We start from the raw sequence: 72089 nt of genomic DNA, 5'->3' as shown, positions 1-72089 counted from the left end.
GTTAGGATTCTAATAGGTTAATTTAAACCTTCGTTCCAGAATAAGGGACCAGTAAAAGCTATCTGCAATTTATTTCAATTAAGGAATTATACTTGCAAAGCTAAATACTTTTAACTTATTTTCCGTTATACGGGCTTGGGTTACGGTATTTAAAATACCGCTTGGTCCGGCAATTGACCCCAACTCATTAGTAGTTGGGTATTATCAATGTGACCCGTTTAAAAATTTGTTTGTCGGCTTTACGGCTTTGGGGGCTTAATGACCATGTCCCGGATATCCTCGGCAGCATTTACGAATGGCCACGACCTCGACATCCGGGTGTAGGCGTACACCCAGCATTATGTCCATGACTATAAAAGTGTAGCCGTTGGTTTACCCGCCACGGTTTTATACTATGTGGTGTGTCTATTAAACTTTAACCCGACACGACCCGGGCGACCGAACGCATAGTAAACATGTAATTCTTTACAAGATTTAATTATAAATTATCCCAAGTTATAAAGAGTTTGTGCCTTGTGCATTTAAACCAATTTTACTAAACATTTTACAAAAGTGTCAGTTGAATGTATTTACCAGTGTAAACTGACGTATTTTCCCAAAAAGACTAAATGCAGGTACTATGCGTAATTGGCTGGGATTTCTCCTTAGCATCATTACAAGTCTCGCAAGCTTAAGATGCCTGAAGTCTGTTGAACAATACTTTTGTAATATTTATTGATCCCCTGTGGATTTTTATTTCAACAATGGTGATACTTTGATATTACACTTAACGTTGAAATATATTATCTTTATGCTTCCGCTGTGCATTCATTTATATTGTGTGGTTTGACTATATTGTTGCCAACTACGTCACGGTAATCCCCCACCGGCCCACCGGTGAGACACATGGAAATCGGGGTGTGACAGGTTGGTATCAGAGCCAACACTGAGTGAATTAAACACTAGCCTTTGTGTTTAATCTCAGTTACACAATTGCACATACTTGAGTCTAGACAAGAACATAGGACAAATTCGAATTGTAATCCCAGTTTGTCTTTTTATTGTTTATTGCTATTTAAAGTTTTGAAAGCAGGAAATATGCCACCTGCAATCAGACGAGGAAGAGGAGGAAGAGGCAAAGGGACGATCATTACTCACAATGATCACGAAGCTGGACCTTCGAACAGGCGAGCTCCTTCTAGTACAAGAAGTGAGGAACCACAGAGACGAAGAAGAAACCTCTTTGAACCTGCGAGACATTCTACCTCGCATAGCTCAACACCCTCATACCGTCATTCTTTCGGACCAGACTCGGAAAACAATCCCAATAACCCTCAACCATCCTTTATACCTCTTCAGCGATCTGCTTCCCATCGTTCTTATGGCGATCCTTCACCTTTCTTCATAGGACAGTTTAACCCGGCGGATTATGTCCAAGAGCCAATAGGGTATAACCCTTTAGGACCAGAGGATCACTTTTCTGAAGATAATGCAGTGGATATGGACGAGGATACAGACCCCGTCGAACCTGCAAGGGGTACTCCCAATCACCCAATCGAGATTTCTGATGGGTCATCCTTCCATGGAACACCCTATCAAGGTCCCGATAGTTACCAGGCGAGGTTTGACCAATGTAATTGGTACTTTACACCTTCACATCACTTCTCGCCTCATGATCAACAGCAACAACAGGATCCTTCTGAGGATTCGCGGTTCGTGGCAGTTACGCCACCACCACCGCCACCGGTTCGACTAGTAATTCCAGATCCGCCAAGGCGTAGAAGATCAGGCGCACGGATGTCTACCCGAGGAGGGGAATTTCATTTCAGCACCCCTCGCCACTCGAGTGCTAGTCACTTTCCGTCAGTACCTGAAGAAGAACCACAATTAGGGGAACCTTCTGGTCACCCTGCAGAGGTGAATTCAGCACCAGTTGCACCACCTCCGCCACCATTCGGATATGACAATCCGATACCAGCGTACGGCGCTTCCACGACGTATAATCCGTTTGAGCAGCCGACTCACACGCACTACAACTATAACTATGATGCCGACCCATATGTGATAGCGGCTAATTATAATGCCCTCCATGGAACCTCTTGGAGAGCAGATTACTCAGCCCATGGGTATCCAATACCTCCTAGACCTCCGGTTCAGCAACCGTCGCAGCAGCCACGTTTTTCTCCCCCGGAGCAAGAAGAAATACTCCACCGTTTAAACCGTGTGGAACGAGACTTCGAACAGGAACGAAAGAGTAATCGTGGATTTCTCAAGGGCCTAGCAAACCTACTAAAAGGGAGGAAGAAACGAGACATTAGTCTCCTTATGTATTGTTGTATTTACAATTTAGTCCCTGTGTGGACATTTGTCGTGTTTAGTCCCTGCGTGGACAATTGCATTTTAGTCCCTGTGTGGACATCTATCTTGTATTTGATGCCTGCGTGGATATGTTTTGTCATAAACCTCTGCGTAGGTAGTTATTTATTTAAAAGTCCCGTTTAGGGCAGCGTGTAATCCTTATTATAAGTAATGGAATGTTATGTTATGAATTTCATTTTTGTTATTATTATGTATGAAATAAATCAAAATACATTCCTTTTAATTAGTCTGCCTAAATAAAGAATCTTAAGAGTGAAACCTAGCCAGGTGTCTATATAAGATCCGGCCAAGATGGTAAGACCTGATTAAAAGATTCAGATTCCAAGTTAACCTCTGTAATCATGTTAACGTTCATGGCAGATGTGATTCGTTAAATCGCACGCGTCATTCTTATATAAGAATCCTTTTAAGGATTCCAAAGCCCAAATTAACGATTTTATAATCATGGGTTAAATCATCAATAAAGATGATCACTTATTAAACATCCATTAGTGATGTAGTGCCTACGGGCCAAACTTATAAACATCCATTAGTGATGTAGTGCCTACGGGCCAAATTATAAAACATCCATTAGTGGTGTAGTGCCTACGGGCCATAATTATTGTCATATAAGACAAAAGGCAGTGGTGGTCTATGACTCCCTGTCAGAAAAGGTAAAAGGACTACGGTTCAAACCTTCATGCCTTGATTCTCTGTAATCCCGGCTAATATTATAAAAACGTCCTCGTGACTAGGCTTTTATGCCACTAGCAATATTGTTTGTAATTAGGATAAGTTATATTCAAATCCTAAATAAAAGTGAGTAACAAATTAACCAGATATAGTCTCTGTTTACCATAGTTAATGAATTGCCATAAAATACAATTCCATAATAAACTCCTAAATAAAATTTTTCGTTATCTTCTGTAACAGATTCAAGTTACCATGGCTGATCCTAGTGGTGATAATAGTCATACGAAAGAAGACGAATACGATAACGCCCAGGTTCATTTGACGGGCGCAGAATTGAAAGCACTTGTCGACAATGCTGTTAAGGCAGCTCTGGATCGACAATACGAGGAGTATACTGAATCTCGGAGCAGAACCATATCCAAACCACACTCAAAGCCGAAAACCCACTCAAAATCTCACAGCAAACCACTGTCTAAGCCGAAAAAGGACGATGATAATCACTCGTCCAATGAAAACAGTGTCCGTCCAAAAAAGGTATATACTGATGCATCTCGCGCCAGAGACTGCACCTACAAGTACTTTGTATCATGCAAACCCCGAGACTTCACTGGGGAGAAAGGCGCAGTTGATTGCATGACGTGGCTAGACGAGATGGACACCGTGGTGGACATCAGCGGCTGTGCAGAAAGAGACGTGGTAAAGTATGTGTCACAATCATTCAAGGGTGAGGCCCTGGCTTGGTGGAGGTCGTTGGTTCAGGCCTCGGGAAAGGCTGTTCTATACAGCATGACATGGGAGGAATTCATTTCTCTCATCAAGGAGAATTACTGCCCTCAACATGAGGTGGAAAAGATAGAATCCGATTTTCTATCATTGGTTATGACGAACCTTGACTGTCAAGCTTACCTCACGAGCTTCAACACGATGTCCCGGTTGGTTCCATATCTGGTAACCCCGGAGCCAAAGAGGATAGCTCGTTTTATCGGTGGGTTAGCCCCCGAAATAAAGGCAAGCGTGAAGGCCTCTCGGCCAGCGACCTTTAGATCTGTAGCCGACATTTCTTTGTCCCTCACTCTGGATGCGGTCCGACAAAGAGCGCTGAGGAACAAAGAGGCTGAAAAGAGAAAGCGTGAAGATGATACTTCACGGAGGTCGGGCAAGAAGCACCGTGGAAACGGTGATAACAAGAGAGGGTCAGAGTCAAGGAAGGATGGGCAACAGTCTGGTGAGAAGCCCAAGTGCAAGAATTGCAAGAGACATCACTTTGGAAAGTGTAGGCTCGAATCAAACTCGCAGACTCAGTCGAAGTCGTATGCTTGCGGGTTGTGCAAGTCCAAGGACCACAAGACCGTGGATTGCAAGAAAATAAAGGATGCAACCTGCTATAACTGCAACGAGAAGGGGCACATTAAAAGCAACTGCCCTAAATATGCCAAGAAGCCGGAAGAGGCCAAGAAGACCAATGCAAGAGTCTTCAGGATGGAGGCGAAAGAAGCAGTGCTGGATGATAACGTGATCACAGGTACTTTTCCCGTAAATGATATCTTTGCAAGAGTACTTTTTGATTCGGGCGCTGATAAGTCTTTCGTAGATCATAAATTTTGCAAATTGCTGAATATGCCTGTCAAAACCTTAAATGTGAATTACGAGGTAGAGCTAGCAGATGGCACCATAGAAACCGTCTCCACTGTGTTAGATGGATGTGTGATATCCATTAAGAACCACTCTTTTCCTCTATCTCTACTTCCCTTTAATTTGGCTGGTTTTGACATAGTTCTGGGCATGGACTGGTTATCTCACAACCAGGCCCAAATCGTCTGCAACAGAAAGCAAGTGGTGATAAAGACTCCGTCTGGTGAATCGCTTACCATTCGGGGAGATACCCAGTACGGATTGCCTGAGCAAGTGACTATGCTCAAGGCTTCAAAATTTCTAAAGAAGGGTTGTGTCATCTACATGGCACAGGTGATTATTGAAGAACCTAAACCGAAGATAGAAGACATTCCTGTCATTTCGGAATATCCAGAAGTTTTCCCTGAAGATCTACCTGGTCTGCCACCAGATAGGCAAGTGGAATTCAGGATTGATATCATCCCTGGAGCAGCACCTATTGCTAGAGCACCTTACAGGCTAGCGCCAACCGAAATGAAGGAGTTGAGGACCCAGCTGGATGAACTGCTAGCTAAAGGTTTCATCAAACCTAGTTCGTCTCCCTGGGGAGCACCTGTCCTGTTTGTTAAGAAAAAGGACGGATCGATGCGTCTGTGCATCGATTATCGCGAGCTTAATAAGGTTACGATAAAGAATAGATATCCCTTGCCGAGGATCGACGATTTGTTCGATCAGTTACAAGGGGCAAGTTATTTCTCGAAGATTGACTTGAGGTCAGGCTACCATCAATTGAAAGTCAGAGATGAAGACATACATAAAACCGCATTTAGGACTCGTTTCGGTCACTACGAGTTCCTAGTGATGCCTTTTGGGCTCACTAATGCACCGGTTGCGTTCATGGATCTCATGAATCGCGTCTGCAAGCCGTACTTAGATAAATTCGTCATCGTTTTCATCGACGACATTCTTATCTACTCGAAGAACCGAGCTGATCATGAGAAACACCTTCGATGTATTCTCAAACTTCTACATCATGAGAAACTTTATGCCAAATTCTCTAAGTGCGAATTCTGGCTTCGAGAAGTCCAATTTCTTGGACACGTCGTCAGCGAGCGTGGTATCCAGGTGGATCCCACTAAAGTAGAGGCTGTCATAAATTGGCAAGAGCCAAAGACGCCTACAGAGATTCGTAGTTTCCTGGGGTTAGCAGGATATTACAGGCGTTTCATTGAAAATTTTTCAAGGATTGCTGCGCCCTTAACTTCCTTGACCAAGAAGAAAGAAAAATTTGTTTGTGGCCCTAAGCAGCAAGAGTCCTTTGATATTCTGAAGCAAAAGTTGAGCAACGCTCCTGTGCTGACATTACCTGAAGGTACCGAAGAGTTAGTAGTTTACTGCGACGCGTCACACACTGGCATGGGGTGTGTGCTCATGCAGAAAGGCAAAGTTATTGCCTATGCTTCGAGACAGTTAAAGGTGCATGAGAAGAATTACACCACCCATGACTTGGAGCTGGGTGCCGTTGTATTCGCACTGAAACTGTGGAGGCATTATCTATGGTATTAAGTTCGTGATCTATTCTGATCACAAGAGCCTTCAACATCTGTTTAATCAGAAGGAGCTATGAGGCAACACCGTTGGATGGAGACTTTAAATGATTATGATTGTGAAATCAGATATCATCCCGGCAAGGCGAATGTAGTCGCTGATGCCCTGAGTAGAAAGGAAAGGGTGAAACCCATCCGAATCAATGCCAAGAGCATTGAAGTGAAGAATAATTTGATTGAAAGATTGTTAGCTGCACAGCAAGAAGCTGTGTTGGAAGCTAACTATCCTAAGGAAAAGTTAGGAGTAACTGAGGAGCAGTTAACTCTTAGCAAGGACGGAATTTTACGATTAAATGGACGAATATGGGTTCCAATTTATGGAGGACTACGAGATGTTATCCTCCAGGAAGCCCATAGTTCCAAATATTCTGTTCACCCTGGAGCTGATAAGATGTATCAGGATCTAAAGGCAAATTATTGGTGGATAGGCTTGAAAAAGTCTGTAGCCGCTTATGTAGCAAAATGCTTAACTTGTGCGCAAGTCAAGGCTGAGCATCAAAAGCCATCCGGCTTGCTACAACAACCTGAACTTCCTGAATGGAAGTGGGAATGTGTAACTATGGATTTTATTACCAAGTTACCCAAGACAAGGAAAGGAAATGACACAATATGGGTTATGGTCGATAGACTGACTAAGTCAGCTCATTTCTTACCCATCAAGGAGACTTATAGCTCCGACATGTTAGCCCAGTTATACGTTGATAAGATTGTAGCCTTACATGGCATACCTATGTCTATTATCTCCGACAGAGATACTAGATACACGTCTCATTTCTGGAAAAGCTTCCAGCAATCTTTGGGCACACGTTTGAATTTTAGTACGGCTTACCATCCTCAGACAGACGGTCAGAGTGAGCGTACTATTCAAACGTTGGAAGACATGCTACGTGCATGTGCTATCGATTTGGGTGGTAGTTGTGATAAGAACCTACCACTAATCGAATTCTCCTACAACAATAGCTACCATACCAGCATTAAGGCTGCGCCTTTCGAGGCATTATACGGTAGAAAGTGTAGATCGCCTGTTTTTTGGGCGGAAGTTGGAGATGTCCAATTATCAGGACCAGAGATAGTCTTCGAAACGACGGACAAGATTGTCCAGATTCGAGACCGTCTCAAAACTGCCCGAGATAGGCAGAAGAGTTACGCGGATCCAAAGCGTAAAGATTTTCACTTCGAAGTAGGTGAAAAAGTGTTACTTAAAGTATCACCCTGGAAGGGGGTGATGCGTTTCGGTAAGAAAGGCAAACTAAGCCCGAGATACATAGGACCTTTCGAGGTTATCGAACGTGTCGGGTCAGTTGCCTATAAGTTAAACTTACCGGAAGAGCTCAATGGAATTCACAATGTTCCACATCTGCAATCTAAAGAAATGTTTCGCTGATGAATCATTGGTGATACCTCATACAGATGTGCATATAGATGAGAGCTTGAAATTTGTGGAAAAACCTTTGTCGATTGAAGATCGACAGGTAAAGAAGCTTCGAAGGAAGCATGTACCTATAGTAAAGGTCAAGTGGGATGCCTGTAGAGGTCCCGAATTCTCGTGGGAGGTTGAAGCCACGAGGAAAGAAAAATACCCTTATTTGTTTGAGTAAATCTCGGGTCGAGATTTATTTTAAGGGGGTGAGGATGTAACACCTCGAAATTTTGTGTCCAATAATGTGTTAACACGTGTCATGAGTTTACACGTGGCATTAAATATTAAATAAAGGACTAAAGTTGACAAACCTTGAACGTATGTAATTCCGAGGGTTATAAATGTCAACGAAGGGTAAATATACTGTATAGTAACCCTAAAAGATGCTCGTACCTTCAAACGAATAAATCATGGATCGTACGGAGCGAAACGCGGAAGAAAGTGAGAGATTACGAGCTGCAGGGGTTAATCGTGTCAACATGTTTAATTTATACCTCTGAGTGACCCTTTGACGAACCCGAGGCTTTGTAACAGTAAAATACGCTCACTAGAAAATAATATATAAATTTCGCGAAATTCCATTTTAAAACGAGAAAGTTATGATCAAATTCGTATGAGAGGGGTTAAAAGCGTCAACAATAAAAGTTAAGGCTTTTCGGACAGTAATTAAACTAACCGGGGACTTTACAGTGCGGGTAAAAGGCACGAGGCCCTTAATCGTAAATAATCGAGGGCCAAATCGCAAAGTTACCCCTTCGAAACCGAAAGGTCAGGTTAATCATTACAAAAGATTTGAAAATCTTTGAATTCAGGCCTCAGGCGGCCCGCCTGAGTGAAACAAGCAAGTTGAAGCGGGCCGCGAGCCACCTGTGGATACGTTTCCTGACATGAAGATTCAGGCGGCCCGCGTGCATGTAGCCTGAAACTAATGCGGGCCGCGTACAAGTCCCAGATGCAGAATTCTTGGACAGACTTGCTGTTTGAAGTTGTGAACGATCATTTGAGCAATAAATGAAGCATGGGCGTCCTCTACATGCCCCCTAGCACCCAGGGCCACCTGCTGAACATGCATGATGCCTTGTAGGTTGATGTGTAATGATCTTATGCATGAAATGTTACTATAAAAGGCCATACATTGTGCACAAGTAAGTCACACCTCAAACCTGCATTCTAAACCATCTCTGGAGCTCTCAAACACTCTTCTAACATTCTAAGTCGTGCACCAAGCTTCTGTAAGTGTGTCTACCCTTTTGTGGCTTAGTTATTGCTTAGTTTAGCTTAAAAGTCAATCCGTCGTAATTAACGATTGACTTTGTGATAAATCACGAATGGTCTAGTGGTTTGTCGAATCAAAGATAGTTATATGTTGGTAATCATGTGGGCTTTAAACCCCTAAAAGGGCACCCTCTGATTCCCACTCTAACTAGTCCAAATGTCGAGTCAAACATGCTTAGAAAAAGTCAACAGAAATGCTATTTTGTGATTTCTTGCATAATCTGTAATGTAGATGATATGCAACCTGTTTAAACACTCATAAAACATGATAATAAGTATATAAACTAGTCTAAGCTTTTTTGATCCGACCATTTCCTGTTTTGACCCGGTTCGGAGCCGAAAGTCGCAAAAGTTTGACTTTTTCATTGACTTCAGTTCTGACCCGTTAAAGTTTGATTTAGATATGCCTTAGGACTCTCTTAGGACCAGGTTACATGATGGTATAACCCTCTGTGACCGGTTCGTTGTTTGTCCGAGTCTTTTACACATTTCCGTTAAATGCTTAAAAGTTGACCGTAACACCCTTTTTAATTTAAAACGAGAATTTCGGACATGTGAAAGGATCATAACCTTGGTTACTGATTTCTTAGAATGTCCCTAAAATTTCATGTCAATCCGAGGTCCAGAATAGGAGTTATGCTAAATAGCGCAAATTGTGAAACTTTAGTAATTAAATAGCGCAATTAGCATAACGCCTATCTAAACCCGGATTTCGACACCAAACCTTTTACTCACTGATGTAAAATAATATTTTGGGATTTTTAAAGATTTTTAATTATTTCTAACCTGCTCATAACCTGCGGTTATGGCAATGGTTCGGTAAATACCGAATATACCCTTTTCGGCCGTAACTTGAGTTCTACAAGGTCTTTTGACCCGATTCCAGTTGCTACTGATTTTAATTAATAAATTAAGTATTTTAGACTTTATAAACTGTTCGGGAAACTCAGATTTCCTGTAGAACTCATAAACCTCTTTTGTAATCTTTAAAAAGACCGAAATACCCCTACGGGGCATACCCCTACGGGGCATAATATGAACTTAAACTCGTTACGGGCATTATGGAAGGTATCCTACTGATACCACAACCTCTTTAAAGCATGTTGACTTAGGAAAACAGTGTAGGACTCTTACGGTTACCCGTTGCGCCTTTTGCGCGCACGGTTCGGCTTATGTAACTAGTTTACATAAATTAGCCGAAACGGGTCAAACCATATTGTTTTGACCCCAAAATCCAGAGTATGATTATTATACCCATATAGAACAAGTCTTCAAACTTGTTGGGTCAAAATCACGTTCCATTCCCGGTTTTCGCCTTTCACGCGATAAAACCGTAACTATCCGTTGAAACTAACCGGTCTAAGCTACGGCTAAATTAAAGACCCGTTAGGATTCTAATAGGTTAATTTAAACCTTCGTTCCAGAATAGGGGACCAGTAAAAGCTATCTCCAATTTGTTTCAATTAAGGAATTATACTTGCAAAGGTAAATACTTTTAACTTATTTTCCGTTATACGGGCTTGGGTTACGGTATTTAAAATACCGCTTGGTTGGGCAATTGACCCCAACTCATTAGTAGTTGGGTATTATCAATGTGACCCGTTTAAAAATTTGTTTGTTGCCTTTACGCCTTTGGGGGCTTAATGACCATGTCCCGGATATCCTCGGCAGCATTTACGAATGGCCACGACCTCGACATCCGGGTGTAGGCGTACACCCGGCATTATGTCCATGACTATAAAAGTGTAGCCGTTGGTTTACCCGCCACGGTTTTATACTATGTGGTGTGTCTATTAAACTTTAACCCGGCACGACCCGGTCGACCGAACGCATAGTAAACATGTAATTCTTTACAAGATTTAATTATAAATTATCCCAAGTTATAAAGAGTTTGTGCCTTGTGCATTTAAACCAATTTTATTAAACATTTTACAAAAGTGCCAGTTGAATGTATTTACCAGTGTAAACTGACGTATTTTCCCAAAAAGACTAAATGCAGGTACTATGCGTAATTGGCTGGGATTTCTCCTTAGCATCATTAGAAGTCTCGCAAGCTTAAGATGCCTGAAGTCTGTTGAACAATACTTTTGTTATATTTATTGATCCCCTGTGGATTTTTATTTCAACAATGGTGATACTTTGATATTACACTTAACGTTGAAATATATTATCTTTATGCTTCCGCTGTGCATTCATTTATATTGTGTGGTTTGACTATATTGTTGCCAACTACGTCACGGTAATCCCCCACCGGGCCCACCGGTGAGACACGTGGAAATCGGGGTGTGACAAGCAAGAATCTTTGAAATAGTCTTACTAATCACCCCAATCAGATTGATCGGACGATAATCTCTTAAACTCACCGGATCCTTGTGTTTAGGAATAAGAGCTATAAAGGAAGAGTTGCATCCTTTCTCGATAGTATCTTTGCTGTAAAAAGAAACCAACATGTTATAAAAATCATTCTCAAATAAATTCCAATACCTTTTTATGAATTTGAAGTTGAATCGTTAGGCCCAGGAGCTTTTTCGACCCCACACTTGAACACATCATTTTTTATCACCTCTTTCCTAAAGGGAACAGACAAGGACTCCGCATCCTCCTCCAAAAGACTCCTAATATTGTGACAAATAAGTCTTCGTCTGTTTTTGAATTTCTCCTTGAAAGTCGCTTTGAAAAAACCCATAATCTCTTTTTTGACTAAGGAAGGTTTAGAGGTCCAAGTTCAGTTAATAATGAGGCCAGGGATATTGTTAGATGCCCGTCTACTATTATTGTAATCGTGGAAGAAAGCCGAGTTTTCATCACCATCCATATCCCATTTAATTCTGGCTCTTTGCTTGATATCTTTCATTTTATAATCTTCCAACTCCTTTAGGGCATTACAACATTCCGCTTTGGTCCATTCCTCCTCTTCTGATAAAACCTTAATTTTCGACAACTCATCCAAATTTTCGATCTCCTCCTTTAAAATTCTTTCCTTATCGCCTTCCTTGGAATAAACCTCCTTTTTCCACTTTTTAATTTCCTCCCTAATCTTTTTTAATTTTTCTGATAACCTCACATCCGGATCTCCTATTCCGAAAAAATTTTCATTCGCCTTTTGTACCACATCATCGAAATCCTTTCGATCCAACCAAGAATTAAAAATCTAAACGGCTTGGGACCAAAGTTTTTACTAGCACAAGACAAAATCGGAGGGCAATGGTCTCAATGGACCCTAGGTAATGTCCTCAAACATGCCTCTGGCCATTCAGGAAAAAAAAACTCTTGACAAACTAAAACTCTATCAATCTTACTTTGTTTGTTACCGTTATCCATATGATAAGTGAATTTCCTGCCTTTCATCTCAAATTCTCTTAACCCATAATCATTAATAAAATTATTAAAATACGAAGCACATTTTTTATTAAACTTGGAATTCCTTCTTTCTTCCAAAAAAACGAACTGCATTAAAATCTCCTAAAATCACCCACCAACCCGAAAAGTTCCCCAAAATCCCCCTATAGCTTCCCACAACTCTTTCTTTTGGGGGACTTTCTGCGGGGCGTACACATTAATGATATTGATAACTTTATTACTCCCCTTCATGACCCCCGATGTTAAAAGAAAATTAGGGTGCTTGAAAGAATTTTGTACCTTGAAAACGCTAGGATCCCATAAGCTGACAACCCCTTCAGATCTACCTGCTGCTGGCATGTGGTCCATCTAAAATTTGCCTGCTTCCCAGAATTTCTCGAATTCGATACCTGAAATGTCATTAAACTGAATTTCTTGTAAAGCTATCTAATCAATCCCATGCTCCCTTTTTAAATCTTTAACCCAACCCGCTTTATTTTCCCCCTCTCCTAACCCTCTAATGTTCAAAGAAAGAAAATTCATCTAAAAACTTTTTGGATTCCTTCTTCCCTTAACGCTTCTCTAATCAAATGCTCATGATGTTGAAGGTTAACTCCCACAACTCCCCCCAAGGTGATTGTTAAGTGAGTCTCTATGTTGCAAAAATTATACTCCTCATTGACTTGCACGTTAAATTCTTTTGTCAAGTTTTCGTTTCTTTTCCCCTCCAATGTCTCCTTTCTATATTCATTTAGCTCATTCTGCCCTCTCACAGAACTGTTTTCATTCCTCAAGTTTTCAACTCCTGTGTCTTCCTGTTCTTCCGACGTTTCACTTTCCTCCTGAATACCTATCGTTTCATTTAGACGAAAAGGATCCTTTTGTCTCGTCCTCTTCCTGGGCCTAATAAACCCACTGGATTCCTCTACTAAGCTCGATTTATTTCTGGGCTTGCTGTTTCTTTTGTATCCTTTCTTAGGCCCATTATTATTTAAATTACCTTTGAAGCCCATAAAAGGCTTATTGAACGTTTTTTTTTTCATTATATCAGAGAGCCCACATCTCAAGTTCAACTCTTCCTCTTCAACATTTATTCTTCCATGCCTAGGGAACCCCGTATCTTCAGCCGCCACAGAGCTTCCATTAATCCCCAGATTACCGTTGGACTCCTCGGCAAAAGCATTACCACAATTTTTGTTCCCTGTCCCGGTTATATCACCATACTTCGCCGGACGATCTGCCTCAGAACCAACAGTGGAACTCGACGGTCCACCCTTCTTGGTACCGACGATGAAATCCGTCGGAAAAAACTTGTCGTTGTTCCTTTCGATTTCTGACCGCTCACCTTAACCTTTTCCTGACTCGGTATCGTCCTCATCTTCCGACTGCCCATCTTGGTTTTCAATCGAATCCGGATCCAATCACCTCTTTCTTCTTCGACCCACACCCTAAAACGTTTGCCATCATCTACAATAGAAACAATTTCTTCTATCCTTTTAACCGAATCTGTCAGCACACACACACTTTCTGATTTAAGGAGGCTGTCCTCCGGTTGACGTTGCGAGGCATGGATAACTTTTCCAAAGCACCTTCCCACTGAATCGAAGGTCTCATTACCGGACAGATGTAGAGGAACACCATGTATGTTCAACGATGCTAATCTTTCGAAGGCTACCGTTTAACCGTACCAAATATACACACTATAGAACCACCCGAAACCAGGAGCCTCTGATCTGAAACTATCAGCCTCTACATTTGTCTTAAAGACAACTATAACATTCAGTCCCCCAAGGTACTTGATAGTTAAATCTCCAAACTTTGCTTCTTTAAGCAAAATATCCAGTTTCCTGAGTGTCCACAAGCCCTTCGTCTTACCGATAATAGTCTTACCATAAAGTTTAACGTATGCTTTAGCGAAATCATAGACCACCACTTCTTTCGATTTTGGATTCGATTGATGTTTGCCGGTTAAAGAACTGGCATAAGATTTACCTCCGGTAACGTAGGAGTTAAATCTTATTCCTTTCTCCATGGAACCACTGCGACTGTCGACCTTATCTGTGTCACCATTCTGCATCTGCCTTTTGTCCTTTACTTCCCGGCTATCCTTACCTTCAACGTTATCCACAGAAAATCTGGCAATGTTGATTAATAACCCGAAGCTTCCCATCCATATGTTCTGCATTGCATTTTCCTCGTGAAACTAACAAAGCCGAAACAGAAACCGCATTTGTCCCTTTTCCTTGCCACGTACACTCCTGCAATCGTCCAGAAAACTCCTAAGGCTGTCTATAAATCCTTCGATTTGCACTTCTCCGAGAACCTAGCCACGTAGAACTTCACTGTCCCGCTTGAACCCCTCTCGTTTCTGAAAGCAGCGCCCGAACCCGATATCCGGCCATCCATTTTGCCGGCAGCCTCTATTGCCCTTTCGTCTGCACGTAATAGTTAGCAAGTAGTCGAAAGAGTAATACGATTTATGGCAACATGCATCTTAGCCCAAAATTGTAGAAAGAAGGCATTTAGAACTCACATGGGAGTTACCTTCGTACTTTAAGCAACGTATACTCCGACCCTTGAACACTTAGTCAAACTGGTCAAAGGACAAATAATTATCAGCTTTTCTCTCTCAAAAGCAGCACAAGGTGGGCTTTGCACAGGTGGGTAATGCCAAATGACTTTGCGTTTGGATAACGTTACTCCCCTATGGTACAAATTGTGCCAAACTACATTATAATAGGCTATACATTATGCATGACACATTTTGTATTCATCAATGCACGCAAAAAGCCTACTATGTGTGCTAAACGTGCCAAGCGCAAAGTGACACATTGCGTTTCATCGATTACAGGCATGAAGTGGCGCGCAAAGCACTTAAGAAACCCTAGGATACGTCAATGGAGGTTGTTCTTTGTATCTATACTAGTTTCACATTAAGATCAAACCTTTTTCATTAGAAATGCATTAGGATGGATTCATAACATCTTTCAATGCATCAAACATTAAAATCATACAACTTTTTATGTGAATCTAACCTTGTTTCGGAGATCCCTTTGACACAAACTAGAACAATTGAAATGTCTTTTTTAACAGTTTCTCGTTCCTCAAATCCTAACAACAATGATGTGGAATTGTTCCCACGCCATTCCCATTTAATCCTTTCTCAAGATCTAACTCCAAACAATCAGTCCTTCATTTTCACTCTCTAGGGTTTTAGAAAGATGATAAAGAAATAGGGAGAAAGGGTAGTGTCGAACCATATAAGGGTTCTTTGTTAAATGACCATAATGCCTTAGTGGGTTTTCTAAACGTTTCTCATAATGGGCCCGTTTCACGACTTACTCTTTTATTCCACAACTTTGGGATATCATTCCATTCATACTTTTAAGGGATATTGGATTTAAATAGCCCAACTTTCATCAGCACTCCCAACTTTTGATTTGTATCACACCACTCCCAACTTTTAACGTATTGGCTGATAGCATTCCTAAACTAACCCAACACTAACCTAGTTTGCTGACATCAGCTGCCACATGACCAAAACCAGTGCCACATCAGCAAAAAACCAAGTCAAGTGCCACGTGATAAAAAAATTCCACGCTAGATACCACGTCACCACACAAGTGCTAGATCAGCAAAAAAAATAACTGTGTTAGGGTTCAGTTAGTTTGGGAGTGTTGTCGGCCAATAAATTGAAAGTTGGGGATGGTGTGGTATAAATCAAAAGTTGGGAGTGCTATTGGCCAATTGGTGAAAGTTGAGTTTATTTAAATCCAATATCCCGACTTTAAAGCATGTTTCACTGTTAACATTTATAAAAATCTGTGGCGTTACATTAATTTATCAAGTTCAAATGCAAAGTATAGCGGGATATACGTATGTCACAGGGACGTTCCAACATTTTTGGAGAGCCTAAGCGAACTGCGAAGTGAGGGCCCTAATTTCACCCATAAATGCTTCTCCAATCCCGATGGACCCGTCGCCATGGGTGATTACGGTTACTTTTTGTCTATTGATAGTCGATAGCCTAGAAATTGAAGCAGGTAGCGATGGGAAGTGGAAACGATGATTGCGGCTATATTTTAGGGGCTTTAGGCCGTTGAATAATGATGATTAGGTCGATGGTTGTTGTTGTGTTGTAATAGCTGGAAATTTATGCAAAATGGGCCTTGAAACTGTGCTTTTTTCTGCTAAACAATATTTACTTTGAGCTCCTTCAATGAAAAACTAGTTTAGTTTTGAAATAAACGTATTTATTTGGGCTTAATACATATACTATATATAAAAAATTTATAAAAACTTGGAGGCCCTTATTGTTGATGGCATTAGGCCCGTGCCTAGGTTGGCAAGCCTATGGAGTCGGCCCTGATATGTCATGTGTGACATATGTGCTTGTGTAATCATTATACAAACTCTGGACAATTTAATATTAATAAAAAATGTATTTTGATCCCAATGTTTGTTATTTATGTTTGACATTTTGCTCGTTTTGAATTTTGATCAATTTTGAACTCCATATCGCTTTCTGGAAAGTTATACGCAAACTGATGCGTAAACGTAATCAGTTTAACGCGACAAACACTCCAGGACAGAGACATAAACTTAACATACCTTAAATAACCTTTACATGACTTACAAATAAGTTTTAAAGGCTTTGGTATGGCAAAAACAAGTTTATTCACTCACAGGGACTATTTGCGTCAAACTGCGAAAGTCTGTCGTTTCGTAAGGCAACGTATAGTCCGGAATATGATCATAAGCTAAACATACCATAAATAACCTAAACATAGCTTAGAAATAAGCTTTGAGTGGTTCGGTGTGCGAAAATATGCTTATTTGATCTTACAGGGATTAAAAGTGTCAAAACGGCGTAAGTTTGCAATTACGCGCATATCTTACGTTCTGACCACATCTGGACATCCAAAATTTTTGTAGACACTAAAATATTTTTATTTTAGTGATCGGCATGCAAAAACTTCATTCGTTTCGCAATTTGGATCGTTTTCGCGTCCGTTACGATTTCCGTCGTAATTAACCGAACAACGCAACCGTACAGCCAAACGAACCGACATCCGTAACATTTTTTAGCAAAATTCAAGTTAAACATACTTTAAATTCATTATGGAGCTTAAAAATGGGCTTGACGGGTGTTAGAAGTGCCAATACGCGACGAAACAAGCTCAGGGGCCAAAACTGTTAAACTTTGAAAGTTACTGACCAGCTGCAGGGTCCTTACGGACCGTAAGGGTCCCCTTGCGGACCGTAAAGAATGCCCAGCAACCAGAAGCTTGATTTCAGCTGTTGTTTTGTAAAACCAGGCCCTTGTATGCAATTTTTCTTGTTTGTGGACCAAGTTAACACCTTCCCAAGTATGTTAGCTGGCCTATAACACCTGTATGGCTAGGATTTCTTGCTTCTTGGCCACACAAACAAGTGTCATGATCTTGTTCTTCATGCTCTACTATAAATAGCAAGCCATTTCATTCATTTTCCTCACCCTTGATCTGATTTTCTCTAAGTTGAAGTCTTTTACTTCATACATGAGATTATTAAGATCAAGTTCTCCCTAGCAAGGACCCTTTGTAAGCTTCCTTCATTCTTTTATTGCTTTCCTAGCTTAAAAGTCAAACAGTGTTTGACTTTCAGTTTAACCAGTCAATGGTCAACGCAAAGTTCGTTTGAACTTTGCAACGTGATTGTAATCACGATGGTTATAATCCTTAGCGATTGTACCTACTGATTATCACGTTAACTCCGCGTAGTGACGAGTCAAAGTTTCGGTCAAAATGTGTTTTAGCACGCATTTTGCCACGGAACTACTTTTAGGTATCAAAACACTTTGTTTTGATACCAAATCAGTTTTCTAAGTAGGTTAAACATGTTTTGACATGTTTAACTCGTCACTATTAGTTTAGTGCTTGTTTAGGGTCGTAAGTTAAGCGGTCTAAACAACCGCTTAGACTTTCGAACCCGACCCGTTTGGTCGATCATTAGGATCCGACCAAGCTTGCTTAGTGATCATAGTTGCATAGGGAATAACCTCTGAGGTTATACCTTATGATCACATAGGATTGGTTAGTTATTTGTTAAGTAGCTTGTATGCCCATAGGAAATGACCAAAACGCCCTATTGAAGCATAAATCCGTATTTTGCCTATGTGAACATATTTTTGACATATAATCTGATTTAGTAACATGTTTAGGGATAATTGGGCATGTAAGACTTGGCATAGCACATAGCTAACCATCCGAACATAGTTTAACGCAAACGACGCATTCTAGTAGCTTATACTACCATAATGGGTCGAAACAGGTCAAAAGCACTTAGGTAGCCTTTCAAATCAGAATGTTAGCTCTATTAAATCATACCATATGAGTTCAATTACTCATTTGATTTATAGAACATCATTCTATCCTATCTCCCGATTTAGGATCCGATTAATAACATAGTTACCCATATTAGGTGCCGGTTGATTCGTGATCCTTGGAGCCTTATTTGGTCTTATTCTCAAGACTATTAGGCAATCCCAAGTGAGTACATAGTTCCCCTCTTTTACTGCTTTCAAATACTTTGGGGTGATACACATGTACATACTTGTTACTTACGTGTTTTCATTGCTTTCATGACATAAACATGTTAGTTTCACCTAGTACATATCTAGTACATGCTTTCAATTATGTTTGCTATGTATGTTAAGCATGCTAGCACATTGATTTATTACACATTTGTTGCATATGTTTACTTAGCATATGTACACATTGTTTTACATGTCATTTCTGCTATGTATGTTTACTGAGCATGCTAGCACATTGTTTTACATGAACATTTCTACTAGGCATGTTTACTTAGCATTCCTAGTACATGGTTTTCACATGCTACATTGGTTATGACATTTGGTGTGTTTAATCGGGACAATAATACATTCATTAACATTGATCACGCCGCTCGATAATATGTAATGGTACCATATGACTTGACAAATCCCGTTTCCGACTTCCTAGGTTTGTTTGGAAGTTGGGAATGACAGAATCTGATATACATAATTTAGATAAACCTTTAATTTGTTTAAAGGTTTGTCGCCACAGTCGCAAGGCTTGAATGTATGCGATTAACATTACTGCATAAATGTTTGTAATCATAAAGCATTGTTTTCTGCAAAACATAACATTTGATTTAAACTTAGGTTTATTCAAAAAACTTTGTTTTGTATATTTTCATATGGGGTTGAGTAATTACTAGTTATTCACCATACATGACATTTGTTTTCCATTGACATATCACGTAGTTTGAGTAGATACTTTCTACTTGCTATGCATTTCTTTTGGTTATACATGATACATGTTACACATGACATTGAACATGGTTTACACATAAACATTTTGACATTAAACAAGAACATTTTGGTTGGTTATTGATAAGTGACTTATGTAACGGGGCTATGTGTAATGTGATAAAGGCATGGTGGATACGCCGCTGGTACTTCCTATATATAAGTGCTTTTATTGTATTATACATTATTGCGTTATCTAAACCACTTGGGCAAGACATGAAACATTTTATACAAGAACATGACATTGTTTTACAAAGTACACATTTTATACAAATTCACTTTTACTTGGTTATTCATTTAACCATGCATTGTCCTTTCATCATCATTTGATTTTCATATCGATTTTCATATGATTTCATAAAGGAAAACATTTTACAAGGTTCATGACTATATTTTGTTAAACACTTCTTTTAACTACAAGTCATGAATCCTGCATAAACAAAACCTATGTATCTTACAGGCATTTTTATGCTGACGTACCTATTTTTACATGTGTTCCAGGTGCTAATGCATAATGATGTTGTGCTTCACTTAGGCGGACTTGGGCCTTAGTGACTTAAAAGACTGTTAATTATGTGTGTTTTGTTTGAACTCTAAGACAATGTAAACTTTAATCAATAATACATAACTTTATTTACCATGGTTGTTGAAACAATAATTCTGTCGCAATCACTCCCCGGAGTTTCCGCCACGGTTTTGTTGTTTTAACGCGGCCGGGGTGTGACATCATGACCTTTAACTACAAAAAAACTAATAAAACTAGTCGACCCTGTGTGGAGATTTAGTAAGTAAATAGTTCTAAGAATATGTAATTTTCAAAGAAAAATTTATAAGCTAAATATTTTATGTAACAAGTGGAGTAGGTTTGCTCCAAATAATCTTGGAGGTAGAGGTGCATAAAACGGGTTTTTGGGCCAAACTTGATCGACTAGTAAACTTGTTCAGATCGAGTCAACGAAAGTCAAAACATGATCAATTCAAACCGCTGCAAATTAGAAATGGGTTTTTAAAGAAAAAACAATTAGACCAGTTTGAAACCAGTTCGGTTTGGTTTTAATTGGCTTCATCGGATATGTTCTCAAAACCATTTCAATATGGCAGATAGGTTTGGTTTTAGACCGGTTTCACCCAAACTAGCTTCTAAATTGGTAATGGTTATGGATCTGGATCCAGTTTGGTTTTGCATTTCTATTCGGAGGTTGTTAGGAATCGGTTGTTTTACTTCTTACTACTTACGGTTTTTCTACCGTTATTGACTACTCACTGCATTCTTACATTCTCATTAAATGAAATTAGAAAAGGCCTAATGTGACGAAACTATGATCAACTTTTACAGCTTTAATTTTTTTTATTCACCAATTTTGATGTGTACTAATATACGATATACAACATACTACATACATGGCGTCAACAAAAGCGCATCATATAGTTCCCAGCTAGCTTACATTTATTCTCTACATCTGCGGACACCACATGTTTAACTATGGAGGATTTTTTATGTAGGAGTATTCGTATATAAAATAAAATAAAAACTCCTATATTAAACACAATAACCCAACGAAAGCGATAAACTACAATACAATTACAACTGAAATAAACTAAAATACAAGAATGAGTAGAAGAACATAAACTTCTATGGTCGTGGATTGCGTTGAACGCGAGTCCCTTAAAACAAATTTTAAGTCTCCCAAGAGAACTTGTTTGTTTCCCAAAGTACATCAGTCGGAGTAGTAACTACTGTTGGGAAAGAATCTAAAACCTAAAGGTATACCTTAAAAAAAGTGCAAACTCACTAGCAGGGTAGAACTAGTGTGGAACCTACCAACTCAGGGTCTAACTCCTGCTGGCTTCATTGGGTATTCCGGACCTGACTAGCTACAGCCGCACCCAACCATGAACTAAGCCACTCTAAACCACCGTCAAATAGATGAAGGCGGCTCACGTCAATGCGAAGTGCAAAATGCGCCAAAATAGCGCTACATTGTGCTCATTCGCAGTGCGAGTTAAGGGTACTGCGTACCCTTCGCAAACCCAATAGTGTGTGGCTCTATGGAACAATAAGGAAGGAGGGCTTCCATATATAAGTCACTCAATTTTTTTCTCCACAATTTCCCACTTTTCTACAAGCTTCACAACTTTCACATCTTAATGTCCCAACTTCGAGTATTGATATCTTATTCGTCTTAACTCCGATTTGGACGTGGTTTAGTTCGTTATAAACCCTTACAACATAGAACACAAGCCCGGTTAAAAGTTCTTATATTTATAGAAGCATAATATAAATATTTTTGTCCAAAGTTGGTGAAAAATACATTAGTGAACAACTCTATCTTTTCACTAAATTTTCCAACAATCCCCCACATTAATGAATATGAATTCTTAGTTTCAAATATCAAGATACAAATTCAATGATTGAGTATTACAGGATAGGTGGGTATCAGCTTTGAACCCTCCTCTGTAAAGCATTAATTTCTAGCCTTCAAACAATTTGTATACGCGATATCCTTGAACAAAAGAGATATTATGCGATTGATTTAATATGGTTGCATATTTTGCAACCAGACTTTAACTTTTATTATGAACTACTTAATTCGTTTTTTAAAACGTCTTAGGACCGCATTTAAACGACACAAATTCTTATTTGAAGCTTTTGGATTTTTATTATATAATAAAAATATTGTTTTCACGAATTACCAAAAGAGATATTATTAAGAGAAAATAAGGTAATATATGATTAATGTATTGCGAATTTGCGATATAAGCTTTGGATTTCTTAATATATTTAGAACTAAAAAAAAGAAAAAAAAAGCCATGTGAAAAGCAAGATTCACTTTACATACTTGGATTTCTCAATATATTTAGAACTAAAAAAAAGAAAAAAAAGCCATGTGAAAAGCAAGATTCACTTTACATACAACAAAGGGGCTCTTTGGTAGCATCTTAATGATCATTCTGATGCTACCTTTTAATGGTTTAAAACCTCTTAATGAATAAGAGGTAACCTCAAGTCTGAATGGTTAAGAGGTAACTTCTGAATGATAAATCATCACATGTCACATTCTTCTACCTTCTCATTGGTAAAATTCTTAATGTTTCCATTAAGAGGTGGCCTCTTAATGACCATTCAGAGGCTACCAAACAGCCCCAAAATTAACTTGTATTAATCTTGAAATATAAATTAATATTAGTTTTTTAGCCTATAAGATATACAAATAAACTTATATATGCCCATTGTTCCAAAAATACATATCAAGTCCATCATTACCTTAATTCATGTCTTAAAATATTTTAACTAACATATAAGATTTGAAAAAAATGTATAGTATGAATACACATGTGATATGGTGTATCATAAAAGAATTCTTTACATGTAATATGTGACGTTTCGAGAATATTTTTTATATGTTGATCATATGAAAATTATATAATTTTATTTATTTATTTATTATTTATTTATTTTATTTTTTTGCTTTTTTCGACCCTTCGGTGCTTGATTTAATATTGTTGTATATTTTGCAACCACACTTTAATTTTTAGTTTGAATTACTTAATCCTTTTTTAGAACGTTTTACGACCAGATTTAAACGACACAAATTCTTATTTGAAGCTTTTGCACTTTTATTATTGTTTTCACAAATTACCATAAGAGATATTATTAAGAAAAAGTAAAGTATATATGATTAATGTATTGTGATATAAGCTTTGAATTTCTCATTATATTTAGAATTAAAAAAAATTAAAATAAATGGAATGTTAAAAGCAAGATACACTTTACCTACAAGAAAATTAACTTTGATTAACCTTGAAATAAAAATTAGTAATTAGTTTTTAGCCAATAATATATACAAATAAACTTATATATGCCCATGGTTTCAAAAATACATATCAAGTCCATCATTTCCTTAATTCATGTATTAAAATATTTTAGCTAACACATGAGATGTGAGAAAATTGTATAGTATGAATACATGTGACATGGTGTATTAGGGTGAAGTCTTTAACATGTGATGTTACGAGATAATACTTTTTATATGTTGACCATATGAAAATTATATAATTTTATTTTTTCAAATGTTTTTTGTTTTTTTCTTTTTTTCTACCCTTTTGTGCTTGATTTAATATTGGTGCATATTTTGTAACCACACTTTAATTTTTATTTTGAATTACTTAATCACTTTATAGACCGTTTTACGACCGCATATAAACGACACAAATTATTATTTGAAGCTTTTCCATTTTTATTATATAATAAAAATATTGTTTTCACAAATTAACAAAGGAGATTTTATTAAGAGAAAGTAAAATATGATTAATGTATTGTAAAATAAGCTTTGGATTTTTCAGTATATTTAGAATTATAAAAAGAAAATAAATGGCATGTTAAAAGCAAGAAGCACTTTACATACAACAAAATTAACTTGAATTAATCTAAAAATAAAATTCAAGAATTAGTCTTTTAGCCTATAAGATATACAAATAAACTTATAGTGCTCATGGTTCCAAAAATACACATGAAGTCTATCATTACCTTAATTCATGTATTAAATATTTGAAATAGAATGTGAGAATTGAGAAAATTGTATAGTATGAATACATGTAATATGGTATATCTTGAGAGAAGTCTTTACATATATGTAACATGTGATGTTACCAGAGAATATTTTTTACATGTTGATCATATGATAATTATATAATTTATTTTTTAAAAGTTTTTTTTTTTGCTTTATTTCATCCCTTATGTGTTGTATTTAATATTGTTGCATATTTTCAACCATGGTTTAATTTTATTTTGAATTACTTAATCTCTTTTTAGACTGTTTTTACGACCACGTTTAAACGACATAAATTCTTATTTGAAGCTTTTTCATTTTTATTATATAATAAAAATATTGTTTTCACAAATTAAAAAGGATATTTTATTAAGAGAAAGTAAAGTAATATATGATTAATGTATTGTAAGATAAGCTTTGGATTTCTTAGTATATTTAGAATTAAAAAAAGAAAAAAATGGCATGTCAAAAGCAAGAAGCACTTTACATAAAAAAAAAATAACTTGAATTAACCTTTAAATAGAAATCAGTAATTAGTTTTTTAGCCTATAAGATATACAAATAAACTTATATATGCTCAAGGTTCCAAAAATACATATTAAGTCATTCATTACCTTAATTCATGTATTAAAATATTTTAACTAACACATGAAATTTGAGAAAATTGTATAGTATGAATACACATGTGATGTTGTGCATGATAATAGAAGTCTTTACATATATGTAACATGTGATGTTACCAGAGAATATTTTTTACTTTTTGATCATGTGAAAATTATATAATTTTATTTTTTAAATGTTTTTATTTATTTATTTTTTTATTTATTTATTGTTTTTTTTTTTTTTGCTTTTTTTCGTGCCTTCTGTGCTTGATTTAATATTATGAGTTGGAGTTGGCTACAAAGTCATTTTTTTCCTACAAAGTGTAGGAAGTCTCCTACATGTGACATGTGGCAATTGTAGTTTTTAATCAAACGAGTATTAAAGTAATTTGATCATTATTTTAATCATAGATTATATTAATAAATTAACTAACTAACCAGATAATTAAGGAAACTAAATATATTATTGAAATCAAATCGACGGCTTCGTTTAAATTATACAATCGATACAACATATCTCCATAGGATTCATATTGCATCTGGCTCTTCATAACATCTTTACTGATCAAAATCATAGCGTCAAAGGGTTGATTGCGGTGATGGTAAAGTTTTATGATATCGCATAAACTTGAACTTTTGTTTTATATGTTGTAGCAATTGTATGATTTATCTAACAATGATTACGATATTGAATTAATGCTTGAGGATTTCTTGACATTGTGTTTTAACAGCAAGCAGACTAATATCGTTGTGTTTTAGCAGTTTATCATTGGATTAGTTAGAGGATTTTGTCATTGTGTTTTAAACATTCACAATATAACATGTGTTTTACCAGCTGCAATCCTTCATGAACAATTTCTTGACAATGTGTTTTACCAATTACAAGTTAATTCACAGTGTGTTATAGCAGTTTATTTTTTTATCTTTATTGCGTCATTTCTACGCTTGATTTAATATTGTTGCATATTTTGAAACCACAGTTTAATTTTTATTTTGAATTACTTAATCCCTTTTTAGACTGTTTTATGCGACCACATTTAAACGACATAAGTTCTTATTTGAAGCTTTTGCATTTTTATTGTATAATAAAAATATTGTTTTCACAAACTAAAAAAAGAGATTTTATTAAAAGAAAGTAAAGTAATATATGATTAACTCTTGTGATATAAGATTTGGACTTGTCAGTCTATTTAAAACTAAAAAAATAGCATGTCAAAAGCAAAATGCACTTTACATACAACAAAATTAACTTGAATTAACCTTGAAATAATAATTAGTTTTTTATCCTATAAGATATACAAATAAACTTAAATATGCCCAAGGTTCCAAAAATACATATCAAGTCCATCATTACATTAATTCATGTATGAAAATATTTTAACTAACACATGAGCTTTGAGAAAAAAAAATGTATACTATGAATACTCATTTGATGATGTGGTGTATTATGGGAGAAGTCTTTACATACATGAAACATGTGATGTTACCAGATAATATTTTTTACATGTTGATCACATGATTTATTTTCTAATTTTTTTGCTTTTTTCGTCCTTTCTGTGCTTGATTTAATATCGTTGCATATTTTGTAACCACACTTTAATTTTTATTTTGAATTAATAATTCCCTTTTTAGATGGTTTTACGACCGTGTTTAAACGACACAAGTTTTTATTTGAAGCTTTTGCATTCGTATTCGTATTATATAATAAAAATATTGTTTTCACAAATTAACAAAATAGATTTTACTAAGAGAAAGTAAATTAATATATGATTAATGTGTTATGATATAAGCTTTGGATTTCTCAGTATATTTAGAATTAAAAATAATAAAAAAGGCATGTGAAAAGGAAGATGCACTTTACATACAACAAAATTAACTTGAATTAACCTGGAAATAAAAATTAGTAATTATTTTTTTAGCCTATAAGATATACAAATAAACTTATATATGCCCATGATTCCAAAAATACATATCAACTCCATCATTACCTTAATTCATGTATTAAAATATTTTAACTAACACATGAGATTTGAGAAAATTGTATAATATGAATACACATATGATGTGGTGTATCATCAAAGAAGTTTTTACATATACGTAACATTGATGTTACGAGATAATATTTTTTACATGTTTATCATATAAAATTTATATAATTTTATTTTTTAAATGTTTTTATTTTTTTTGCCTTTTTTTATCCCTTCTGTTCTTGATTTAGTATTGTTGCATATTTTCAACCACTCTTTAGTTTTTATTTTGAATTATGTAATCCCTTTTTAGACCATTTTACGACCTCAAACGACACAAGTTCTTATTTGAAGCTTTTGTATTTTTATTATATAATAAAAATATTGTTTTGATAAATTACGAAAAGAGATTTTATTAAGAGAAAGTAAAGTTATATGATTAATGTATTGTTATATTAGCTATGGATTTCTAAGTATATTTAGAATTAACTTTTTTAAATAGTATGTGAAAAACAAGATGCACTTTACATACAACATAACTTGAGAAAACTGGATGCTATGAATATAGATGTGATGTGATGTGGTGTATTATAAGAGAATTCTTTACATGTGTGTAAGATCTATTGTTATAAGTGAATAGTTTTTACCTGCCGGGCATGTGAAAAATATGTAAGATCAGACCGAGGTTGTGAGTAGGGGGCCTAGTCGACCCGTTTAAAAAAATTGGTGTACCTTTTAAGCAAAAATCCCAACACCCCTAAAAGAAATAAATAAATAAAATAAAAAAAATTGTTAATCCCCTTTATTGCCCGGACCCGTCCTAAAATTTAGTTAAGCCCCTCTATTGCCCCATGAAAAATAATCACGGGTCCACCATGTAATACATAACAATGAAATATGTTTTTATATATGTAAAATATGATAAGAGTATGTGTAGCATAAACAAATAGTAATGCAATATCTAAACAATACAGAACACCTATAAATATCATAAATTTTCTAACAGAATACCATATACTGTGACTTTTATTATGACTTCTAATATTTTTCTTTTATTATGACTTATGATATTTTTCTGAGTGAAAATCTGTAGATTTTGTTAGTATACAAACTTGCTTAACGATAAGTTTTGTATTGCTAGAAGCAATGGCGATGATACGCTAGAGTGTACTGAAATTGCAAAGCCAATTGGTGATGTCGTTAAGATGTTAAGATTTCCGGAGAGGGAACTCCTGATCTAAAGAATCATCACAGATCCTTTGATTTTAAAGGAACAATATTCAAGATTGTGAGTTAATTCCTAACTTCAAGTCCTAATCGATTAATCACACACAAGTTTAGAATTTGATGTCCTCTATTAGAAAATTAACTCAAAACTGAATATCACCCGTAACCACAATGATCCAGGATGGATTGGTTGTATAATTATAGAAATCCTAACTCAAATACAATCCCTATTCTAGTTCTGAAACGTACCTTGTCGTTTACTCGCTCGTTTAGTTCTGAAAAGAATAATTTGTTCCCCGTCATGTTGTCATGTTGTTTGAATCTCCATTATCTAAATACTACAGTTCCATATGCTTGGATTTAAAATTCTTAAGAATCACCTTATCTTCATTTAAGTAACTTTATAAATATTTATGATTTGTCATATCAAGACTAATATTTAAGTGTTACTTGAATAAATTATAATGTATAATATACTTGAGATAATCAGTTTAAAATAAATTTATCTCAACTGAATTTTGATTCGGTTTTCAAATCTATGAATTTGAACAAAACTGTCCCGACCATCTGTATTCGAAGTATATACTTTTATTAGTTTACATAAATGCATATGTTTTTTTATTTATTTGATATACATAGTTTCTACTGTTTTATTTTTTTAGGAATAATGGATTTTAATAGTCCCAATTATTAACCGTTGGCCGGCAACGGTCCCAACTCCAAAAATAACCAGTATGGTCTCACCTTTTCATATATTATAAACCAATGGACCTTTGCTAACAAAAAAAGGAAAATGGGACAAAAAAAATTAATGTTTTGTTAATAAAGGTTCAATGGTTTATAATATGTGAAAATGTGGGACCACCACTGGTTATTTTTGAAGTTGAGACCATTGTAGGCCAACTCCTAATAGTTAAGATTATTAAAATTTATTTTCTTAGATTATTCGATCAAATTCGAATGTGATTTTAAAATAAGATTGTAAATAAACCAAGGTTTTATGTTTGAAGATACTATTTTATATACTTGTAAAAGATTATAAATAAATCTAACATTTAATTATTTTTTATGACAAGTGATAAAAAAGAAAAGTTTATGACATAAAACATGTGATGGGAGATAATATCTTAACGGTATATAACATGTGACAGTAAGAAAATACATTATATGTCAAATGCATGTAATGTGATATGTTATATGCTTCCAACATATGATGCTTACTATTTGTAACATGTGATGAGAGAGTACGTATAGCATAACTAACAACATTTGTTATCTCAATATAATTTACATAAATCGGTTTCACCAAATGAGTTTGCATTGTATTAAAATGAGTCGGTCAAGATAAAATGGGTTCTCACATTATATTAAAAATGTGATATTGTATATCTGGATTGATCTTCAAGAAAATTTATGTATGGAAAAACAACTTACATGTTACATATATAAAAAGTTCATAAGTTATATCCCTTGTAGGTTTTATACATTATAATTTGAATATATTTTTAGAGATTTAACTTTTAGACATTTTGAACTTGAGGACATGACACTTAAAAAACAAATAAGGAGTAGTACCATAAAAATCATAACTAGTTAAATCCGCCTTTTGAGATATAAAAAAACTCCAGATAACTAAATATATGCCCATCCATCCAGAAAAGTTATAAAATCTAATAAAACTATACAACATATAGCTGAGAAGACTTTAGAACATATATGTGATGAACATATACATGATCATAGATGATATGATACATGTATTTCATGTGATGAAAAAGAATTTTTTATGACATAAAACATGCGATGAGAGAGGATATCTTGATGGTAAATAACATGTGACAGTAAGAATATACTACATGTTATATGGCATGTAATGTGATATGTTAGATGCTTGAAACATAGGACACCTACTATATGTAACATGTGACAAGAGAGTAGGCCAGTATGCGTAGGTAAAAATATATATTGTGTATAAATTGGAGTACAAACCCAAAGGTTGTGTTCAAGCGCTATTGGAGATCAACATAGTTAAAGGTATGAGTTTTTATCTTTCTAAAAAAACTGTTCTATTCTTAGTTTTAATGTTTTTTGTTTCGTAAGTAGCAAAGAGAGACATGGCTTGCAGTTCCAGTAGCAATAACATATGTGATGATGTGCCACAACCTGTCAAGGTTGCGAAGCCAATTGGTGATGTAGTTAAGATTTCTGCAGAGGGAACTCACAACCAAAAGAATCATTACAAGGCATTCAAATTCGATGGGAACACTTACGAGCTAGTGAGTTAAATTTTACAACTACTAATAGTTTCTTCATGCTTTTGGTTTATTAATTTGTCAAAACATAACTAATAGCTTTTATTTTATTTTTTTGTGGAATGTAGGGAGATATTGTGCTTTTAGCTCCCGATTCTCAAGCACGGACGACGAAGCCGTATGTGGCTATGATAAAGGTACACTGATACACATATATACATAAACATATGTTTGTAATTGATTTCCCAAAGCGTTTGTTTTACTAATGTTTGTATGTACAGGATATCAATGAAATGGAAAATAAGGAAATAATGTTGATTATCCAATGGTTTTATCGTCCCGAGGATGCAACACCAAAAAGGAGTGGTCAAAGTGGTAAAAACATGGAACTAGTTGGTGCCAGAGAACTATACTATAGTTTCCACAGGGACGAAGTTTCTGCCGAGAGCGTGGTGCACAAGTGTATTGTACACTTTGTGACCACACAAAAGCATATCCCACCGCGTAAGGAGTATCCGGGTTTTATAGTTCAGGAGGTGTATGACCCGAAGTCTAAGAGGCTCCTCAAGCTCACCTCCAATGGTTTTAAGCAAGACTTTAAAGAAGAAATTCATCTGCTTGTTCAGAAAACAATGCGTAATTTGGGGATCCTTCCTGACATGGATCGTGTCGTTTAGAAATAGGAATGCCTAAATAAAGAATCTTTTTGTGTTAGTGGTTGTTTGTTCTGTTTCATGAGTAATTGTAACACCCCAAATTTCGTATGACATGTTATAATGTTTAATCGCAATACTTTAGCGAAAAGAAACGGTAAACATGAAATTTTACCATTATTAAGATTTATAGCATTTAACAATCAAAAACCTTAAAATGCATTAAGGTTTAGCAAAGCTAGTATATAAATATGAGGTAAAGAGATATGTTTTAAAAGATGAGGGGGTTAGTATGGAAATTTTGTAATTAAAACACTTAAAAAAATGCCCAGTGCTTGATATGTGTGTGTGTGTGTGTGTGATCGTGAGTTGAAGCCAGGAGAAGCCAACCCCTCAAAACCCTAAACATCTAAAATTCCATCAATTGAAAGTGAAATTAGCAAGGAATCGAATGCATGAGCTAGGAATTTTGATTTACTAAGTGTTCTTAACCTCAAGTAAGTATAATTTCTTGATTTGGTGATGTTTGATTTTTGTGGGTTTAGTAAAATTCGTGAATGTAATGCAAAAATTGGTATGAATAATGGTTGCTATGGTTGTTAAAACATCAAGAGATGTTAAATTTTAAATATGAGCATGGATTAGGGCAAAACCCACTTGTATGTCAAGAAATGGTTAGAATTGTGAAGTTCTACATGTTAATTTGGTTGTTGTTGATGAAATTGTTATGAATAATTGATTTAGAACCGTATGTTCATGGTTAAAATAGTAAATTATGAAATAGGGTTATGATTTTTATTATGAAAGATTATGATTAACCATTGATGAGATAGGATGGACATGTTATAACTACTTGTACATCATGCTTTGTAGGTAGTATGCACACCATGTGTTTGATGAAATGCCTAAATGAATTTAGATGTGATTTTGTATGAAAACCTGCTAAATTGATGAGATGTGATCATAATAGGAATGTATGTGATCTATGAATGTCATATTGGGTAATAAGGAATGTGAAAATAATGGAAGCTAAGTGAATAAAGTTATGATACACAGGAACTAAGAAGGAAGAAGGGGCAAGTCACTTCAAAGCGCAAGGAAATCAGGATCACAGTAAGTTCTTATGAACTTTATTTACTCTACTAGTAGATTTATGAATGATATTATTTGATACAACGAATTCGTGCAAATTTCCGTTATGGATCAAGATTGATTAGATGCAAGAGTTTATATTGAAAAAGGTTTTAAAAAGTGATGTTGTAGGGAATACGAAACGACCCGTCTAAATGGGTTGAAATGATAAGTGGAATGATTCTTAGAATGTTTATGTATTGACTTGTTCATAACGGGTCAAATGATGTAAGTGTGTTGAAATGTATGGCATGTAGTGACTCATTATAAATGAGTCGGAAAGTAGTATGTTGGATGTTTTCGAATGGAAGTAAACATGATGTAAAGTAACATGTCATGTTAATGGGTCGAATAAAGATAGGTAACTAAAGAATTTGAGCTGTTATGTATTATGGCTAACAAATGTTTTGTTGTTATGAATGATAGGTAAATCCCAAGTTTAGATGTGGCGCACTCGGACCGAACACAGACACACACGCAACGTCGACCTTATGCGCTTCTGGTCCAATTTGTTTATTTTGAATGGGTTAATTTACCATTTTGTGTAGTAAATGTTAATTAGTAAGTGTCTAGTATGTTAGTAAGAAGTTTGGATTCTAAATCTTTTGTGTAGTTTGTACAAAATGTTCACAACGAACCTTTTATGGTCTTAACTTTTGTTATGTTGGAAAGTGTCGTAGTATTTAATTAAAATGATATTGTTAAAGCAGGGAGAAAAGTTCGTAATATGAACGGGTCATGTCAAAAATTTTGAAAAATTGTAAGAATTTTATGTTATTATTCGAATGAGTAAAAATTTGGGCGTTTCAGTAATTTCAGTTTCGCAAAAGTATTGTAGCTTCAACTTGGATTTATTTCATCCTTTCTAAATAAAGAATTTCTTGTATGGTTTTAATGGTAGTTTTTTTTTTTTTCATTTCATGATTTGTTTTAGTTTCACACAAGTATTGTAGCTTCAACTTGGATCTATTTCTCTCTTTCCCAAAATAAATGTAATTAAACCGTTTAGGACATCGGAGTATCCTAGTTTTATAGTTTCTTGAGGTGTATGACCCAAAGTCTAAGAGGCTCCTCAAGCTCACCTCCAATTGTTTTAAACAAGAATTAAAAGAAGGAATCAATATGCTTGTTCAGAGGAAAAAAAAGAAGCATGGGGATCCTTCCTAAAATGGATCATGTCGTTTAGAAATAGGAATGCCTAAATAATGAATCTTCTTTTGTTATTGGTAGTTTTTTTCCATCTCATGAGTTGTTTCAGTTTCGCCGCATAAGTATTGTAGCTTCAACTTGGATCTATTTCTTCCTTTCCTAAATAAAGAATTTCCTTTATGATGTTAATGGTAGTTTGTTTTTTTCATTTCAAGATTTGTTTCCGTTTCACACAAGTACCGTAGCTCCAACTTGGATCTATTCCTTCCTTTCTCAAAAAAAACGTAAGTGAACCGTATAGGGCCACATAATATTTTATTTTTCACATTAAATATATAACAGTTAAGTGAGCAAAATTAAATGTCCTAATATTAGAATTATCTGTCAGACTTAACAAAATTTACAACTTTTATCCTCAATCCACCCTCAACAATTAATACTCGCCAAACTACAATCCCTCTTATCAATCTATTTCCCCCACCATCTTTGTCGTGACGCCATTGTTGGACTCCGACATGTAGCTCTTGAAAATCAAAAGCACAATTTTGTATTTAGTATGTCAAAGTTCGACGATTAAATAGTGAAACTACAACAATATGTTCAATTAAATTGTTTCTTTCATAAAGGTCTTCAATTCTAAGTTAATCGCTCCACATTTCATATAATGGGTAGCATCACTATTAACTTGCCGTGCACACAAGAAAATCATTACTTAACTAGTTTCCTGGTAAGCGGATAAAAAGTCACATATGGAAAGGGGTTCAAGTCATAATTATATTAATACGATAAGAAATTGTGAAAAAAATATGTATTAATGTGAAGTACCCACAAAACATAATAACTAAACCATGGGCATTTTAGACAAACCATCTACAACACAAATGTAAATATTGTTTAGGGCTAATCTATATGTCTCAAAATATATAAAACCCATTCCTCAAAGAAAACTATGCCAAACAAGGGAGACACCGGAGTCTTATCATACCCTACAAGTATTGTTATGTAATTTATGCCTTAGTGATATACATGCAAAAACCTTAGAAGAAGTAACACCTAAGAAGGTAGTCTATATACCAAATAGAGTATTATACAAACGAGAAGACTTCACCAAAATAAGCGTGAAACCCACAATTTGGTGAACGACTCTCAATCCGCTTATTCGTTTTGCACGAAATTCGCTATCAAGTTAGGAGTGAAATCCTCACCTTGATGGAGAATTTCCATTTCAAATCTAGTGGACCCTTGTCAATGTGTCAGAATTGACTTTCTTGACCCGACGAGTACTAACCAAACTTAGGGTACGATGTTGTCAAGTTAGGGGTGAAACCCGCATCGTGTCAACTAGTCCCACTCCTCGATTTTCAAATCCCGCCAAGTCTTGAATTTTCGATTGATTAGGGACATGTAGTAACCGGAAGGGTGAATATCGTTAACCAAAATTTCGGCGAGAGTATCCTACCTATTAGGCCAAAACATGCTTCTCAAACTCAAAAGAACTTTCGACCACTTTGGTTTAGTCAAAGTTCCGTTTTGAAACAATCCAAGTTTTAATCAAACCTCCATTATACTAGTATCAGTTTTATGCTTAACACGATCCAAACATTTCCATTCAAAATTCAATTTATTTTCGCAATGGTTACACACACATCGTACTAATCCTTTTCATATGCATATACATTATTTATATGCATGATTTCAAAACGTCACCAACAAGATTTACACTACTCGTAATCTCAAAATGGAGGTATATCATCAAGATAGGAGTGATTCCCTTTAAGGGTGCAAATGAGCCGAGCCGAGCCCGAGCTCGACCACGCTTGAGCTCGAGCTCGTTTAACATATGAAAGCTCGAGCTCGGCTCGAAGGTAATGTTTCAAGCTCGAGCTCGGCTCGGGCTCGACTCGTTTAGTATTTATTAGTTAATTTATATTTATTATAATTATTATTATACATATAATTTAGTTATTTTTTTATATTTATATAATTGGTAATTATTATTATATAAATATATCTTTAATATATTAATAAAAATATATAACAGAAAGCTCGTTTAGGCTCGCAAGCCGGCTCGAGCTCGATAAGCGAAGTTCGGGCTCGGGCTCGAGCTCGTTTAAGCTCGGCTCGTTTAAGCTTTTTTTCGAGCCGAGCTTGAGTAGCTCGACTTGTTTGCACCCCTAATTCCCTTACCTTGATGATTAGCTCCTTCCCTTCTTAAAACGACCTCACCAACGGGCTAGGGGTGATTTCCTTACCTTGGTGATCGTTTCCAACTCTCTTTTTTTCCAAAGAAACTTTGTCATGCCAACCACACGATCAAGTCTTATACTTAAATCTTTTATCATTTTGTCAAAATTTCTACTTATGCAAAAATCTCAAATCTCATTGTTTTTATCAAACGCGTTTCTTACCCTACAGTCTATCTTACGTAAATCACATGCACAAAATTCCTAATCACTCCTTAAATGTTTTATTATCCGATTTTCAAAATCTTATGAAATGCTACCTATCAAACTACTCAGTCTAATAAATCTCTTGCCCATGATTCCCATATTTCGTCCAATCACTAAAACACACTCACATTATACTATTATACTAAAGACGTTTTGTTCCCAATGGGGAGCCAATGAAACTTTCACTCATATACGTATAAAACTTATAGATGCCGCTTCGTCAACCCCGATTAGTTGGAAAGACACAACTGATCCATAGTCAACCTAACCAACAAATGCAGATAGCCTATCCATACACCCTCGATACTTTGATTGGCTCACCTACCAGAAAATTCATCAATGCCTCGAAACGAGAATAAATCTCTTACAACCCTTGCCTATACTCACAACCTAAGAAACCCGATATGAGCCATACCTAGAGAAACTCCCAGTATCCATGATCGGAACCCACTCATACACCATACCGTTAAACACCAAGCATTATACATATAGGTATTTAGTCGGAACCTGACACTTTACCATCAACCTACTTTTCAATCAACCTACCACGATCATATTACCGACCAAACTAACTCCCAATACATACACTAGACATAGTAACCCTACACCTACACGACTATACCAACGAAGTTCGACTATCTATAAGTTCACCTTGCTAAAATCCTATTCAAAAGCAAAGTACTCACGAGAATTTTAAAATACCGCTTTTCTTATTTTTAATACAAAATACTTTAAATAAAGCAAGCTCACTGTTTTCAAAAAAAAAATTTATTTTCAGACACCGCTAATACACAATTCTAAATCCAAACATGTGGGCAAGGAAACTTCGTAGGAGTAGACAATCTCCGACATACGCGAACCCCAATTTTCTTGAAACAAAAGTAGCATTTTTTTCTTATAAAACATATCTCGCGTAACAAATTGATGCTTTATATTCTCTCGACATTCACAAACCTGAATCTCCACTCCCGACAAAATCAATCTATTTTAGTTAAATAAACTCAACGATTTGCTCAAATAACTACACATGCATATCATCGTATACGTTTTAATCAGCATTTCATGGCAATCTCACACACATTATCATTACACTTCGTTTTCACACACTCGTAATTTCATGATCATTTTATAAGCTTAAACTCGTTATGATTCGATCTATACTATGTACACAATTATCATCTTCATACTCATACGCATACTCATACTCATACATTCGCACCTATACGTGAGCATAACCCGAGTGGTTCTTTTACGTTGGTCACATACATACTTAAACATAATCATGCTTACATGCTAAATTTTCATACGCTATCACACGCACACATTCTCACTTTTAGTGTTACTGCATACCCTGACTCATACACAACTAGTACAAACTATTCGGATCATGCAACGGCCAATATAATCGCGGGTGCACACGAGATTATAATAGTAGGCGCATGAAAACCATAGGGTGTTCTACCGTGTATCGTAAGACACGGAACATAACATGACACCGAATAACGAAACGGACGTAACATGGTTAGAATATGGTGGATACACCGCTGGTACATCCTTGTAACACCTCGAAATTTTGTGTCCAATAATGTGTTAACACGTGTTATGAGTTTACACGTGGCATTTAATATTAACTAAAGGACTAAAGTTGACAAACCTTGAAAGTAAGAAATTTCGAGGGTTATAAATGTCAACGAAGGGTAAATATACTGTATAGTAACCCTAAACGATGCTCATACCTTCAAACGAATAAATCATGGATCGTACGGAGCGAAACGCGGGAGAAAGTGAGAGATTACGAGCTACAGGGGTTAATTGTGTCAACATGTTTAATTAATACCTCTGAGTGACCCGTTGACGAACCCGAGGCTCTGTAACGGTAAAATACGCTCACCAGAATATACTATATAAATTTCGCGAAGTTCCGTTTTAAAACGAGAAAGTTATGATCAAATTCGTATGCGAGGGGTTAAAAGTGTCAACAATAAAAGTTAAGGCTTTTCGGATAGTAATTAAACTAACCGGGGACTTAACAGTGCGGGTAAAAGGCACGAGGCCCATAACGGTAAATAATCGAGGGCCAAATCGCAAAGTTACCCCTTCGAAACCGAAAGGTCAGGTTAATGATTACAAAAGATTTGAAAATCTTGGAAATCAGGCCTCAGGCGGCCCGCCTGAGTGAAATAAGCAAGTTAATGCGGGCCGCGAGCCACCTGTGGATACGTTTCCTGACATGAAGATTCAGGCGGCCCGCGTGCATATATCCTGAATCTAATGCGGGTCGCGTACAAGTCCCAGATGCAGAATTCTTGGACAGACTTGCTGTTTGAAGTTGTGAACGATCATTTGAGCAATAAATGAAGCATGGGCGCCCTCTACATGATCCCTAGCACCCAGGGCCACCTGCTGAACATCCATGATGCCTTGTAGGTTGATGTGTAATGATCTTATGCATGAAATGTTACTATAAAAGGCCATACATTGTGCACAAGTAAATCACACCTCAAACCTGCATTCTAAACCATCTCTGGAGCTCTCAAGCACTCTTCTAACATTCTAAGTCGTGCACCAAGCTTCTAATAGGGGACCAGTAAAAGCTATCTGCAATTTATTTCAATTAAGGAATTATACTTGCAAAGGTAAATACTTTTAACTTATTTTCCGCTATACGGGCTTGGGTTACGGTATTTAAAATACCGCTTGGTCGGGCAATTGACCCCAACTCATTAGTAGTTGGGTATTATCAATGTGACCCGTTTAAAAACTTGTTTTGTTGGCTTTACGCCTTTGGGGGCTTAATGACCATGTCCCGGATATCCTTGGCAGCATGTTACGAAATGGCCACGACCTTGACATCCGGGTGTAGGCGTACACCCGGCATTTTTGTCCATGACTATAAAAGTGTAGCCGTTGGTTTACCCGCCACGGTTTTATGCTATGTGGCGTGTCTATTAAACTTTAACCCGGCACGACCCGGGCGACCGAATGCATAGTAACATGTAATTCTTTACAAGATTTAATTATAAATTATCCCAAGTTATAAAGAGTTTGTGCCTTGAGCATTTAAAGTAATTTTATTAAACATTTTACAAAAGTGTCAGTTGAATGTATTTACGAGTGTAAACTGACGGATTTTCCCAAAAAGACTAAATGCAGGTACTATGCGTAATTGGCTGGGATTTCTCCTTAGCATCATTAGAAGTCTCGCAAGCTTAAGATGACTGAAGTCTGTTGAACAATACTTTGTTATTATTATTGATCCCCTGTGGATTTTATTTCAACAATGGTGATACTTTGATATTACACTTAACGTTGAAATATATTATCTTTATGCTTCCGCTGTGCATTCATATATATTGTGTGGTTTGACTATAATGTTGCCAACTACGTCACGGTAATCCCCCACCGGGCCCACCGGTGAGACACGTGGGAATCGGGGTGTGACAGGTTGGTATCAGAGCCAACACTGAGTGAATTAAACACTAGCCTTTGTGTTTAATCTCAGTTACACAATTGCACATACTTGAGTCTAGACAAGAACATAGGACAAATTCGAATTGTTATTCCAGTTGTCTTTTTATTGTTTATTGTTATTTAAAGTTTTGAAAGCAGGAATATGCCACCTGCAATCAGACGAGGAAGATGAGGAAGAGGCAAAGGAACGATCATTACTCACAATCATCACGAGGCTGGACCTTCGAACATGCGAGCTCCTTCCAGTACACGAAGTGAGGAACCACAGAGACGAAGAAGAAACCTTTTTGAACCTGCGAGACATTCTACCTCGCATAGCTCAACACCCTCATACCGTCATTCTTTCGGACCAGTTTCGGAAAACAATCCCAATAACCCTCAACCATCCTTTATACCTCTTCAGCGATCTGCTTCGCACCGTTCTTATGGCGATCCTTCACCTTTCTTCATAGGACAGTTTAATCCGGCGGATTATGTCCAAGAGCCAATAGGGTATAACCCTTTAGGACCAAAGGATCACTTTTCTGAAGATAATGCAGTGGATATGGACGAGGATACAGATCCTGTCGAGCCTGCAAGGGGTACTCCCAATCATCCAATCGAGATCTCTGATGGGTCATCCTTTCATGAAACACCCTATCAAGGTCCCGACAGCTACCAGGCGAGGTTTGACCAATGTAATTGGTACTTTACACCTTCACATCATTACTCGCCTCATGATCAACAGCAACAACAGGATCCTTCTGAGGATTCGCGGTTCGTGGCCGTTACGCCACCACCACCGCCACCGGTTCAACCAGTAATTCCAGATCCGCCAAGGCGTAGAAGGTCAGGCGCACGGATGTCTACCCGAGGAGGGGAATTTCATTTCAGCACCCCTCGCCACTCGAGTGCTAGTCACTTTCCGTCAGTACCTGAAGAAGAACCACAATTAGGGGAACCTTCTGGTCACCCTGCAGATGTGAATTCAGCACCAGTTGCACCACCTCTGCCACCTTTCAGATATGACAATCCGATACCAGCGTACGGCGCTTCCACGGCGTACAATCCGTTTGAACAGCCGACTCACACGTACTACAACTATAACTATGATGCCGATCCATATGTGGTAGCGGCTAATTATAATGCCCTCCATGGAACCTCTTGGAGACCAGATTACTCAGCTCATGGGTATCCAATACCTCCTAGACCTCCGGTTCAGCAACCGTCGCAGCAGCCACGTTTTTTCCCACCGGAGCAAGAAGAAATACTCCACCGTTTAAACCGTGTGGAACGAGACTTCGAACAAGAACGCAAGAGTAATCGTGGATTTCTCAAGGGTCTAGCAAACCTACTGAAAGGGAGGAAGAAACGAGATCATTAGCCTTCTTATGTATTGTTGTATTTACAATTTAGTCCCTGCGTGGACAATTATCGTATTTCAGTCCCTACGTGGACTTATCTTTTAGTCCCTGCGTGGACATCTATCTCGTACTGGTCCCTGCGTGGACTTGTTTTTCTATAAACCTCTGCGTAGGTATTTATTTATTTAAAAGTCCCGTTTAGGGCAGCGTGTAATCATATTTGAAGTTTATGGAATGTTATGTTATAAATTTCATTTTTGTTAGTATTATATATGAAATAAATTAAAAATCATTCCTTTTAAATTTAAATCTGCCTAAATAAAGAATCTTAAGAGTGAAACCTAGCCAGGTGTCTTTATAAGATCTGGCCAAGATGGTAAGACCTGATTAAAAGATTCAGATTTCCAGTTAACCTCTGTAATCATGTTAACGTTCATGGCAGATGTGATTCGTTAAAAATCGCACGCGTCATTCTTATATAAGAATCCTTCTAAGGATTTCAAAGCCCAATTAAATGATGTATAAATCATGGGTTAAATCATCAATAAAGATGATCATTTATTAAACATCCATTAGTGATGTAGTGCCTACGGGCCAAACTTGTTAAAACATCCATTAGCGATGTAGTGCCTACGGGCCAAATTATAAAACATCCATTAGTGGTGTAGTGCCTACGGACCATAATTATTGTCATATAAGACAAAAGGCAGTGGTAGTCTATGACTCCCTGTCAGAAAAGGTAAAAGAACTACGGTTCAGACCTTCATGCCTTGATTCTCTGTAATCCCGGCTAGTATTATAAAAACGTCCTCGTGACTAGGCTTTTATGCCACTAGCAATATTGTTTGTAATTAGGATAAGTATGTTCAAATCCTAAATAAAAGTGAGTAACAAATTAACCAGATATGGTCTCTGTTTACCATGGTTAATGAATTGCCATAAAAGACAATTCCATAATAAACTCCTAAATAAAATTTTCGTTATCTTCTGTAACAGATTCAAGTTACCATGGCTGATCCTAGTGTGGAAAATAGCCACTCGAAAGAAGACGAATACGATAATGCCCAAGTTCATTTGACGGGCGCAGAATTGAAAGCTCTTGTCGACAATGCTGTTAAGGCAGCCCTGGATCGACAATACGAGGAGTATACTGAATCTCGGAGCAGAACCATATCCAAACCACACTCAAAGCCGAAAACCCACTCAAAATCTCACAGCAAACCACCGTCCAAGTCTAAAAAGGACGATGATAATCACTCGTCCAATGAAAACAGTCTCCGTCCAGAAAAGGTATATACTGATGCATCTCGCGCCAGAGGCTGCACCTACAAGTACTTTGTATCATGCAAACCCCGAGACTTCACTGGGGAGAAAGGAGCGGTCGATTGTATGACGTGGCTGGACGAGATGGACACCGTGGTGGACATCAGTGGATGCGCAGAGAAAGATGTGGTAAAGTATGTGTCACAATCATTCAAGGGCGAGGCCCTGGCTTGGTGGAGGTCTTTGGTTCAGGCCTCGGGAAAGGCTGTTATATATAGCATGACATGGGAGGAATTCATTTCTCTCATCAAGGAGAATTACTGCCCTCAACATGAGGTTGAAAAGATAGAGACTGACTTCCTGTCATTGGTGATGACGAACCTTGACTGTCAAGCTTACCTCACGAGCTTCAACACGATGTCCCGGTTGGTTCCGTATCTGGTAACCCCGGAGCCAAAGAGAATAGCTCGTTTTATCGGTGGTTTAGCCCCCGAAATAAAGGCAAGCGTAAAGGCCTCTCGGCCAGCGACCTTTAGATCAGTAGCCGACATATCTTTGTCCCTTACTCTTGATGCGGTCCGACAAAGATCGCTGAGGAACAAAGAGGCTGAAAAGAGAAAGCGTGAAGATGATACTTCACGGAGGTCGGGCAAGAAGCACCGTGGAAACGGTGATAACAAGAGAGGGTCGGAGTCAAGGAAGGATGGGCAACATTCTGGTGAGAAGCCCAAGTGCAAGAATTGCAAGAGACACCACTATGGGAAGTGCAGACTCGAATCAAACTCGCAGACTCAGTCGAAGTCGTATGCTTGCGGGTTATGCAAGTCCAAGGACCACAAGACCGTGGATTGCAAGAAAATAAAGGATGCAACCTGCTATAACTGCAACGAGAAGGGGCACATTAAAAGCAACTGCCCTAAATATGCCAAGAAGCCGGAAGAGGCCAAGAAGACCAATGCAAGAGTCTTCAGGATGGAGGCGAAAGAAGCAGTGCTAGATGATAACGTGATCACAGGTACTTTTCCCGTAAATGATATCTTTGCAAGAGTACTTTTTGATTCGGGCGCTGATAAGTCTTTCGTAGGTCATAAATTTTGTAAATTGCTGAATATGCCTGTCAAAACCTTAAACGTGAACTACGAGGTAGAGCTAGCAGATGGAACCATAGAAACCGTCTCCACTGTGTTAGATGGATGTGTGATATCCATTAAGAACCACTCATTTCCTCTATCTCTACTTCCCTTTAAATTGGCCGGTTTTGACCTAGTATTGGGTATGGACTGGTTATCTCACAACCAGGCCCAAATCGTCTGCAACAGAAAGCAAGTGGTGATAAAGACTCCGTCTGGTGAATCGCTTACCATTCGGGGAGATACCCAGTACGGATTGCCTGAGCAAGTGACTATACTCAAGGCTTCAAAATGTCTAAAGAAGGGTTGTGTCATCTACATGGCACAGGTGATTATTGAAGAGACTAAACCGAAGATAGAAGACATTCCCGTCATTTCGGAATATCCAGAAGTTTTCCCCGAAGATCTACCTGGGTTGCCACCAGATAGACAAGTGGAATTCAGGATCGATATCATCCCTAGAGCAGCACCTATTGCTAGAGCGCCTTACAGGTTAGCACCGACCGAAATGAAGGAGTTGAGGACCCAGCTGGATGAACTTTTAGCTAAAGGTTTCATCAAACCTAGTTCGTCTCCCTGGGGAGCACCTGTCCTGTTTGTTAAGAAAAAGAACGGATCGATGCGTCTGTGCATCGATTATCGTGAGCTTAATAAGGTCACGATAAAGAATAGATATCCCTTGCCGAGGATCGACGTTTTGTTTGATCAGTTACAAGGGGCAAGTTATTTTTAAAAGATTGATTTGAGGTCAGGCTACCATCAACTGAAAGTCAGAGATGAAGACGTACATAAAACCGCATTTAGGACTCGTTACGGTCACTACGAGTTCCTAGTGATGCCTTTTGGGCTCACTAATGCACCGGCTGCGTTCATGGATCTCATGAATCGCGTCTGCAAGCCGTACTTAGATAAATTCATCATCGTTTTCATCGACGACATTCTTATCTACTCAAAGAACCGAGCTGACCATGAGAAACACCTTCGTTGTATTCTCAAGCTCCTGCATCATGAGAAACTCTATGCCAAATTCTCTAAGTGCGAATTCTGGCTTCGAGAAGTCCAATTCTTAGGACATGTTGTCAGCGAGCGTGGTATCCAAGTGGATCCCGCTAAAGTTGAAGCTGTAATGAATTGGAAAGAGCCAAAGACGCCTACAGAGATTCGTAGTTTCCTGGGGTTAGCAGGATATTACAGGCGTTTCATTGAAAACTTTTCAAGGATTGCTGCGCCCTTAACTTCTTTGACCAAGAAGAAAGTAAAGTTCGTATGGGGCCCTAAGCAGCAAGAGTCCTTTGATATTCTAATGCAAAAGCTGAGCAACGCTCCTGTGCTGACACTACCGGAAGGTACCGAGGAGTTCGTAGTTTACTGCGACGCGTCACACACTGGCATGGGGTGTGTGCTCATGCAGAAAGGCAAAGTTATTGCCTATGCTTCGAGACAGTTAAAGGTGCATGAGAAGAATTACACCACCCATGACTTGGAGTTGGGTGTCATTGTATTCGCACTGAAACTGTGGAGGCATTATCTATATGGTATTAAGTTCGTGATCTATTCTGATCAAAAGAGCCTTCAACATCTGTTTAATCAGAAGGAGCTAAATATGAGGCAACGCCGTTGGATGGAGACTTTAAATGATTATGATTGTGAATTCAGATATCATCCCGGCAAGGCGAATGTAGTCGCTGATGCCCTAAGTAGAAAGGAAAGGGTGAAACCCATCCGAATCAATGCCAAGAGCATTGAAGTGAAGAATAATTTGATTGAAAGGTTGTTAGCTCCACAGCAAGAAGCTGTGTTGGAAGCTAACTATCCTAAAGAGAAGCTGGGAGTAACTGAGGAGCAGTTAACTCTTAGCAAGGACGGAATCTTACGATTAAATGGACGAAGATGGGTTCCAATTTATGGAGGACTACGAGATGTTATCCTCCAGGAAGCCCATAGTTCCAAATATTCTGTTCACCCTGGAGCTGATAAGATGTATCAGGATCTAAAGGCAAATTATTGGTGGATAGGCTTGAAAAAGTCTGTAGCCGCTTATGTAGCCAAATGCTTAACTTGTGCGCAAGTCAAAGCTGAGCATCAAAAGCCATCTGGCTTGCTACAACAGCCTGAACTTCCAGAATGGAAGTGGGAATGTGTAACTATGGATTTTATTACCAAGTTACCCAAGACAAGGAAAGGAAATGACACAATATGGGTTATAGTCGACAGACTGACTAAGTCAGCTCATTTCTTACCCATCAAGGAGACTTATAGCTCTGACATGTTAGCCCAGTTATATGTTGATAAGATTGTAGCCTTACATGGCGTACCTGTGTCTATTATCTCCGACAGAGATACTAGATACACGTCTCATTTCTGGAAAAGCTTCCAGCAATCTTTGGGCACACGTTTGAATTTTAGTACGGCTTACCATCCTCAGACAGACGGTCAGAGTGAGCGTACTATTCAAACGTTGGAAGACATGCTGCGTGCATGTGCTATCGATTTGGGTGGTAGTTGGGATAAGAACCTACCACTAATCAAATTCTCCTACAACAATAGCTACCATACCAGCATTAAGGCTGCGCCTTTCGAGGCATTATACGGTAGAAAGTGTAGATCGCCTGTTTGTTGGGCGGAAGTTGGAGATGTCCAATTATCAGGACTAGAGATAGTCTTCGAAACGACGGACAAGATTGTCCAGATTCGAGACCGTCTCAAAGCTGCCCGAGATAGGCAGAAGAGTTACGCTGATCCAAAGCATAAAGATTTTCACTTCGAAGTAGGTGAAAAAGTGTTACTTAAAGTATCACCCTGGAAGGGGGTGATGCGTTTCGGTAAGAAAGGCAAACTAAGCCCGAGATACATAGGACCTTTCGAGGTTATCGAACGTGTCGGGTCCGTTGCCTATAAGTTAAACTTACCGGAAGAGCTCAATGGAATTCACAATGTGTTCCACATCTGCAATCTAAAGAAGTGCTTCGCTGATGAATCATTGGTGATACCTCATACAGATGTGCATATAGATGAGAGCTTGAAATTTGTGGAGAAACCTTTGTCGATTGAAGATCGACAGGTAAAGAAGCTTTGAAGGAAGCATGTACCTATAGTAAAGGTCAAATGGGATGCCCGTAGAGGTCCCGAATTCACGTGGGAGGTTGAAGCCACGATGAAAGAAAAATACCCTTATTTGTTTGAGTAAATCTCGGGTCGAGATTTATTTTAAGGGGTTGAGGATGTTAACACGTGTCATGAGTTTACACGTGGCATTTAATATTAAGTAAAGGACTAAAGTTGACAAACCTTGAAAGTAAGTAATTTCGAGGGTTATAAATGTCAACGAAGGGTAAATATATTGTATAGTAACCCTAAACGATGCTCGTACCTTCAAACGAATAAATCATGGATCGTACGGAGCGAAACGCGGGAGAAAGTGAGAGATTACGAGCTACAGGGGTTAATTGTGTCAACATGTTTAATTAATACCTCTGAGTGACCCTTTGACGAACCCGAGGCTCTGTAACGGTAAAATACGCTCACCAGAATATACTATATAAATTTCACGAAGTTCCGTTTTAAAACGACAAAGTTATGATCAAATTCGTATGCGAGGGGTTAAAAGTGTCAACAATAAAAGTTAAGGCTTTTCGGATAGTAATTAAACTAACCGGGGACTTAACAGTGCGGGTAAAAGGCACGAGGCCCATCGAGGGCCAAATCGCAAAGTTACCCCTTCGAAACCGAAAGGTCAGGTTAATGATTACAAAAGATTTGAAAATCTTGGAAATCAGGCCTCAGGCGGCCCGCCTGAGTGAAATAAGCAAGTTAATGCGGGCCGCGAGCCACCTGTGGATACGTTTCTTGACATGAAGATTCAGGCGGCCCGCGTGCATATAGCCTGAATCTAATGCGGGCCGCGTACAAGTCCCAGATGCAGAATTCTTGGACAGACTTGCTGTTTGAAGTTGTGAACGATCATTTGAGCAATAAATGAAGCATGGGCGCCCTCTACATGACCCCTAGCACCCAGGGCCACCTGCTGAACATCCATGATGCCTTGTAGGTTGATGTGTAATGATCTTATGCATGAAATGGTACTATGAAAGGCCATACATTGTGCACAAGTAAATCACACCTCAAACCTGCATTCTAAACCATCTCTGGAGCTCTCAAGTTCTAACATTCTAAGTCGTGCACCAAGCTTCTAATAGGAGACCAGTAAAAGCTATCTGCAATTTATTTCAATTAAGGAATTATACTTGCAAAGATAAATACTTTTAACTTATTTTCCGCTATACGGGCTTGGGTTACGGTATTTAAAATACCGCTTGGTCGGGCAATTGACCCCAACTCATTAGTAGTTGGGTATTATCAATGTGACCCGTTTAAAAACTTGTTTTGTTGGCTTTACGCCTTTGGGGGCTTAATGACCATGTCCCGGATATCCTTGGCAGCATTTTACGAAATGGCCACGACCTTGACATCCGGGTGTAGGCGTACACCCGGCATTATGTCCATGACTATAAAAGTGTAGCCGTTGGTTTACCCGCCACGGTTTTATGCTATGTGGCGTGTCTATTAAACTTTAACCCGGCACGACCCGGGCGACCGAACGCATAGTAACATGTAATTCTTTACAAGATTTAATTATAAATTATCTCAAGTTATAAAGAGTTTGTGCCTTGAGCATTTAAACCAATTTTATTAAACATTTTACAAAAGTGTCAGTTGAATGTATTTACCAGTGTAAACTGGCGTATTTTCCCAAAAAGACTAAATGCAGGTACTATGCGTAATTGGCTGGGATTTCTCCTTAACATCATTAGAAGTCTCGCAAGCTTAAGATGCCTGAAGTCTGTTGAACAATACTTTGTTATTATTATTGATCCCCTGTGGATTTTATTTCAACAATGGTGATACTTTGATATTACACTTAACGTTGAAATATATTATCTTTATGTTTCCGCTGTGCATTCATATATATTGTGTGGTTTGACTATAATGTTGCCAACTACGTCACGGTAATCCCCCACCGGGCCCACCGGTGAGACACGTGGAAATCGGGGTGTGACAATCCTATATATAAGTGTTTTTACCATATTACCAAACTTTCGTAAAACGTGCAATGAGAAATTTGGTGTTTTCCAGACCTTATTTAAATGCAATTACACAAACTTTAGTGACTCACAAACGCACTACTAAACGCGCGATATCTGATTATCCATGACGAAACCTCATCCTCAACGCTTCATATCACATTATATCCAAAAATCATACCATTCCTACTCTTGCATTCACCTACCGGATCGTTCGTTCACTCTCATACCACGATTGTTCCCAATCTTTTGACATTTTATTCAAACCTTATTTACAATAAATCGGTCTAAACGTTCAATCCCTCAAAAAATATCCTCACCGGTTCAGTTCTGTCAAAATACTTCTTTACTTTTAAGACAATCTTCCATTCTTTATTACGCACAAACTTTACTTAGTCGGCCCATAAACGGGGTTTTCAAATAAGATTATATATAAATCGAATGTTATAAGATCAAAGATACTATGTTATGTACTTTTAAAAATTAGATTATAAATAAATCAAACGTTTGATTAACTAACTGTTTATGACATGCGATGAAAAACAAAAGTTCATGACATAAAATATTTGATGAGAGAGAGAATATTTTTACAGTATATAATATGTGACGGTAAGAATATATTGTATGTTAAACGCATGTAATGTTATATGTTAGATGCTAGATGCACGTAACATATTACGCTTACTATCGGAAGAGTAGGTATAGCATAGGTAAAAACATATATTATTATATCTATATAGTTTACATGATTCTACCTAAAAACATATATTATATCTATATAGTTTACATGATTCAGTTTCTACACTATTGGGTTAGAATCATGGGCTTATACTGGGCTAAAAGTCATGGGATAATCAATATAGATATGTTGTTGCTTTTCTGGCGTGTCCTAAAGAAGGAATTAACATGTGAACCAAAGTTTGGTCAAAAGTTTGTTTTGCCCATTCCCCTAAGCCAACTGAGTCGATGACTTGCTACATGCGACTTTAGATTTTACCGGTCGATCAAGCTGGGACCTCTTTTTAGTACATTGATTTTAATGAAAGTAAAGATGAGGATACTGAAAATTATCTGTAGTTTTTTTAGCAATTAAACATCTACTTCATTGATTATTCAACTTTTACATTTTTTTCATGGTGTACATGTAAAGTATGTTTTGACTTTTTGTATTTTTGTAATTTTTTACTTTTGTTAAACTTTATCTAAATGATATATTCTTTATCCTATTTAATTTCTAATTTATTTTTCTCTGATAATATTCGTTTGTTCACATTTTAGATAAAACTTAATACGCGATTGTGTTTAATTTTTATTTCTCGGCATTCTAGAACTTATTGAAAATAGAGTCGTATTCGAAATGGGGCATTTTTTGTATCATATGCTATAACAAGTGTCCGTAAGTGCTATTGAAACCAGTACCGGTATTCTTTTTTAACGGTTCTCAACTGACGTAAAATTCGTGTCGATGTTCTTTGAATATATCACGACTTTACTTTTGGATTCTCAATCGCTTCGTAATGTTTGGGAAACCACCTTCTCCCTGGTCTCCTACAAGCCACATAAATTATAAATTCTTCGTCCCCAAAAAATACTCGATCCGATTCCCAACAAATTCAGGTTCTCTCGTTATCCTTTGCTGTAAATAGCCCCTGATTTCGATCAACGGGGTATTTCCTCAATTAGGGTTTCTGGGGTTGTCATAAATTTGGGGATTTGTAATATTTTAGCTTAAAGATAGGATCTTTGTGGCAGAAGCCTGTTTCTCTTTATAAATCTTTCCCCCCCTTTTCACGACTGTCCAGAATAATTGATACAGTAGTTGGTTATCCCTCCCTCAAAAGATATTCTTTTTACTTTGTGGGCATCGAATCTTTTTAAGTTACCGTTTTTGTTAGATTCCACAATTATTGAAGGTGCTATATATTTCATATGAATTGTTGATTCCACAACGCTAGAGATGATTGAATCAATTGCTGCAACATCCCTTTTAGGCTATACTCCGGTTCTAGGGCCTTGTTTGAGAAATGTTTCTGGGAAACAGTTTCCGAGAGTTGGAGTGATTAAGGCCCAGGCGATGGAGTTAGCAAAAGAACCCAATCGGTATACAGAAAGAGAGCGATTTCCCGATAGTTTAGAGGATCTGAAACCGGCTTCCTGGCCACCTAAGAACAAGGCTGATAACCCGTTGTTACATAACCCGTTAGCCCGGCAAGAAAGAATGGGTTGTGGTTGGTTAGGTGCAATTTTTGAGTGGGAAGGAGTATTGATAGAAGATAATCCGGATTTTGAAAAACAGGCATGGCTTGCACTTGCAGAAGAAGAAGGCAAATACCCGCCTCCGGCTTTTGTTCTTAAGAGAATTCAAGGCATGAAAAACGAGCAAGCGATTTCAGAAGTTTTATGTTGGTCAAGAGATCCATCTCAACTGAAACGAATGGCTTCAAGGAAAGAAGAGATTCACCAAGCTTTACAAGGTGGGGTTTATAGGTTTCGTGATGGGTCCCATGAGTTTGTGAATGTTTTAACCCGTCACAAGATCCCAGTGGCTTTAGTCTCGATCCGCCCACGAAAGAATCTTGAGGAAGCAATTGTGGCGATTGGAATCGAAGGTGTTTTTAATGTTGTGGTGACGGCAGATGATGTTTATAGAGGGAAACCTGATCCGGAAATGTTTGTTTATGCAGCTCAGCTTTTGCAGTTCATACCCGAAAGGTGTATTGTGTTTGGGAATTCGAATCTAACAATAGAAGCAGCTCATGATGCTAAAATGAAGTGTGTGGCTGTAGCTAGTAAGCATCCTGTTTATGAGCTTACTGCTGCTGATTTGGTGGTCAGACAGCTTGACGAACTGTCGGTTGTTGACTTAAAGAATCTTGCTGATATTGAGTTGACTGAGTTTGGGTCAACGCCTGAATTGGAAATGGAGGTTGAGGAAGAAGATGATCAACTCCCACCTCCATCAGCAGCCATTGATGATGGTTTCTGGTAACTATGTAACTTGGTATAGTAGTTTATTGTTAAAATCCAAATTGGCAATGACCAGTGTATAAATATGAATTTTGGAAACCTGAATTTAGAATGTAAAGATATGGAAATGGGTGATCTTGCTCTATATGGATCTTTGATATATGTATAGAAAGTTACTTTGGGTTATCAAAGATGGTCTTTGAAATGTTCAGTATTTATATTCACCAATGAAATTGTCTTCCACTAATTTCCTTTTTAACATGCTTACATTATTGTGTTTTACTCTTGTTTGAAGTTGATACTTTATTTCATATGCACAAGGTCAATATGATACTTTCTTTTAGTCAATATGACCCGTGATCATATGAATTTAGGTCAATTCGGTTTGGGGAGCTTCGGGTGAAAATGGCTATAACATATTATAAATGACGACAATTAAAAATCAACACCAGAACCAGCATCCTATATATGGGTATGAACCACAAAACTGAGGTAAAATCCACATAACATATAAAAACATAATAACATTCACCATGGCTTCACACTGATCCAAGTTGAACGCACTTCAATGGTTCGGTATCTGGTGCATTTTGTTTACATTTGTCAATCCTAGATGTCAGCAGCAAGGAAGTTTTCAGATAAGGTCACCTGCAAGAAAAAAAGCTATCAGAATGTTGACATTGTTACCCAATGTGTGTAATGTTTATTGATCACAGTAGTAATGAATATATCCATTTAGAACCGACTAGCGCACCTTCTGGCCCAGCTTGAAAGGAGGGAGACCCTTATAAGGGCATGTGCCACATCGAAAAGCATCACCCAATCCACACTACATATCAACAGGAAAACTCTTATGAATATATATATTGTCATGGTTACAAAGATAAACCTATGTCTTGAACATCTAAGTTATGTTATATGATTTTCATGCAACAAAAGAACTTACATTGCCACAAGCTGACTTGGGGTTTTCTAACAGGTCCATAGTAACTCCCAGCTTTTGCACTTTCTCCTCTTCTTCAGCGCGCCCACATGTGCAATTTTTGCAAGCTTTCCTAGTGCTTCCAACTTCACAGTCACCAACTGCAAAACACAACATTTTAATTCGAAAGCGCCCAATTTAAGAAAACTAAACCCATAATCTTTATTTTAGAAAAAGTGAAGGCGTTTACCAGGTGGGAGCTGAGGTTTCTTCAAGTCCTCTTCAGATAAAAGACTATCCTCATCAATAAGATCCATATCATCAACAATCTGGACTTTTGGTAAGCTTTTCACTGGCTTCTTAAGGGAGAACGATGAACCGATCTTCCAAGTAGGTTTCTTACCTTTAATCTGTTAACAAGATTAATTAAACCAACTTGAAAGTGATTACTAATATGGAATGTCAGAGAATCAGAACCCTGGCTGTAACAAGACGAGCTACAATGGACAGTGTTTGGATGTGCTTGGTTGTCATGATAAGACAATCACTTACTTGAGTATTTGTAAAATTCTAAATATTGAAGAATTTACATGTAAATTGTAAAATGAAGCCTATATATTGGGATCATCTGAATCAGTTTTGTTACACTAATACTAAACAGAACAATTTCAATACAGCCAAACACTAGAAACAGACTATGTGCAACTTGAAATAACCACTTTCAAAATGGCATGAGTTTAAGAAAGCAACAAGCGCAGCAAGGCGACAGGGTCTAAGACCGAGGCCCTAAGCACAAAAGTGCATGGCTTTTTGTAAGCGAGGCGCATGGTACTTATATAATTCTTTATATATGTCTCATAGGTTTTTTTAATATATAAATCACCTACATATACAACCTAAAAAGCTATATGTACAGCATTTAGATGCACAAAAACTCTCCATGTACAAGAGGCGTGCCTCAGGCAGCCTTATGTAGTAAAAAACGTGGACCCCGCCTGAAGTTGCATCTCGTACATAGACGTGCTTTTTAAAAACAAACAAAACGCAATACCAAAAAACCTCTAAACGCAGCTGGAAACTAAGAACTCACCCCAAAAGATTGTGGTTCTGCCATCTGAACCACCTCTATATCCGAAAACCCTAAAACCAATAGCTTGCGTTCAAGAGAAGATTTCACCTACAAAAAGGTCAAAAGCGAGATTAGAATACAAATCTGTTATAATCGTACTTCTAACCTGTAAGATATCAGATGCATTACTGTCTCCTTGGCATCATCAGAAGTTTGATGGATAAAGATCTCTCCACCAGATTTCAACACTCGTGAAAATTCCTCAAACAACTTATCACTAGAAAGATCAGATGACTTCCCAATGAATACGACAAGATCAATGGATGATGAATCCACCGGCAAAGAACCTGCCACATGCCAACGTAATAATATGAGACAATTAACGTACAAAAGAATGTGCAACATAAAGTCAAATGCATAATATATGTGGTCCTAAACATGGTAAGACTTGTTAATATTGTCTTCTACTGAATCAAACTAACAACAACTTAATTATGTAAGCATATAAAATAAGGGCTAGAATTTGATAAAAATGGTTTGAGATAGGAGGCATGTACTTAGAGATGAAGCTTGAGTGATAATCCTCAAAGGATTAGTCTCTTCAATAGCCTCCTTCTTGACCATCCTAACAGCATTCAGAACTTCATTGAGTGAGACCACTGCATTGTCTGTAACTGCCAATACGCTACCTTGGGCCATTTTTGTGAGCTGCAGAAGATGATTCATTCATTATATGTGTATGTAAATCTTAAAATATAGTATTTAGACCTAACGGAGTAGAGGCTAAAAGAGGAACATATATATTCTTATTATTTTATTCATGTGTGTGTGTGATTAATTCAAATTCAATACATGCAGCAGCAGCAATTGATAACTAGCGAAATCATCATCTGTTTAATATATCAAAACCAGTACGCTTTATCCGATGAAAAGGAAGTGAAGGTAAAGGAGAATTAGGGTTTGAAATGGAAACTCACCGCGATGTCTTTATTTAATAAACAAGAAACCAAAAAAGGGGAGGAGATTAAAGGGTTCTGCAAAGATGGATTGATACGTGTTAAAACGAATTACAGTTTGTGACGGAATATATTTATATATAAAGTTACCGGTAAACTGGATGGCGACGACTGAGACGGCGAGGGGAATAGAGGTGATGCTACGCTATATGGACACCGCGTAACTGTAAAATACGGATTTTGCCCGACCCAAGTCGGCCCACCGCCCAATGTTCTATATTTTTCCCTTAATTACTCTAATGGTCCCTTTGTATGTACATGTTTTCATCAGTGCCCTCATGTTTCAAATAAGTGGGCGGCGTCTATACGATATCTAGATCTTGTAAAAATGTAAACATGTACGGTATGAGAGATCCGACACATATGATTGAGCTTAACTAAAAAAAACTTGTTAACCTATTATTATCAAATACAAACCATTTACATCAAGATGTAACAACGTTTAAAATTCCCACACAACTACATCGATTTCCAACCATGACCTCTCCAAATCAAGATTTGTTCGTCGTCAGCACACAAGGGACCAATTCCTATAAAACATAGTTGCATCACGAGTATAATAAGCTAAACTTGCAACATCGTAATAGGTTTAATCCACGCCCGGTCCTGAGGGTGGGCGAGCTGCACCCCCGGCCGAGGTCCGCTTTTCTTCGGGGCCTAAATTTAATTTGTTTCTTTTATTTATATATGACATGTATAGAATTCAAACTGTTTAAAAATATGAGGTGGTTCAGTGGTTCGAGTCATTTTTTTTTCCATTTTGACCGTTTCATGTTAAACGTTACAACCCATATGACAAGCCTTAAGCCTACAAATGGTATCATTTAGCTTTGGAATTATTTTTTTTTTCTATTTTTATATTTAGTAATTTAAACAATACCTAAATAGTGTTTGATTGGGATTTTATTTTATTTATCTATTTAGTTGCGATGAAGGAACCTTATTAACGTTTTATTTTTTGTTAGCATAATCATTGTTAGGGTTGCAAATGAATCGAACGAACATGAACAACAACACATTGTTCGTGTTGGTTTGTTAAGGAAATGCATGTGTTCACAAAAAGCTCATGAACACTTACCAAACAAGATTTTATAAATTTGTTAGGGCCCACAGGCCTTTTTCCGACTCGTACAAAGCACTTGAAACCTCAGGACCGGCTCTACCTAAAGACACGTTTTTTTCCGAGTTCGGACAGAGCACATAAATTCTCAAGACCGGCCCTGGTTTAATCAAAGAGAAAATGTGTACAAACCTTTAACTTTGCACCAAGCTTCTTGTAATCACTTGCATGCATCCCTCTACAGTCGATCTTCACAAATGGACTCTTCAAAAGCATGTCTCACATCTCTCAATAGAGTAAAATACACTTCATTTTTTTCGCTGTTAAATGGACAATCAATTGGCTAAAATCAAAAGTGAAAAAAGAAAAAAATAAAAAAGTAAAACTATGACGTGCAAACTTAAGCATTACTGGTTCTTTGAATTATATACACCAAAAACCACAAAACTTATTAATTTTTAACATATAGATTGATTCATATGTCACTAACATAAACTTAACTAATAGTTTTCATCCAATCTATGAAATTATTAATTTTTAAATTTTTAACATATAGATTGATTCATATGTCACTAACATAAAATTATTAATTTTTAACGTATAGATTGATCCTTAAGGCTCCATAATGTCGATGGGGATGGGGATGGTATTTGGCACCCGTGGATGACAGTGGCCGACCCACAAACTTTTTTCAAGGGGTTTACTTTTTTAAATGTTACAATTTCAGATGTCCGAACATAAAAACAAAAAATCGGGTCGGAATGACGGTTCGGATCAGGTAAGGTTATACAATAACAAAAAAACATGGTCATGGTAAATTTGAAAACACGTAATATATATAAGATGGTCTTTACTGATAAAAAAAACATACCTACAGTTGTTCCCTGCGAGGTTTCATATTTTGAAAACGGTGCATTACATTCTCGATCGAAACTTGTTGTGAGAACCCCCTTTCAATGTAGTAAATGCAAAAACCGTTGCATCTCAGCCAATAAACGCTATACCTTTTGTTCTTGATGGGCTATATTAGACCGTGGGGTATGGTGGGGCTTGGGTTGGGGGCATGAGTTGACACGTGGAGTTGGAGCCCCCCACCGGTGACTGACGTGTCCGTGGGGTATGGCGGGGCTTGGGTTGAGGGCGTGGCTTGGCAGTTTATTAAAAAAAATTACAAACACCCGCTATGACATGGTGGTGGACAGCGAATAGGAGGCCGCCACATCGGATCTCAAGCCTGCCCCACGCCCGGCTTCAAACCCAAGCCCCACGGGCCACACCCTAACACAAGCCCACCCGGGGTGGTGACTTGGGCGTTTTCCCCCAACCCACGCCCCAACGCAAGCCCCATACCCCATAGTCTTATGGAGTTTTAGCTTATGACGATTAGGTCAATGGTTCGATTCCCACAAAGGGGGTTTTCCCAGATTTATTGGGTTTCCTCCTGAATTGGTGTATAGGCATTATTGCCTAGTGGAGATGGATATGATCGGGTGGTTCTGCTGGTGGCACGATGATACTCCAGTGTCCGTCAATGATCCAAATTTGCCGTTCAAAAAAAAAAAAGAAAAGAAAAGAAAAAATATCCTTCATATTACATGGTAACTTGCTATTCTTCAGCCCATAGCGTGACACCTTGATTTAGTGTTTTGTCAACTAGATTCTCAGGCCTTAAGTCTTGAATGACATACAATTTGCAGGTAGTAATCGGATTAGGAACTTGTGCATTCTTTCTTCTTGTTGTTTCTAAATTCGGTCTTGCTGGAGTTTGGATCGGATTCTTTGTGTTTTTGACATTACGAGTAGTATTTGGAATATGGAGGTAAGTTAATTCATTCATGGTTAGGCTTGGAAAAATGGCGTGTCTGTTTAGTTAAAAATGAACTCGGATTGAAACAAGGTCAAACTAGTTAGTTTTTATAGAAGTGTCAATTGGGTTTGGGTCAAAGTGGGTCATGAGCAAAATGGTTTCATGGTAAAGCGGGTCAAATGTTCGATCACATTTTTGCACCAACATTTGTAACTTTAGATCCATAAACATTATCAATGTTTATATTGAACATATGTTAGGATTATGTAAGTGATATTTAATTGGTTTGTGGACTTCACAAGTTAGGAAGGAACAAAGAGAGGGCCATGGAAACTTGTTTACTTTGAAAGTAATCAAGAAAACCGATGATTTATGTTAAAATCCTCGTATGAATATGTGGCCACAACAGCTTTCCACAAGTAAATGATATTTTGGTAATCATATTAAGCAAATTCCATCGGTTTCTAGGCAGGGGATTTCAGATTTCAGATTTTCAGATACAAAATATGTATTTCTAACATTAGGTCCATAAGCATTATCAATGTTTATACAGTTGGGACTAAACTGTAAAGGGCTAAAGGCATTGGGTGATAAAACCCTAATTCTCAATATTCGTTTTTTCAATAAAGAAAAAAGAAAAAAAAAAGATAAAAAGCTCCCTGATGATGGGAGTCAAACTTTTTTTTTTAACGGTAAATTAGGATCACTGACGGACCACTGAAGTATCATCGTGTCACCAGCAGAACCACCCGATCATATCCATCTCCACTAGGCTATAATGCCTATACACCAATTCAGGAGGAAACCCAATAAATCTGAGAAAAACCCCCTTTGTGAGAATCGAACCCAAGACCTAATGGTCCCAAAGCTTTATCTCACCCCCAAGATGCCACTAGGCTATAATGCCATGGGCTGATGGGAGTCAAACTAGGAGCCTCAATAATATATACCAAGCGCCTTACCAACATATTAGAACACACATTTGTTAACAGGTTCCTGTACAAAATATTTAAAGGTTCCTTCAGTATTTTATTTATGACTTTACACTATAAATGTCAAAACCGGACGAGTTCTTGGGAACCTCCTCGATTGCTGTAGATCCGCCCATGTGGGGGTTGAGTTGGCATGGGGCACCAACCCACTTTAGATATTCTAAGTACAAGGCTATATGGTTTTTTGATATAAAAATGATGTTAATAAAAACAATAATTATTATATATGATAACGAGAGGGGTGTTTACGTTATACGGTGGGAACACACACTAATAATCACGTTACATGTTAATAGTTTTTAATAAAAAATTATAACAATACCATACTTAAATGTAAGAGAAAAAAATTCTCGGTTTATGTGGTAATTTTTTGTTAAAAATGTTGACGTGCAAATAAACTATGGTTATTTAAAAATCGTAAGTTAGGGGCTGTTTGGCAACATCTGAACCAATAAGTGCTGAATCAATAAGAGGTCTGAATGGATAAGAGACTCTGAACCAGTAAGTGCTGAACCAGTAAAGTGTTGTTTGGTTGCACATCTGAATGACTATGTAAAATGACATTTTTACCCCTCTCAATAAAACTAAATACCTTTCTTTAACCGGAAAATATATGGATTGAACGTCCACAAACCTCTCAAACATTCCTTTTTGTGCTTTTTAAACATCAATGGAAAGTAAAGTTTCATCTCTCTCTCTCCCTCAATGCTTCCTTTTAGTCCTTTTTATCATCTTCACTAATCATCTACAGAATCCAACCCATTTTCTGTCAGAGTTCATCGAACACATGGTCTTCAAACCTAGAGACCTTCAAAATCAACTAGTGACAACACAAAAATTTCCGCTGCCGGAGTCGTGCCGAAGCACCCCCAGCCAAACGAGAACAAACCTCCGCTGCCGGAGTCGTGCCGGAAAACGGCTCTGCTATTGACGTTGTTGCTGTGTGCCGCCGCTGAAACCCGCCGCTTCTGAACGTCGCCACCGTGACGCCGCTCCGTTTGTTTGTCGGAATCTTGACCAGGAGATGTATGGTGGGTTTAGGGTTTTAATAAAGAAAGGATGAAGAAGAAGAGCAACGATTTTGGTCTGAGGTTTTGTGTGTGTGGGTGTATATTTGTTTGGAGATGAAGTCTCCATTGTCGTGGCAGCGCAAAAGGATGGAGGAGGGAGGGAGTTACAGAGTGACACGAGAGGTTGAGGGAGGAGAGCAGCTTGTTTTGTTTGAGGAAGGGTACAGAGGTCTTATTTTTCATTCAGACTCTCTCATATGCTGAACCATTCAGAGCTGAATGGAACCATTAAGAAGTGATGTTTTAGTGAACCAAACACACCTACCTCTGAGCGATTCAGAGCCAAGCCTCCTAATGGCTCCATTCAGACCCAAACAAACAGCCCCTTAGTTAATATAAAAGACATAAATATGTTTTAATTTTTTTTAAAAAGTTATACCATTTAAACTCCTTTTAAGTATTAATTTATTTCAAATCTTCTTCAAAGAACCTCAGGAACTTCCATGCATCGGGTTCTATTGATAAAAGTTGCAGTACGTCATTTATTACCCTTATCCCCAAAAAGAAAGATCCTCTTAGTTTGAGGGATTATAGGCCCATTAATCTTATTGGAATCATAAGCAAAGTTATCTCGAAGGTGCTAGCTTCTCGTGTGAAGAACTACATCGGTAAAGTCATCTCGGATTCTCAATCGGCCTTTGTTCAAGGGAGGTTCATATTGGATAGCCCTTTAATGTTAAGTGAGATCTGGTCCTGGCTGAAAAAATCGGGGAAAAAAACGTTTATTTTCAAGATTGATTTTGAGAAAGCATACGACAACGTCAATTGGGGTTTTCTAGTGGAAGTTATGTCTCAAATGGGATTTTCTCAGGAATGGTGCAAATGGGTTAAAGGGATTCTCGCTTCAGCTAGATCTTCCGTTCTGGTAAATGGATTGTCACACCCCCAAAATCCCACCTGTGGAGTAATACCGCTTGGAGGCGTGACTGACCAGGATCCAGCCACCAATCATACTGAACAAGCATATAAATAGTTATAAAAGTCTAACCAATACGATTGGGTTCAAACAAAACAAAGTTTAAGTTGTAAGCGGAAGCATAAGTCTTAAAGTTAAAACATAATTTCAATCGTTTTCAAGTTTAACATGGCACGCAGCAATCCATGTCCCACAACGACTCTCCTCCATGCAAGCTCCAGCTGAGTACCTATGGTCCTGCAAAGCATGTAGTAACGAGTCAACAACTAGTTGAGTGAGTTCACAGTTGGGTGTTCGTTTTAAGTTGTTTCGAAAACAGTTTCCTTTATCTGGCATCCTGCCGTGGGGGTTACCCCATAGTTAAAAACGTGACTTGTTTATTCCCGGTTACTCTGGCATTCCAGCCGTGGGGGCTACCCCGTGTTAGTTATCTGGCATTTCGGCCGTGGGGGCTACCCCATGTATACACTAGACCCGTTACCATATCGACTGCTGACTGTAGTCATGTTTATGTGCCCTGAAACTGTCAATGTCTATCATCATTGACGTGCCCCAGATCCATTAGTTCACGCCCGTCCTCTGCGGCACGGTGTGAGGTTTGTCAGACCTAAATAGCGCTATCTAACTAATGACCCGCTCGCCATTGGCCCGGCGATTAAGTCGATATAAAAAGGAGGGACTTCGTGATAGAGTTTTGGTCTAGTACGAGTTATCCGTCCGTAAGGACGAGGAATCACATTCCTGAACCACTGCTGTCCTACCCAAGGAGGGCGAGGAATCCACGTTCCTGAACCCCATTCCCAACCCAGGGAATCCCATGCTTTGTAGAGGGTGTGAACTCACCTTGGTTTGCTCGGCAGTAACACAGAAAGTCAATCGAGTTATAAGTGGTCAACTATGTCCTAACATAGATACCATTCAAGTCAGGTTCAACCCAAGTAGTGCACGTACAAGTAACAATCATGGCATACAAGTTCTTAGCATGGCAGTTCATCAATAGTTCACAACAAGTTCCACAGTAACATTCACGCATTAAACAGTAGCACAAGGAGTCCATAAGTCTGGCCCACTAACTTAGGCCCGTAATTATGCAAGCCCAATAAGCGTGGTCTCGAGTCGAGACTGTGCGGTCTCTACTCGAGACTGTGCGGTCTCGAGTGTAGCTGACAGGGTCTCGAGTCGCAATCTGAGGAGGTCTCGGGTCATGCATGTGTTGGTCTCGAGTCGCAACCGGACTCGCAAGCATGGTCTCGGGTCATGCTGTTTGTGTTGATCATGTGTGGTCTCGAGTCGAGACTAGGGGTTCTCGACCCGCAACCTGTGTCGCAATCATGCGGTCTCGGCTTGTCATGCTATGGTCTCGAGTCGAAACCAGGGGTCTCGACTCCCCAGCACCTGCTGATCCTACGCAGTTTGTACTATCCAATGAAATTCATGCAGCAGTATGTACTATCCACTAAACATGTTTTGTTGTCTAACAATTACCCAAAATGGATCAAACAAATCAGATTTCAAATATTCAAAGCACATTCATATCATATTCAACAAGTTCTTCATATATTCAAGTCGTATTCATGTTGTTCTTCATACATTTAACTAGTTCTTCATCAATAAAGTTTATACTAGCATGAGCTCAAGTTGACAACATCATCGGTTCCTACATCTAGCACATTCAAACCATGTAACATCATGCTTAAATGAGTTTTATCTTCCATGTGTTAGTCCGATTTCATGAACATTAACAACTAATGGTTTAAACTTCATTTAAACACAAGATATCATCAACTCATCATGCAATATAACCGAAACCAAGACATGTTAACCGATTTATCATCATCATACATATAATATCATCATTTGTCAACAAGTAGCTATTTTCTATCAAGCAACATCTTTAGCATAGGTAAACAATCATCTCATGTGTAAACAACTTAGCAAGCAAACCCACTATCATAATCATCAACCCAAACACAAAACACAACAAGAATCACTAACCGGTTAGGGGATAGGAAAGGTGAACTCCAAATATCGATTCCAAGCTTGAACCGAAGATCCTAGTGCCAACCGATTGGATCCGAAAATGAGAGAGTGAAGGTTTGTGCTTCTAGGGTTTTAGTGAGAGAGGAAGTAGGAGAGTGTGTGTGTGTGTTGTCAAAGGAAATGGTAAATGTGGCCATGAGTGTGGTATATATACTAGTTCCACATGGTGCACCCTAAAGGGGTTTACAAGTCGGCTAAAGGGCTTTACGGCCCAAATGGCCCAACCGGTTACTGTTCACTCGAGACCACATGGTCTCGAGTCGGGTCCTTGTTGTCTCGGTTCATATACATACACGCATACACATAAACATAACATATAGTTCACATAAGATGTTCACATATATCATTACACCAATCATGTCAACTAATCACATAACGTTCAAGCATGTTACATCAAGACACAACGAAAGGTTCTAAATTTCGAGTTGTCACATCATCCCCAAGTTGAAAGAAATTTCGTCCCGAAATTTGATGGCACTCACTGAGGAAGCTAGTTAAGTTGTATGGTTTTCCCGGTTTTCCTGGGGTGTCACATCCTCCCCCCGTTGATCTGGAATTTCGTCCCGAAATTCCGTAGCTTCAGCCTCAGTAGTGGTTGTACTGTTTGCAAACAGTTGGGGATACTTTTGTTTCATCTGATCTTCGCGCTCCCAGGTGAACTCTGGGCCGCGACGTGAGTTCCAACGAACTCGAACGAGAGGTATTCTAGTGCTCTTGAGGACCTTAGCATCCTGGTCCGTGATTTCAACTGGTTCCTCGACGAATCGTAACTGTTCGTCAATAGTGAGTTCCTTCAGAGGAACTACGTGGGTCTCATCTGACAGACACTTCTTCAGATTCGACACGTGAAAAACGTTGTGAACTGCACCGAGTTCTGCTGGTAAGTTTAGTCTGTAGGCCACCTTGCCTATTTTCTCAATGATTTCGAAAGGTCCAACGTATCGTGGGTTAAGTTTGCCTCGTTTACCAAAACGAACCACACCCTTCCAGGGTGAAACTTTGAGTAATACCCGCTCCCCAACCTGGAGCTCAAGTGGTTTCCTGCCCTTATCGGCGTAGGCTTTCTGACGGTCACGAGCGGCCGCCATGCGTTGTCGTATTTGAGCAATCCGCTCAGTAGTGTCTATCACATGTTCTGGACCAGTGATTTGACTATCCCCCACCTCTGCCCAACAAAGAGGTGACCGGCATTTACGTCCGTACAATGCCTCAAACGGAGCAGCTTTAATGCTGGTGTGGTAGCTGTTATTGTACGAGAATTCCAAAAGTGGCAGATGCTTTTCCCAGCTGTTGCCAAAGTCGATTACGCATGCGCGAAGCATGTCTTCTAAGGTCTGAATAGTGCGCTCGGACTGCCCGTCCGTCTGTGGGTGATACGCTGTGCTCATATCTAAACGTGAGCCAAAAGACTTGTGCATTGCTTGCCACAGCTCCGAAGTAAAACGTGCATCTCGATCAGAGATGATAGAGGTGGGCACCCCGTGCCTCAAAACAACTTCCTTGAGGTATATCTCCGCTAGAGTGGAGAATTTATCCGTTTCCTTAATCGCCAAAAAGTGTGCGGATTTCGTGAGTCGATCCACGATCACCCAAATAGTATCATTTCCGCGCTGAGATCTAGGTAGGCCAGTAACGAAATCCATGGAAATTTGCTCCCATTTCCATTGTGGTATCTCTGGTTGCTGGAGTAGGCCTGAGGGTTTCTGATATTCTGTCTTGACTCTGGCACAAGTCAAGCACTTGCTGACGTAAGTTGCTATGTGGGCCTTCATGCTAGGCCACCAATACGTAGTTTTAATATCGTGGTACATCTTATCCGAACCAGGGTGTACCGAGTAGCGAGATTTGTGTGCTTCATCCATCACAAGCTCTCGTAGATTGCCATAGAGTGGGACCCAAATGCGTCCTGTTACGTAGTAAGCACCGTCTTCCTTCTGTTCTAAGCGTTGTCTTGACCCGCGTAGGGCTTCAGCCCTGACGTTTTCTGGTTTCAGTGCTTCTGTCTGAGCAGCTCGTATCTGAGAAGGGAGACTAGAATGTATAGTGAGTTGTAAAGCTCTCACGCGCTTAGGCGCAGTGTCCTTTCGACTGAGGGCGTCAGCCACTACATTGGCCTTGCCCGGGTGATACCTGATGGAGCACTCGTAGTCATTCAGTAGTTCGACCCATCGTCGTTGCCGCATATTCAGTTCCTTCTGTTTGAATATATGCTCTAGGCTCCTGTGGTCGGTGTAGATGGCGCACTTGGTTCCGTACAGGTAATGTCGCCATAACTTAAGTGCGAAAACAACAGCTCCCAGCTCTAAATCGTGTGTAGTGTAGTTCTTCTCGTGAACTTTGAGTTGTCGTGAGGCGTAGGCTATAACCTTATCTCATTGCATCAACACACAACCAAGCCCTTGAATTGATGCATCACAGTAAACCACAAAATCGTCTGTGCCCTCTGGCAGTGAAAGGATAGGTGCACTACAAAGTCTATCCTTTAGATGTTGAAAAGCTAACTCTTGTGCATTTCCCCAGTGATAAACAACGCCTTTCTGCGTTAGCGAGGTGAGAGGCTGTGCGATCTTAGAAAAATCCTTAATGAATCTCCTGTAGTAACCTGCCAATCCCAAGAATTGGCGAATTTCCTTTGGTGTACGAGGTGCAGGCCAGTTCTTAATAGAGTCTACCTTGGATGGATCAACGTGAATCCCATCCTTGTTTACCACGTGGCCTAGGAAATGGACTTCTCGAAGCCAGAAGTCGCATTTCGAGAACTTTGCGTAAAGTTGTTCTGTTCGAAGAAGTTCCAGAATAAGTCGTAGATGCTGCTCGTGTTCCTCCTGACTCTTAGAATAGATCAGGATGTCGTCGATGAAGATTATAACGAATTTGTCCAGATAAGGCTTGCACACTCGGTTCATCAAGTCCATGAAAACTGCGGGTGCGTTTGTCAGCCCAAACGGCATGACCAAAAACTCATAGTGCCCATAACGAGTTCTGAAGGTTGTCTTAGAGACATCCTCTTCTCGAACTCTCAGCTGGTGGTATCCTGATCTTAGATCGATCTTTGAATAGTAGCTCGACCCCTGCAACTGGTCGAACAAGTCGTCAATACGTGGTAGAGGATAACAGTTCTTCACAGTCACCTTGTTGAGTTCACGATAGTCGATACACATTCTGAAGGTGCCGTCCTTCTTCTTCACAAATAGTACTGGAGCTCCCCAGGGCGATGAGCTAGGACGAATAAAACCCTTATCCAAGAGTTCTTGTAGTTGCGTAGAGAGTTCTTCCAACTCTGATGGAGCTAAACGATAAGGTGCACGAGCTATAGGCGCAGCTCCAGGAGCTAGTTCAATCTGAAACTCGACTTGGCGATGGGGTGGAAGACCAGGTAATTCCTCAGGGAATACCTCAGGATAGTCACGTACAACTGGAAAATCTTCTAGCTTCTTCTCTTTCTCTGTGGTGTCAGTGACTAGAGCCAAAACCGCAGTGTGGCCCTTTCGTAAGCACTTCTGGGCCTTAAGGAGAGAGATGATGTTCTCAACAGCACTTCTCTTGTCGCCACGAATCATGAGAGGTTCACTACCGGAACCAGGAATACGAACGATCTTCTCGTTGCAAAGAATTTCTGCTCGGTGTTGGGATAACCAATCCATCCCAATGACAACGTCGAAACTACCCAAGACGATAGGAATAAGGTCAATAGAGAAGGTCTGGTTAGCGAGAATAAGTTTGCAACCTTTGACTACGTGCGAGGCTTCCAAACTCTTACCATTAGCTAGCTCTACAGTGTGCTTGTTGCTCAGGGGTGTTGGGATACGCTTAAGCATTTTACTAACTTCTAGTGACACATGGCTAGTATCGGCACCCGAATCAAATAAAACTGTAACATAAAAGTCGTCGAGAAGGAACTTACCCGTCACCACGTTGGGGTCATTCCTTGCTTCACCTTGGCCAATCACAAACACTCGCCCCCTGGCACCATTGTTGTTGTTGTGGTTCTCATTGTTGCCGTTCCCCTGATTGTTGTTGTTGTTGTTGTTCTGGTTCAGTTGGGGACAATCTTTCTTGAAGTGGCCTTCAGCTCCACACTGAAAGCACCCTTTGTTGTTACCCTGTTGCAGCCGCTGATTCTGTTGAGGTTGCTGACGATTCTGATTGGCGGGGTATAAGCTCCTGCAATCCTTTGCAACATGACCAGGCTTGTTGCACCGATGACAGTTGCCCCTGGTGCATGGCCCACTGTGGTGTAGGTTGCAACGATTGCATTTGGGGTGATTCCCCTTGTACCCACCATGACTTTGACCACCAGACGATTGCTGACTGGGGCTCTTGTGGTCGTCAGTCTTTCTCTGCTGAGACTGAGATTGTACAGAAGTTGAACCCTTGCTTGAAGTTCCATCCCATTTCCGTTTGTTGTCACTAGAGGTACCCGAAGTAGTTGCAGCACCTATGCGCTTTGGTAACTTGTTCTGCTCCACCGCCTGATCAGTAAGGCGATGGGCCAACTGGACAACCTGCTGGATAGTGGCCAGGTTTGCTGAAGTCACATGACTTTGGATCTCTGGCACCAAGCCCTTGAGATACAGTTCAATTCGCTTATACGGAGGGTCCACCATAGTAGGACACAATAAGGCAAGCTCATGCGATCTCTTAGTATACGCCTCAATCTCTGACCCCGTCATCTTAAGGTTGTAGAACTCGTCTTCCAGCTTATGGATGTCATCGCGACTGCAGTATTCCTCCCTGATCATTTCCTTGAAAGTTTCCCATGGGGTGGCGTTGGCAGCAACCAACCCCAGCATTTGAACTTGAGCATTCCACCACGTGAGGGCTAAACCCTCGAGAGTACCGGTAGCATACTTCACCCTGCGCGCTTCAGGGCATTCACACATTTCGAACACAGATTCTAGTTTCTCAAACCAGTGGATGAGACCTACTGCTCCTTCAGTTCCGCTAAAAGTAGTGGGTCGGCAGTCCATAAAGGTCTTAAAGGTGCACACCGGTGGCTGAGCATGTTGACCTAAGGTAGGTGAAATAAAGACAGAGTTTAACACAAAGGTTGGTTCACGAGAGTAGGATCCTAAAGATCCTAGGATAAGTTCGGACTGCAGGATATACCTCCTGCGTATGCAGCTGCAAGTGCTGCGGCAACTCGTTCGTTGATCAGTGTCGTTAACTGGGCTTGTGTCATGTTAACGCGTCCAGACATGATCTTCATATCAAGAGTAACACGAGTGAGAGAGGTTCGCGAAAGTACGATGGTAGGATAGAGTAAGCACGCACATGTTCAAGCAACAGTAGTTATACTAATCAAGCATACCATGGGCAATGTACTATGTAACTAACAAGTAGGCAACATACACAAATCATATCACCTAGGATGTCGAGCCTTGCATGTGGAGTGAAGCGTCGTTGTGGACCGTTGAGCACTATACCGGTTATAGTCTGGTTTTAACAAAAACGTTTCTCCTTTATTAAAACCAAGTTCACTATAACCAATGGCTCTGATACCAATCTGTCACACCCCCAAAATCCCACCTGCGGAGTAATACCGCTTGGAGGCGTGACTGACCAGGATCCAGCCACCAATCATACTGAACAAGCATATAAATAGTTATAAAAGTCTAACCAATACGATTGGGTTCAAACAAAACAAAGTTTAAGTTGTAAGCGGAAGCATAAGTCTTAAAGTTAAAACATAATTTCAATCGTTTTCAAGTTTAACATGGCACGCAGCAATCCATGTCCCACAACGACTCTCCTCCATGCAAGCTCCAGCTGAGTACCTATGGTCCTGCAAAGCATGTAGTAACGAGTCAACAACTAGTTGAGTGAGTTCACAGTTGGGTGTTCGTTTTAAGTTGTTTCGAAAACAGTTTCCTTTATCTGGCATCCTGCCGTGGGGGTTACCCCATAGTTAAAAACGTGACTTGTTTATTCCCGGTTACTCTGGCATTCCAGCCGTGGGGGCTACCCCGTGTTAGTTATCTGGCATTTCGGCCGTGGGGGCTACCCCATGTATACACTAGATCCGTTACCATATCGACTGCTGACTGTAGTCATGTTTATGTGCCCTGAAACTGTCAATGTCTATCATCATTGACGTGCCCCAGATCCATTAGTTCACGCCCGTCCTCTGCGGCACGGTGTGAGGTTTGTCAGACCTAAATAGCGCTATCTAACTAATGACCCGCTCGCCATTGGCCCGGCGATTAAGTCGATATAAAAAGGAGGGACTTCGTGATAGAGTTTTGGTCTAGTACGAGTTATCCGTCCGTAAGGACGAGGAATCACATTCCTGAACCACTGTTGTCCTACCCAAGGAGGACGAGGAATCCACGTTCCTGAACCCCATTCCCAACCCAGGGAATCCCATGCTTTGTAGAGGGTGTGAACTCACCTTGGTTTGCTCGGCAGTAACACAGAAAGTCAATCGAGTTGTAAGTGGTCAACTATGTCCTAACATAGATACCATTCAAGTCAGGTTCAACCCAAGTAGTGCACGTACAAGTAACAATCATGGCATACAAGTTCTTAGCATGGCAGTTCATCAATAGTTCACAACAAGTTCCACAGTAACATTCACGCATTAAACAGTAGCACAAGGAGTCCATAAGTCCGGCCCACTAACTTAGGCCCGTAATTATGCAAGCCCAATAAGCGTGGTCTCGAGTCGAGACTGTGCGGTCTCTACTCGAGACTGTGCGGTCTCGAGTGTAGCTGACAGGGTCTCGAGTCGCAATCTGAGGAGGTCTCGGGTCATGCATGTGTTGGTCTTGAGTCGCAACCGGACTCGCAAGCATGGTCTCGGGTCATGCTGTTTGTGTTGATCATGTGTGGTCTCGAGTCGAGACTAGGGGTTCTCGACCCGCAACCTGTGTCGCAATCATGCGGTCTCGGCTTGTCATGCTATGGTCTCGAGTCGAAACCAGGGGTCTCGACTCCCCAGCACCTGCTGATCCTACGCAGTTTGTACTATCCAATGAAATTCATGCAGCAGTATGTACTATCCACTAAACATGTTTTGTTGTCTAACAATTACCCAAAATGGATCAAACAAATCAGATTTCAAATATTCAAAGCACATTCATATCATATTCAACAAGTTCTTCATATATTCAAGTCGTATTCATGTTGTTCTTCATACATTTAACTAGTTCTTCATCAATAAAGTTTATACTAGCATGAGCTCAAGTTGACAACATCATCGGTTCCTACATCTAGCACATTCAAACCATGTAACATCATGCTTAAATGAGTTTTATCTTCCATGTGTTAGTCCGATTTCATGAACATTAACAACTAATGGTTTAAACTTCATTTAAACACAAGATATCATCAACTCATCATGCAATATAACCGAAACCAAGACATGTTAACCAATTTATCATCATCATACATATAATATCATCATTTGTCAACAAGTAGCTATTTTCTATCAAGCAACATCTTTAGCATAGGTAAACAATCATCTCATGTGTAAACAACTTAGCAAGCAAACCCACTATCATAATCATCAACCCAAACACAAAACACAACAAGAATCACTAACCGGTTAGGGGATAGGAAAGGTGAACTCCAAATATCGATTCCAAGCTTGAACCGAAGATCCTAGTGCCAACCGATTGGATCCGAAAATGAAAGAGTGAAGGTTTGTGCTTCTAGGGTTTTAGTGAGAGAGGAAGTAGGAGAGTGTGTGTGTTGTCAAAGGAAATGGTAAATGTGGCCATGAGTGTGGTATATATACTAGTTCCACATGGTGCACCCTAAAGGGGTTTACAAGTCGGCTAAAGGGCTTTACGGCCCAAATGGCCCAACCGGTTACTGTTCACTCGAGACCACATGGTCTCGAGTCGGGTCCTTGTTGTCTCGGTTCATATACATACACGCATACACATAAACATAACATATAGTTCACATAAGATGTTCACATATATCATTACACCAATCATGTCAACTAATCACATAACGTTCAAGCATGTTACATCAAGACACAACGAAAGGTTCTAAATTTCGAGTTGTCACATGGATCTCCTACTTTCGAGTTCCAGTGCCAAAAAGGTTTGAGGCAAGGCGACCCGTTATCTCCTTTTCTCTTCTTAATTGTGATGGAAGCACTTTCTCGAATGATTTCTAGGGCTTGTGAGGCGGGGAGTTTCAAGGGAGTCAGTCTCCCCAACGAAGGACCGACTATTTCTCATCTACTTTACGCTGATGATGCTTTAATTATCGAAGAATGGGAGGAAGAAAACATTTTAGTGGTGGCTAGAATTGTAAGAATTTTTTACGCTTGTTCGGGGCTCAAAATCAATATTCATAAGTCAAGCCTTATGGGGGTGGGGGTGGAAGGTGAAGAAATCACTCGCATGGCGGAGTTGTTGGGTTGTATTAAAGGTAACGTCCCCTTTTCTTATCTGGGAATCCCTCTTGGTGCTAATATGAATAGGATTTCCAACTGGGATCCTATTGTGACTTTGTTTAAAAGTCGACTCGCTTCTTGGAAAGCCCACACTCTTTCAATTGGGGGGAGGGTTGTCTTGGTGAAATCGGTTTTGGAGAGTCTTCCTATATACTTTCTTTCTATTTTTAAAGCACCTTCTAAAGTCTTGGAGAAATTGGAATCGATGATGAGAAGTTTTCTTTGGGGAGGTTCGGAAGGTACCAAAAAAACTCATTGGGTGGCTTGGGAGGTGGTTTCTAAGTCTAAAAAATGTGGTGGTCTCGGCATTAGTAGGTTGAAAATTGTAAATGAGGCCCTTCTCGCTAAGTGGGTGTGGCGGTATAAGATTGAGGATAACAGTCTGTGGAGGAGGGTTGTTTTGGCGATTCACGGGTCTAGAAGAAGATGGTCTTGCCTTCCTTCTAAGCAAGGTTTGACGGGGGTGTGGCTCAATATAGTTAGGATGGAAGCTAAATTGTTGATAAATGGTAAAAGGTTCTCTAATTTTATCACTGGGGTGGTAGGAAATGGGGGTTATATTAGATTCTGGATTGACCGATGGTTCGGAGACACCCCTCTTATGTATAAGTGGCCGAGTCTTTTTGCAATTGAGAAACAAAAAGAATGTGTGGTCAACCAACGGATACAGCTTGGGAGTGGAGGAGGTTCGGTGACGTGGAATTGGTCTAGAACTCCGTCTTCGGATTCGGAGGTCACTGAATTATTTGAGAGTGCTTCTTTGCTCTCGGAGGTGGAGTTATCGTTGTCTAAAGATAAATGGAAGTAGGACGCGGACACCTCGGGGCTGTTTTCTTTAAAGTCCTTCAAGGAGGTGTTCTCGGCTCAGCCGGCTCCGGCTCCGGTGTGTTTGGTTAAAGGTTGTAATTGGCTGCCGTTTAAGTGCAAAATTTTTGCGTGGAGAGCGGGTCTTGATCGTATTCCAACCAAACAGGCTTTGGTTCGAAGAAATATCATCTCCGGGTCGGATGAGTGCGTGTTTTGTTAGGAGGAGCAGGAAACTGTTGATCATATTTTCACGGGTTGCATTGTTGCCATGAGAGTGTGGAGCAGTATTAGTACGTGGATCAATTCCTCTCCTATATTTGCGTTCGGCTTTAAAGATCTAATGGAAGTTTATTCGAATTTGGGGCATGGAGCTCTCGCTAAGGAGATTGTCCGGGGTATCATCATTACGGCTTGTTGGTTCATTTGGAAGGCAAGGAATGAGAAGATTTTTGAAAAACGGTAAAGGGGATTGGCTTGAAATTGTTGGCTTGACAAAATCGTATAGTTTCTTTTGGTTTAAAAATAGATCCAAGTTTAAAGATTTAGATTGGGTAGAATGGTGTAATTTCCCTATGTACATGATGTAATTTTGGGTGGTGCGGTCATGCTTTCTTGAGTCAGGCCGGCCGTTTTTTATAAAGTTTACCTTTCAAAAAAAAAATATTAATTTATTTATTATTATTACTCTTCATAGGTAGAGGATCCTGTAAAAAGTGCTCAAAGTGTGAGAAGTGTGAGAAGTGTATTATAACACTATATATAATACTATATAACACCATATAAACACCGTATAACAATATGTAACACCATATAATACCATATAACACTATGTAACACTATATATCATTATATAACAAATATAACACTATAGGTTGTCTGATAGCATGTCTATGATAGATGTATAGTGTTATATTTGTTATATAAGGATATATAGTGTTACATGGCATTATATGGTATTATATGGTGTTACATATTGTTATACGGTGTTTATATGGTATTATATAGTATTATATATAGTGTTATAATATACTTCTCACACTTCTCACACTTTAGTCTCTTTTTACACTATCCTTACCCACTCTTCATATATTCTCCAAATCAGCAGCTTGACAATGGGACCATTTTAGTGCTT

At 38.7% G+C, this 72089-nt stretch overlaps 3 protein-coding genes and 1 long non-coding RNA gene across 5 annotated transcripts; 3 read left to right on the top strand and 1 right to left on the bottom strand.

Annotated features, from left to right (window-relative positions):
* Window positions 1-30072: 30072 nt before the first annotated feature.
* Window positions 30073-30887, top strand: LOC110921223 (BAH and coiled-coil domain-containing protein 1). Its single transcript, XM_022165512.1, has 3 exons — window positions 30073-30234; window positions 30339-30407; window positions 30492-30887. Exons 1-3 carry the CDS (start codon window positions 30073-30075, stop codon window positions 30885-30887), a joined length of 627 nt encoding a protein of 208 aa, XP_022021204.1.
* Window positions 30888-31202: 315 nt separating this feature from the next.
* Window positions 31203-32807, top strand: LOC110922531. The gene is made up of 3 exons (XR_002583229.2): window positions 31203-31360; window positions 31920-31976; window positions 32421-32807. It is a non-coding gene; the product is annotated as an uncharacterized LOC110922531 (long non-coding RNA).
* A 16578-nt stretch (window positions 32808-49385) lies between these two features.
* On the top strand, window positions 49386-51095 carry LOC110922964 (5-amino-6-(5-phospho-D-ribitylamino)uracil phosphatase, chloroplastic-like). The gene has a single exon (XM_022167157.2). It carries the CDS (start codon window positions 49839-49841, stop codon window positions 50868-50870), a length of 1032 nt encoding a protein of 343 aa, XP_022022849.1. The 5' UTR covers window positions 49386-49838; the 3' UTR covers window positions 50871-51095.
* Window positions 51096-51246: 151 nt separating this feature from the next.
* On the bottom strand, window positions 51247-54089 carry LOC110922965 (anamorsin homolog). 2 transcript variants are annotated; one of them, XM_022167159.2, is made up of 9 exons: window positions 53946-54089; window positions 53817-53873; window positions 53397-53547; window positions 53029-53186; window positions 52861-52947; window positions 52021-52180; window positions 51795-51931; window positions 51603-51677; window positions 51247-51496 (listed from the first exon to the last, which is right to left on the bottom strand). In XM_022167159.2, the coding sequence occupies exons 3-9, from the start codon at window positions 53536-53538 to the stop codon at window positions 51458-51460; spliced, it is 798 nt and encodes a 265-aa protein (XP_022022851.1). In that variant the 5' UTR covers window positions 53539-53547; window positions 53817-53873; window positions 53946-54089; the 3' UTR covers window positions 51247-51457. The 2 variants fall into 2 exon arrangements, with proteins under 2 accessions (XP_022022851.1, XP_022022852.1); XM_022167160.2 differs by lacking the exon at window positions 53817-53873 and having other exon boundaries at window positions 53946-54088.
* Window positions 54090-72089: the final 18000 nt, after the last annotated feature.

This window comes from Helianthus annuus, chromosome 17, assembly GCF_002127325.2.
Source record: "Helianthus annuus cultivar XRQ/B chromosome 17, HanXRQr2.0-SUNRISE, whole genome shotgun sequence".
Lineage (NCBI taxonomy): Eukaryota > Viridiplantae > Streptophyta > Magnoliopsida > Asterales > Asteraceae > Helianthus > Helianthus annuus.
This window is presented reverse-complemented; position numbering and strand designations above follow the sequence as displayed.

Bases quoted from the DNA above. Each gene is read 5' to 3' on its own strand.
- LOC110921223 (XM_022165512.1), top strand. From the start codon at position 30,073: ATGGCTTGCAGTTCCAGTAGCAATAACATATGTGATGATGTGCCACAA. The intron at 30,235-30,338 runs GTGAGTTAAATT...TGTGGAATGTAG, and splicing joins ATGGGAACACTTACGAGCTA to GGAGATATTGTGCTTTTAGC. The intron at 30,408-30,491 runs GTACACTGATAC...TTGTATGTACAG, and splicing joins CGTATGTGGCTATGATAAAG to GATATCAATGAAATGGAAAA.
- LOC110922964 (XM_022167157.2), top strand. From the start codon at position 49,839: ATGATTGAATCAATTGCTGCAACATCCCTTTTAGGCTATACTCCGGTT.
- LOC110922965 (XM_022167159.2), bottom strand. From the start codon at position 53,538: ATGGCCCAAGGTAGCGTATTGGCAGTTACAGACAATGCAGTGGTCTCA. The intron at 52,948-53,028 runs GTAATGCATCTG...ACCTTTTTGTAG, and splicing joins CTGATGATGCCAAGGAGACA to GTGAAATCTTCTCTTGAACG. The intron at 51,678-51,794 runs GTAAGTTCTTTT...GTTGATATGTAG, and splicing joins CCAAGTCAGCTTGTGGCAAT to TGTGGATTGGGTGATGCTTT.